General features: G+C 38.9%; 4 protein-coding genes, 2 long non-coding RNA genes and 1 pseudogene across 6 annotated transcripts; 3 read left to right on the top strand and 4 right to left on the bottom strand.

Moving 5' to 3' along the window:
- Nucleotides 1-2493: 2493 nt before the first annotated feature.
- Nucleotides 2494-4942, top strand: LOC104095743 (1-aminocyclopropane-1-carboxylate oxidase homolog 1-like). Its single transcript, XM_009601935.4, has 3 exons — nucleotides 2494-3131; nucleotides 3568-3889; nucleotides 4477-4942. The coding sequence occupies exons 1-3, from the start codon at nucleotides 2590-2592 to the stop codon at nucleotides 4726-4728; spliced, it is 1116 nt and encodes a 371-aa protein (XP_009600230.1). The 5' UTR covers nucleotides 2494-2589; the 3' UTR covers nucleotides 4729-4942.
- Nucleotides 3167-17353, bottom strand: LOC138895046 (uncharacterized). Its single transcript, XR_011409269.1, has 2 exons — nucleotides 17228-17353; nucleotides 3167-3934 (listed from the first exon to the last, which is right to left on the bottom strand). It is a non-coding gene; the product is annotated as an uncharacterized lncRNA (long non-coding RNA).
- Nucleotides 17354-22406: 5053 nt separating this feature from the next.
- On the bottom strand, nucleotides 22407-24105 carry LOC138895045 (uncharacterized). Its single transcript, XR_011409268.1, has 2 exons — nucleotides 23382-24105; nucleotides 22407-23299 (listed from the first exon to the last, which is right to left on the bottom strand). It is a non-coding gene; the product is annotated as an uncharacterized lncRNA (long non-coding RNA).
- A 2040-nt stretch (nucleotides 24106-26145) lies between these two features.
- LOC104116736 (1-aminocyclopropane-1-carboxylate oxidase homolog 1-like) lies at nucleotides 26146-28608 on the top strand. The gene is given in 3 exon segments (XM_070181184.1): nucleotides 26146-26461; nucleotides 27288-27790; nucleotides 28116-28608. Coding segments are annotated over 3 exon segments (1071 nt in total). The 3' UTR covers nucleotides 28368-28608.
- A 342-nt stretch (nucleotides 28609-28950) lies between these two features.
- Nucleotides 28951-30018, bottom strand: LOC104116734 (uncharacterized). Its single transcript, XM_018777844.1, has one exon. It carries the CDS (start codon nucleotides 30016-30018, stop codon nucleotides 28951-28953), a length of 1068 nt encoding a protein of 355 aa, XP_018633360.1.
- A 4650-nt stretch (nucleotides 30019-34668) lies between these two features.
- Nucleotides 34669-53147, top strand: LOC138896377 (uncharacterized; annotated as a pseudogene).
- A 6270-nt stretch (nucleotides 53148-59417) lies between these two features.
- Nucleotides 59418-62472, bottom strand: LOC104119887 (uncharacterized). The gene is made up of 3 exons (XM_009631494.4): nucleotides 61272-62472; nucleotides 61024-61069; nucleotides 59418-60593 (listed from the first exon to the last, which is right to left on the bottom strand). Exons 1-3 carry the CDS (start codon nucleotides 61417-61419, stop codon nucleotides 60479-60481), a joined length of 309 nt encoding a protein of 102 aa, XP_009629789.1. The 5' UTR covers nucleotides 61420-62472; the 3' UTR covers nucleotides 59418-60478.
- Nucleotides 62473-72089: the final 9617 nt, after the last annotated feature.

Raw genomic sequence — 72089 nt, 5'->3', positions numbered from 1 at the left:
TTGAATATCTGATCATAGTTAATTTTTTTTTTTACTTGTAGTTAAAGCTTAAAAAAAATTACATGATAACTAGATAATGTGTGGGTAGTATTTTAAAAGCAGGAGTTTTTAGGCCATTTATTGAGTAGCTACATTATACACGCTAGGCTTTGGGCCACAATAATATCTGCCAGGCCCAATTTAATAAGAACAAAAACTGAACCATTTTCCTCGATTATTCCATAACTCTTTGCTTCACAATACATCTCAAATGTAGTTTAGGAAATAATTTATAAATGCGTTAGAATGTTTTAGGCGTGTATTAATAAATAAATTATCGTTATTATGTATACATCCGCGTGACATAATTACGATTTCAAAAAGATTAAAGGCAAGGTATGCATTCACGCAACTTTGACAAAACAATCTTAATAATTAATAAAGTGTTATTAGTTGTGTACACGTACTCGTGACATGATTTTGGCACAATAAATAAAACGAATTCACACACGCGATTTGTTTCAAAGATAATTTTATATTTTAATAATAAAAGCGGACATAGATAAAATATGAAAACTAATAAATCACAGTTTGTCCAAAATTAATTCAAGCCAATTTTAGTCAATAAAGCGACCGTGCTAGAACCACGGGACTCGGGGAATGCCTTACACTTTCTCCCCGGTCAACAAAATTCCTTATCCGAACTTTATTTTGCAGACCAATAATAAAAGAGTCAAATCTTCCTTTGACTAGGGATTCAAACAAAAGGTGACTTGGAACAACCAAAAAATTAATTCCTAGTGGCGACTCTATAAATAAATAATCCATATTCAAGTTTGTCACTTTAATTGAAGAAACTCTTTAACCCACCATCCACAATCAATAACACATTATCGTTTTGGGGGGCATAAAAAGGGTGTGACAATAAGGACCCGTTCCGACCTCAAGAAAAGAATGAATAGATTCTTGGTCATGAAGTACCATATCTTAGTGCAATAGGTGCACTAATGTATCTTGCTAACATTACAAGGCCTGACATGACCTTTTCAGTTAATGTCTTAGTAAGATATAACTCTGCTCCTACAAGGTGACATTGGAATGGAATCAAACACATATTGCGGTATCTAAAAGGAACTACCGATATGGGATTATCTTATGGCAATGATAGTCCCGATCTTGTTGGTTATGCTGATGCTGGGTATTTATCTGACCCACACAAGGCTCGATCTCAAACAAGCTATGTGTTTACATATGGAGGCACTGTCATATCTTGACGACCGACTAAACAATCAATCGTGGCTACTTCATCTAATCATGTTGAGATAATTACTATTCATGAAGCAAGTCGAGAATGTGTATGGTTGAGGTCTATAATACATCTTATTAGAGAAAAATGTGGTTTGAAGTGTGACAAATTACCCACAATTTTGTATGAAGACAATGCAACATGCATCACCCAATTGAAGGGAGGGTTCATAAAAAAGAGATATGACAAAACACATTTCACCAAAGTTATTTTTCACACATGATCTTCAAAAGAATGGTGATATCAATGTGCAACAGATTCATTCAAGTCATAATATGGCTGATTTGTTCACCAAATCTCTACCGACGTCAACCTTCAAGAAACTAGCGTACAAGATTGGGATGCGACGGCTCAAGGATGTGAATTGATGCTCTCATCAGGGGGAGTTAATATGCGTTGTACTCTTTTTCCCTTACAAGATTTTGTCCCACTGGGTTTTCCTTGAAGGTTTTTAACGAAGCAACCAAAAGGCGTATTTATAAATATGTGTACTCTTTTTCCTTCACTAGGGTTTTTTTTAGAGTATTTTTCCTAATAAGGTTTTAACGAGGTACATTATCTATGGATATCCAAGAGTAGTGTTATAAAAAATATTAAATTATGGTAAATGTCTACTTTTCCTCCATGATTATGGTGGATGTCTACTCTTCCTCCATTATCTTCATCCATGATCTTTATCTCAAATGCTTAATGACATATTCAATGATATATTTTTCTTCACTTTTCATGCCTATATAAAGGCCTTGTAATAGATAGAAAAATATACACAATTGAAGAAGAAAATTTCTTCCTTCTCTCTATCTCTATTTCTTGTTCATATTTTACTAAATTGCTTTTATTTGATAAAAGGGCACTTATATAAAACGGTGGATGGTGGTCCACGTACAAGTCACAACTTGCATATAATTGGATTCAATCTTCCCTATAGTTTTGTTTATCTATTTATTTATTGTATTTTTCAAAAGTCAGCAAAGGATGGCTCACATAGCTATGGCAGCAAACTTGGAATCTTGTATTATCTTTATCATCATTAAAAATAGTCTCAAATTCGTGATAGGCAATACCCCACTTGCCTTGGTTTTTGTAGTAAATAATACTCCCTCGGTTGTGTAATGTACCAAAATACCCTTAAATCTTGAGGTCTTAAATATGTCACGTGGAATATTGGAGTTAGAGTGTTACTAATATTAATTTAAAACAAACTAAAAGAGAAGTAAGACATATATTGAAACAAAGTAAAGTGCATCCTATTCGAAATTTAAAGTGTCATCACAAAACAGGGGAAGAACCAAAAAATCAAGAAAATGGATAGCAGCAGCAACAATGAGGTTTTCTCAGCAATTGAATCAAAATATGATAGAAAGAGAGAGTTAAAAGCTTTTGACGACACAAAAGCAGGTGTTAAAGGACTTGTTGATGCAGGAGTTAGTAAAGTCCCTAAGATTTTCATTTCACCTTCAGATACAACAAAGAAGTCAAATTCCAGCACAGAACAGTTCATATTTCCAGTCACTAACCTCCAAGGCATTATTGATGGTGATCAAATCAAGCGAAAGGAGGTCGTTGAAAAAGTCCGCGATGCATCTGAGACATGGGGTTTCTTTCAAGTGGTAAATCATGGCATTCCAAGTGATGTCTTGGAAGAAATGATACGTGGTGTTCGTAGTTTCCATGAGCAAGATACTGAGATCAAGAAACAATGGTATACTCGACAGTTAACTAAAAGGGTCGTTTACAACAGCAATTTTGATTTGTATAGTGCACCTGCAACTAATTGGAGGGATACTTTTTTCTGCATTATGGCTCCTAATCCTCCTAGTCCTGAACAACTGCCTCCAATCTGTAGGTATGTCATTTCTATGACTAAACAGATACTAGCAAAATCAAGGTCAACATGATTCAGTATATATGATTAAGTATACAACTTGGGACAGAGCTGCATGGTCTTGAAGGGGTTCAATTGAATCCTCTCCGTTGGAAAATTACACAGTTCATATAGGATAAAAGAGAACATATGTTTATATACAGAAATTTTTGAATCTGGATGTGCCTAAGCTTTGGTGAGCAGAGTTAATCGGTACTTTTGCTAGTGGGAGGTAGCAGGTACCTGGTTAAATAGTCGAGGTCCACACAAGCTGACCCGAACACCACCATCATTAAATAAAAATTGTTGAATCCCCTCGACATAGGGGAATCTTCTAGTGTAGTGGTAACAGTGACTGAAAAATTGCTTTAGGTAGTATCATTTACTGTTTCATTTTTTCTTTTTGATGCAAATACAGGGATATCATTATTAAGTACTCTGAGGAAGTGAAGAAACTGGGGAGTTATCTGTTTGAATTATTGGCAGAAGCTCTTGGGCTGAATAGAAACCATCTCAGTGAAATGGATTGTGACAAGGGACTTTCAGTAGTATGCCACTACTATCCAGCTTGTCCAGAACCACAACTTACATTAGGTGCTAGTAAACATGCTGATGATGGGTTCATAACTCTGCTTCTCCAAGATAATATAGGAGGATTGCAAGTTCTTCATCAAAACCATTGGGTTGATGTCCCCCTTACCCTTGGTGCTCTTGTCGTAAATATTGCAGATCTTCTGCAGGTTAGTCTTCTCTTCAAATATGTGGCTAATGGATTGTCTGCAATTCTTTTAGTAATAGAACTATATTGAGTTATCAGATTAGTATAATCAACAAAATTTAGTGATCAGTAAAATGGATGCAAGTAGAATATTGAAAATGTTTAGCTCCCACTATAACTCTAAGCTAGCGAATCCAGGATATCAAATCAGTGGATTCATAGTGTTTGTGTTCTATTTCATCATGTACACTATCATTAATTATATACATGAGTATAGACGCACGCGCGCACACACACACACGGGAATCAAGTTGAAAGCAGTATGTTCAATTGAACTAACTGCAAGTGGTCTGTCACTGCTGACAGCTTACCCGACGAGATAACAACAGTAGAACGATTAATTCGAGTTATCTAATCTAGACATAAAGGTTGTTCATGCATAGATAAAAAGTAGTAGGGTTTTTTTCCGAAATGGTGATTGGTGAATTAAGAATGTGTAAGAGGGTGTACAACTTGTAAAGAAACATAGAAGTTAATCTTTGAAAAAAAGTAGCTTGACTTTAGTTCACAATGAGCAATACTAATATTGTTTGTCATCAAACTGTACAGCTAATATCAAATGACAAGTTTAAAAGCGTTGAACATCGCGTACTAGCCAATCATATTGGTCCAAGGATATCAATTGCGTGCTTCTTCTCCACATTTTCCCTGGAATCCTCAAGACTCTATGGACCTATTAAGGAGTTGTTGTCGGAAGATAATCCCCCAAAGTACAGAGAAACAACAATACAGGAATATGCTGCCTATTTTACTGAAAAGGGGCTCGACGGAACTTCTGCGCTACATCATTTTAGACTTTAAACTGTTATAATGAAAATGGTACAGATAGCTGAATGAACAATCTTTTCGTTCTGCTTATTCAAGTGAAAGATATTATATTGTAATACATACAGATAATCACTTGTTTCACCACAGAAATTAGTCAAAGAGTATTTGTTGGTTGAAGTTGAAAAACGGTTTGTGGAAGTTGCTAGTACTAGTTTTTATGCTCAACAGGCCCTAATTATTTCTTCTATTGTCTTTCTCATTCCTGTAGAAAATTCTTAAAAGTTCTTTCTATTATGCAACCTCACTTGCAGTAATTCATATATGCCTAGCAGTTTGTTCAGAATTTAGATAACTTTGCAAAGTCATTGCAACAATGATATATTCGAGTAAAGCAGACCCTCACAAGCAAGTGAGGTGAAGTTACTAGAGTTTTTGCTCAACAACCAAATAGCGCAAAGAGCTCCAATCTCATCAACTGCTTGTTCACTCGTCCAACGTTGACCTTGGACACATATCTCAGAGTATAGTACCTACTATAAAAACCATGTCAGACCATCCAATCAACATCTTAGTTATCTCAGGTCTTCTAAAACATCAATCCCCTCATTAAGCCAAGTTAACGGGGACCATTAAACATTTTAGCATAGGTCGCTGCTCTATTTAAGGACTTAAAAAGAAGTCCAACTCATTTATGGATATTAGTACGCTTTAAGACTCGTTTCCGGCGGGAGCTCTATCAATTCACAGCTCATATCTATTCAGACACTTAAGTCCAAGAAGCAAACAGGAACACACTTCAATGACATGAATGCTTAGTGATACATGCCAACTTCCAGAGTGAATTTTAAAAGTTAAAACTGATGATTAGTCAGATCCTATCCCTTTCATTGTGGCCTGTTTTTCATTTTGGTGAGTGGAACTTTGCTTGTGAGGGTCTGCATTACTCGAATATAGGTTTATAGTTTAGCATTGTTGCAATGACTTTGCAATTATCAGTCAACTTTCCTAGGAAAGTTTAGTGATATCAGTTTTTAAAACTTACCAGTCCTTTGGCCAACTACCATATAGCTTTACTTCATATTTTAGCCACTAAAAATTGGAAAATATTATAACAAAACAAACATAACATATGGTGAGAGGCTACAGGTTCCTGTTTTGAAATTGGTTGTGAGACCGCTATTTTCTTTCGTGTCCTCCTTTTTCTTCTTCTAGTGAAACATATATAGTATCAAAATGGTAATCCTATAAAGTTAGAGCAGAAAATTATCTTTCCAATTCCAGATTATGTGTGTTGAATATTGAAAAAAGATAAATTAATTTTCTTCTTTCTCATCCTTAATTGATAAGGAAAAAAACACTAAAGATTGGTTTTATTAATTAAAACTATGTACTATAAAATATTAAGAGTGGTTAGGCTTTTGTTTGTACACTTGTAGTACCTGTCCCTCCCATTTATCCGTTTCCAAAAGGTACCTGTTACAACTAGTTGATGCAGGTGTGCTGAAGTTACTAGAATTTTGTCTCATCAACAGCTTGTTCACTCATGCAACGTGGATCTTGGACACATTGATTTAAATAAAATCATGCACAAAGAGGTTGTTCGAAGATCACAAATTCATCTGAGGCAAGGCCAGTTGTGCTATAAAGGCAAAGCATCTTGTACTGCTGCTTTTCTAGGCTTCTCCACTACTATATCTCTTTTCAACAATGATGTGACTATGCTTTTCCTGAGCCAATGGTCTATCGGAAACAACCTCTCTAGCTTCACAAGTTGGGGCAAGGTCTGTGTACACATTACCCTCCCCAGGCCCCACTTGTGAAATTTTACTAGGGTTGTTGTAGTAGTCAGCAACCTTCATGATTATGTTTACTGCTCAGAATTGTTTTATTCCGAGATATTCTATTGTTGCGTAAGCCGAATATATAGAGAGTGATTAAATCACAATAACTATATCTAAAGGTAGCTAATAAATAATAAATGAGACAATAATAAAATGAACACCAGAAATTAACGAGGTTCGGCAAAATTTGATTTTTTGCCTAGTCCTCGGACACAATCAACTCAAATTTATTTTACTCCAAAAATACAATTGAAATAAAGAAGATTCAAATGCCTTAGGAGATAAGAAGGCAAGTGAGAGATGTTTACAAATGAACAAAACCCTTGCTATTTATAGAAGAGAAATGGCCTTAATAATGTCATGCATGACATCATATTAAGGGTGAACATGCAATGTAAATGTATGAAAAATGCATCTACCAATTTCTTCCTAAAAGGAGGCTTCAAATGTTCACACTAGTTCACATTAATCTTGTCAAAATTCAACAAATCTCCACCTTGGCAAGATTCCACTTTTGCAATTTTCTCTTACTGATAAATTTTGATTGTGTCTTCAACTCCAATCTTCAAAGTTCAACAATGTTGATCAAGTTCAAACAATGTTGAAACTTGATCGCAGTCACTACTTTTGTTAGCATATCGGCAGGGTTGTTTGTAGTCCGAATTTTCTGCACCATGACTCCACCTTCTTCTATAATATCTCGTACAAAGTGATATCGAACATCAATGTGCTTCGTCCTTGCATGATAAACTTGGTTCTTTGCTAATTGGATAGCACTCTGACTATCACAAAATAGTGTGATGTTTTCTTGACCAATACCAAGATCTCTAAGCAACCCTTGAAGCCAAATTGCCTCCTTTACAGCCTCCGTAATTGCCATGTACTCTGCCTCAGTAGTAGACAAAGCAACCGTTGACTGCAAAGTAGACTTCCAACTAACTGGTGCATTTGCAATAGTGAAAACATAACCAGTAGTTGATCTACGCTTGTTCAAATCACCCGCATAATCCGAGTCACAATATCCAACCAGATACTGACTATCTTCCTGCTAAAAAATCATTCCAACATCTACAGTATTACAAATATACCGTAGAATCCATTTCACAGCTTGCCAATGCTCCTTTCCTGGATCATGCATATACATGCTTACAACTCCGATAGCATGTGAAATATCAGGTCTTGTGCAAACCATTGCATACATCAAGCTACCAACGGCATTCGCATATGGCACTCTTGACATATACTCTTGTTCAGCTTCATTCTTCGGCGACATAGCAGCACTAAGCTTAAAGTGAGGAGCAAGAGGAGTGCTAACCAACTTCGTGTTCTCATTCATGCCAAATCGATCTGTTACTTTCTTCAAGTATTCTTTCTGAGATAGATAGAGTTTATTTGAATGTCTATCTCTTTTTATCTCCATGCCAAGAATTTTCTTCACCTCACCTAAATCCTTCATCTCAAACTCCTTTCTTAGTTGAATCTTCAACTTCTCAATTTCCTCTTGACTTTTGGAAGCTATCAACATATCATCAACGTATAGGAGAAGATATATGAAGGATCCATCTTCAAGCTTGCGCAAATACAGACAATGATCGTATTTGCTTCTTTTGTACTTCTACCGCAACATAAACTTATCAAATCGTTTGTACCATTGTCTAGAAGATTGTTTCAATCCGTACAACGATTTTTCAAGTTTGCACACCATATTTTCCTTTTCAGCAACTTTGAATCCTTCTGGCTGAGTCATATAGATTTCCTCTTCCAAGTCTCCATGTAAAAATGCAGTTTTTACATCTAACTGAACTAGTTCCAAATTCAACTGTGCTACCAAAGCCAACAAAACTCTAATGGAGGAGTGTTTCACGACCGGAGAAAACACCACACTGTAATTAATTCCCTCCTTTTGAGCGTACCCTTTGGCCACCAATCTTGCTTTGTAGCGAACATCTTCTTGGTTAGGAAATCCTTCTTTCTTTGCAAATACCCATTTGCACCCAATTGCTTTCTTGCCCTTCGGGAGATTGGCCAATTTCCATGTGCAATTCTGATGAAGGGACTGCATTTCTTCATTTATGGCAATCCTCCACTTATCTTCTTCTGAACTTTGGACTGCGTCTTTATAAGTGGTAGGAACACCATCGGCTACAATTGAGGCTGCACAAGCCACCGTCTCTATGAGACGAACAAGTTTCTTTATTGTTCTTTTTGACTTGCTGGTTGCTATTGATTTAAGTTGTTGTTGGGGTTCCTGAGTTGGAATCTCCCCTTCCACTGACTCTTCTTCCAGGGAAAAATCTTCGATTGTTTCCTCGTTTTCTCCCTGTGTTGGGAAAATTAATTTTCCCTCAAACTCCACCTGCTTTGAAGCACCATCAGTTTGTTTGACATCTTCAAATGTCACCTCATCTATTATGGCAGATTCATCAAAGGTAACATCTCTGCTGAATATAACTTTTCTTGTCTCTGGACACCATAATCGGTATCCTTTGACTCCAGAAGTAATCCCCATAAATATAGCTTTCTTTCCCCTCGGATCCAATTTTGACTCTTTCACATGATAATATGCAATTGAGCCAAACACATGTAAAAAATTATAATCTTCAGCAGGTTTTCCATACCATTTTTCAAATGGTGTCTTGCCTCCAATAGCGGTAGATGGTAGACGATTAATGAGGTGGCATGCATATGTTATTGCCTCAGCCCAAAATTCTTTGCCCAAGCCAGCATTGGACAACATACACTGAACCTTCTCCAGCAAAGTCCGGTTCATGCGTTCTGCCACTCCATTCTGTTGTGGTGTATTTCTGACGGTGAAATGTCTCAAAATGCCATCATCTTCACAAATCTTATTGTAAAGATCATTTTTGTATTCTCCACCGTTATCTGTGCGAAGACACTTTATCTTTCTGCCTGTTTGAGTCTCTATCATCGCCTTCCATTTGAGAAAAAATCCCAGCACCTCATCTTTGGTTTTCATAGTATACACCCACACTCTCCGGGAAAAGTCATCAATAAAGGTTACAAAATAGTGTTTCCTACCTAATGAAGGTGTTTAGGAAGCACCCCAAACATCAGAGTGAACATAATCCAAAATACTTTTAGTATTATGGATTGCTGTTCCAAATTTAACCCTTGTTTGTTTTCCCTTGACATAATGCTCACAAAACTCCAAATTGCAAGTCTTTACTCCTTTTAACAATCCTTGATCTGATAAAATCTTTAAGGATTTTCCTCCAGCATGTCCCAAGCGCATGTGCCATAGCTTGGTTGCTTCTGCCTCCTTGTCATCACTGGATGTCACTGTTGCTGTCCCAATAACTGTACTACCGCGATAGTGGTACATGTTATTATTTCGCCGGATTCCCTTCATTACCACTAGTGCACCAGAGCATATTCTCATTACCCCATTTTCTGCAACGACTTTGAGCCCCTTTGACTCTAGGGCTCCTACATAAATGAGATTTTTCTTCAATTTCGGTACGTATCGAACATCTGTTAATGTTCTGATCAATCCATCATGGTTCCTTAATCGGATTGAACCAATACCATATGCGGTAAGAGGATTGTTATTTGCTGTGTGAATAACTCCACATTCTCCTTCTTGAAAATCAACGAACCAGTCCTTGTTGGGACACATATGATAGCTACAAGCTGAATCCATCAGCCATATATCAGATGGTTTGAATGGCTCAGTTGTAACTAGCGAGAAATCAGAGTCGTCACAATAAGCTACATTTGAATCCATGACAGCCTTTCCATTGTTAGGTTTGGCCTTGTTTTTCAACTTTGGACAGTCTTTCTTCCAATGCCCATTTTCTCGGCAAAAGGCACATTCATCTTTGGTGGGTCTGGATCTTGACTTGGATCTTCCTTTCTTCGTTCTCATATGATTTTGAGAACGACCTCTCACGACCAGTGCTTCTCCTTCTCCACTCTTTTGTTTTTCTCTCTTTCTTTGTTCATAGCTGTACAAGGCAGAACAAACTTCTTTGAGAGACACTTCATCATTCCCATGAAGTAGAGTAGTTTCGAGGTGCTCGTACTCATCGGTAAGTGAACTTAATAACATTAAGGCCATATCTCCATCACTAAAAGTCACGTCCATATTCTGTAAATCTGTCGCCAACTTATTAAAGCTGGTGATATGATCATTCATTGTAGTACCAGGAACATATGTGAAGCGTAACAACCTTTTTTTCATGTAAAGTTTATTTTGACTGTTTTTCTTCAAGAATTTATCCTCCAACGCATTCCACAATTTACTTGCAGAAGTTTCTTTTGTGTATGGATACTTCTGTTCTCTCGCGAGGTAAGATCGAATGGTACCACAAGCAACGCGGTTGATAATCTTCCAATCTCCTTCTCCGATATTGTCTGGTTTATTTTTTTCTATGGCAATATCTAGCCCTTGTTGAAAAAGGACATCAAGAACCTCAGCTTACCACATCCCGAAATGTCCTGACCCGTCAAAAATTTCAACTGCAAATTTCGCATTTGACATAATTCTTGTCATAAGCGAAGATGCCAACGACGTATTACTGACACCCGATGTGGACTCTTCATTTTTATTATCTTCCATTTTGCTATAGATACTATTTATTTGCCGACAGTACATAACACCAAAGTAATTCTTTTCTGATGTGGAAGTTCAGACTATGCTGCAACCACAGAGTATACTAAGATAGAACCTTGGCTCTGATACCAATTGTTGCGTAAGCCGAATATATAGAGAGTGATTAAATCACAACTACTATATCTAAAGGTAGCTAATAAATAGTAAATGAGACAATAATAAAATGAACACCAGAAATTAACGAGGTTCGGCAAAATTTGATTTTTTGCCTAGTCCTCGGACACAATCAGCTCAAATTTATTTCACTCCAAAAATACAAGTGAAATACTACAAGAGAGAAAGAAGATTCAAATGCCTTAGGAGATAAGAAGGCAAGTGAGAGATGTTTACAAATGAACAAAACCCTTGCTATTTATAGAAGAGAAATGGCCTTAATAATGCCATGCATGACATCATATTAAGGGTGAACATGCAATGTAAATGCATGAAAAATGCATCTACCAATTTCTTCCTAAAAGGAGGCTTCAAATGTTCACACTAGTTCACATTAATCTTGTCAAAATTCAACAAATCTCCACCTTGGCAAGATTCCACTTTTACAATTTTCTCTTACTGATAAATTTTGATTGTGTCTTCAACTCCAATCTTCAAAGTTCAACAATGTTGATCAAGTTCAAACAATGTTGAAACTTGATCGCAGTCACTACTTTTGTTAGCATATCGGCAGGGTTGTTTGTAGTCCGAATTTTCTGCACCATGACTCCACCTTCTTCTATAATATCTCGTACAAAGTGATATCGAACATCAATGTGCTTCGTCCTTGCATGATAAACTTGATTCTTTGCTAATTGGATAGCACTCTGACTATCACAAAATAGTGTGATGTTTTCTTGACCAATACCAAGATCTCTAAGCAACCCTTGAAGCCAAATTGCCTCCTTTACAGCCTCCGTAATTGCCATGTACTCTGCCTCAGTAGTAGACAAAGCAACCGTTGACTGCAAAGTAGACTTCCAACTAACTGGTGCATTTGCAATAGTGAAAACATAACCAGTAGTTGATCTACGCTTGTTCAAATCACCCGCATAATCCGAGTCATAATATCCAACCAAATACTGACTATCTTCCTGCTAAAAAATCAATCCAACATCTACAGTATTACAAATATACCGTAGAATTCATTTCACAGCTTGCCAATGCTCCTTTCCTGGATCATGCATATACATGCTTACAACTCCGATAGCATGTGAAATATCAGGTCTTGTGCAAACCATTGCATACATCAAGCTACCAACGGCATTCGCATATGGCACTCTTGACATATACTCTTGTTCAGCTTCATTCTTCGGCGACATAGCAGCACTAAGCTTAAAGTGAGGAGCAAGAGGAGTGCTAACCAACTTCGTGTTCTCATTCATGCCAAATCGATCTGTTACTTTCTTCAAGTATTCTTTCTGAGATAGATAGAGTTTATTTGAATGTCTATCTCTTTTTATCTCCATGCCAAGAATTTTCTTCGCCTCACCTAAATCCTTCATCTCAAACTCCTTTCTTAGTTGAATCTTCAACTTCTCAATTTCCTCTTGACTTTTGGAAGCTATCAACATATCATCAACGTATAGGAGAAGATATATGAAGGATCCATCTTCAAGCTTGCGCAAATACAGACAATGATCGTATTTGCTTCTTTTGTACTTCTACCGCAACATAAACTTATCAAATCGTTTGTACCATTGTCTAGAAGATTGTTTCAATCCGTACAACGATTTTTCAAGTTTGCACACCATATTTTCCTTTTCAGCAACTTTGAATCCTTCTGGCTGAGTCATATAGATTTCCTCTTCCAAGTCTCCATGTAAAAATGCAGTTTTTACATCTAACTGAACTAGTTCCAAATTCAACTGTGCTACCAAAGCCAACAAAACTCTAACGGAGGAGTGTTTCACGACCGGAGAAAACACCACACTGTAATTAATTCCCTCCTTTTGAGCGTACCCTTTGGCCACCAATCTTGCTTTGTAGCGAACATCTTCTTGGTTAGGAAATCCTTCTTTCTTTGCAAATACCCATTTGCACCCAATTGCTTTCTTGCCCTTCGGGAGATTGGCCAATTTCCATGTGCAATTCTGATGAAGGGACTGCATTTCTTCATTCATGGCAATCCTCCACTTATCTTCTTCTGAACTTTGGACTGCGTCTTTATAAGTGGTAGGAACACCATCGGCTACAATTGAGGCTGCACAAGCCACCGTCTCTATGAGACGAACAAGTTTCTTTATTGTTCTTTTTGACTTGCTGGTTGCTATTGATTTAAGTTGTTGTTGGGGTTCCTGAGTTGGAATCTCCCCTTCCACTGACTCTTCTTCCAGGGAAAAATCTTCGATTGTTTCCTCGTTTTCTCCCTGTGTTGGGAAAATTAATTTTCCCTCAAACTCCACCTGCTTTGAAGCACCATCAGTTTGTTTGACATCTTCAAATGTCACCTCATCTATTATGGCAGATTCATCAAAGGTAACATCTCTGCTGAATATAACTTTTCTTGTCTCTGGACACCATAATCGGTATCCTTTGACTCCAGAAGTAATCCCCATAAATATAGCTTTCTTTCCCTTCGGATCCAATTTTGACTCTTTCACATGATAATATGCAATTGAGCCAAACACATGTAAAAAATTATAATCTTCAGCAGGTTTTCCATACCATTTTTCAAATGGTGTCTTGCCTCCAATAGCGGTAGATGGTAGACGATTAATGAGGTGGCATGCATATGTTATTGCCTCAGCCCAAAATTCTTTGCCCAAGCCAGCATTGGACAACATACACTGAACCTTCTCCAGCAAAGTCCGGTTCATGCGTTCTGCCACTCCATTCTGTTGTGGTGTATTTCTGACGGTGAAATGTCTCAAAATGCCATCATCTTCACAAATCTTATTGTAAAGATCATTTTTGTATTCTCCACCGTTATCTGTGCGAAGACACTTTATCTTTCTGCCTGTTTGAGTCTCTATCATCGCCTTCCATTTGAGAAAAAATCCCAGCACCTCATCTTTGGTTTTCATAGTATACACCCACACTCTCCGGGAAAAGTCATCAATAAAGGTTACAAAATAGTGTTTCCTACCTAATGAAGGTGTTTAGGAAGCACCCCAAACATCAGAGTGAACATAATCCAAAATACTTTTAGTATTATGGATTGCTGTTCAAAATTTAACCCTTGTTTGTTTCCCCTTGACATAATGCTCACAAAACTCCAAATTGCAAGTCTTTACTCCTTTTAACAATCCTTGATCTGATAAAATCTTTAAGGATTTTCCTCCAGCATGTCCCAAGCGCATGTGCCATAGCTTGGTTGCTTCTGCCTCCTTGTCATCACTGGATGTCACTGTTGCTGTCCCAATAACTGTACTACCGCGATAGTGGTACATGTTATTATTTCGCCGGATTCCCTTCATTACCACTAGTGCACCAGAGCATATTCTCATTACCCCATTTTCTGCAACGACTTTGAGCCCCTTTGACTCTAGGGCTCCTACATAAATGAGATTTTTCTTCAATTTCGGTACGTATCGAACATCTGTTAATGTTCTGATCAATCCATCATGGTTCCTTAATCGGATTGAACCAATACCATATGCGGTAAGAGGATTGTTATTTGCTGTGTGAATAACTCCACATTCTCCTTCTTGAAAATCAACGAACCAGTCCTTGTTGGGACACATATGATAGCTACAAGCTGAATCCATCAGCCATATGTCAGATGGTTTGAATGGCTCAGTTGTAACTAGCGAGAAATCAGAGTCGTCACAATCAGCTACATTTGAATCCATGACAGCCTTTCCATTGTTAGGTTTGGCCTTGTTTTTCAACTTTGGACAGTCTTTCTTCCAATGCCCATTTTCTCGGCAAAAGGCACATTCATCTTTGGTGGGTCTGGATCTTGACTTGGATCTTCCTTTCTTCGTTCTCATATGATTTTGAGAACAACCTCTCACGACCAGTGCTTCTCCTTCTCCACTCTTTTGTTTTTCTCTCTTTCTTTGTTCATAGCTGTACAAGGCAGAACAAACTTCTTTGAGAGACACTTCATCATTCCCATGAAGTAGAGTAGTTTCGAGGTGCTCGTACTCATCGGTAAGTGAACTTAATAACATTAAGGCCATATCTCCATCACTAAAAGTCACGTCCATATTCTGTAAATCTGTCGCCAACTTATTAAAGCTGGTGATATGATCATTCATTGTAGTACCAGGAACATATGTGAAGCGTAACAGCCTTTTTTTCATGTAAAGTTTATTTTGACTGTTTTTCTTCAAGAATTTATCCTCCAACGCATTCCACAATTTACTTGCAGAAGTTTCTTTTGTGTATGGATACTTCTGTTCTCTTGCGAGGTAAGATCGAATGGTACCACAAGCAACGCGGTTGATAATCTTCCAATCTCCTTCTCCGATATTGTCTGGTTTATTTTTTTCTATGGCAATATCTAGCCCTTGTTGAAAAAGGACATCAAGAACCTCAGCTTACCACATCCCGAAATGTCCTGACCCGTCAAAAATTTCAACTGCAAATTTCGCATTTGACATAATTCTTGTCATAAGTGAAGATGCCAACGACGTATTACTGACACCCGATGTGGACTCTTCATTTTTATTATCTTCCATTTTGCTATAGATACTATTTATTTGCCGACAGTACATAACACCAAAGTAATTCTTTTCCGATGTGGAAGTTCAGACTATGCTGCAACCACAGAGTATACTAAGATAGAACCTTGGCTCTGATACCAATTGTTGCGTAAGCCGAATATATAGAGAGTGATTAAATCACAACTACTATATCTAAAGGTAGCTAATAAATAGTAAATGAGACAATAATAAAATGAACACCAGAAATTAACGAGGTTCGGCAAAATTTGATTTTTTGCCTAGTCCTCGGACACAATCAGCTCAAATTTATTTCACTCCAAAAATACAAGTGAAATACTACAAGAGAGAAAGAAGATTCAAATGCCTTAGGAGATAAGAAGGCAAGTGAGAGATGTTTACAAATGAACAAAACCCTTGCTATTTATAGAAGAGAAATGGCCTTAATAATGTCATGCATGACATCATATTAAGGGTGAACATGCAATGTAAATGCATAAAAAATGCATCTACCAATTTCTTCCTAAAAGGAGGCTTTAAATGTTCACACTAGTTCACATTAATCTTGTCAAAATTCAACAAACATTGTCATATTACTTTGTTGATGCTATTGTTTGTTTATCGCCCCCTTTTCTGTTCTTGAGCCGAGGGTGTACTAGAAACAACTTCTTTACCTTCATAAGATAGGGGTAAGATTTGTGTATACACTACCATCCCCACACCCCACTTGTGATTTGTTGTTATTGTTGTATAGATATTCTATAATAATCAACTTCCTTCTACTTTACAATCTATATTAATTATAGATTATTAATTTTCCTTTTAGTTCAGAAATATTCTATAATAATGAATAATTATTTACTTTCCTTTAGTTTAACATCTATAAGGAAAATATCATATTCTCTTTATTTTATTCCCTTTAACTATCTATAAATAGTGATGTACTCTTCTATTTTGATAATGAGTTATCATTCATTCTCTCTCTAGTTTTTCTCATTTTATTAACAGTGCCATCAAAGCCTCCATTGACTTAATGGATTTATGAGTTCACTGAAAAAGAATTATCTTCAAACATTTTCAGACCAATTTTCACCCATACCTATTTTAACCATGGTAAGCATCAATATTTTTTTGAGTGCCCCCACACAGAAAAGAAAGCAATTTTACAAGGCAAATAGCATATTCTTTTTATTTTATTCCTTTTAGTTATCTATAAATAGTGATTTACTTTTCTATTTTGATTCAATGCAAATATGAAATGAGTTGGGAAATGTTAGTCTTTTGAGCTGAATCGCACTATCTTGTTAGTGACGTCACCTTTTGAGCTTAATCGCGCTATCTTCTGTTATTGAGTGAATCATTTCACGTTAATCACACCTCTAGTTTCTCAAAACTTACCAGTCCTTGGAAACACTACCGTATGAAAGAAAAAGGATTGTACAGAAAAAATTAGTGAAAAAGATGACGAGCATTACCTTATCAAACCACAAATTAGGAACCTCCAGATAAGGAGAATACTTGAGAAATACTTTCATAACTGGCATGAATTCTTCATCAAGTCCCACAGCCAGTTTTAAGGACTTCAGCTTCGCGAGCCGCCTCGTACAGACCCTACAGCAGCAAAAAATGGGAAATAATAGAGTTGTTTTAGTAACTAAGAAATGAGAAATCTTAGTAAAGAGATTGATTGAAAAGATACTGACAAGCTCTCCCAATGATAGAAAAACTTAGACTGTATGTTTTTTTTTTACTTAGACTATGTGCATATTTTTGATGACTAGTTAAACTTCAAAAAATGTATTTACACTGTATATTTTTTGATACTTCTATTTCACTTTTACGCTTAACCTAAAGAGGAAAACTTTACCGAAACGGAAGTGATGCATAGCTTCAAAGCTGATGTAGAAGGAAACTCCTTGATCATCTTATTCACAAGTATGCCAATTTCTTCAAATGGATAGGTTGTTATATCAGTAACGCTGATGGTAACAACTTTTACTGAAAAGAGATTCTCGAGGATAATATCCAATGGCAGTGGTGTTTGATATTTTAAGGATTTGAGACTCGGGCAAGAAACTCTTACTTCACAATTGTTCATAACTCTCCACATCATTAGACTCGATATTCGTCGAAGCAATATCAAGTCGTGTCACATCTCCTAAATTACAATCTTCTAAGATCAAATCTTCAAGGAGATGGCATTTTGAGAACAAGGAACTTGTCAAATGCTCGTCCGACAACACGACGTGCTCAAGATGAAGCAATTTCGGCTGATGAAATCCCAGATGATTAGGCAGTTTAAGTAGGTCAATGGACAGCTGTAGTTTAAAAACTTGCAAATATTCACAAGCTACAAGACAACATGGCAACTCAAATGGCTCACCAAGACGAAAGCTTAAGACAAGTTCGCGAACATTTCGCCTTGTTGTCGCGTGAATCCACCGCTACCTTATCGAAGGCGAAATCATCACAAAAGAGAAGAAACAGACTGATTGTGCTTTGGGAAATTAACACCCAGTTGATAAAGCCTTTGAATTTCTCAGCCATTGCAGAATCGCTATACCGTTTTACCCCTTCCGAATGAAAGCTATCAAGATCAAAGTGCAAGTAAGACATTGTAGTCCAAATGTAGGACAGTACACTCAACTGAACCACATCAAAGAGAGTGATACAGAGACGTGAAAGGATGTTATGGAGTACATCATCTGGTAAAGAACTTATTCTATCAATGTCGGGTTTTGTTATTGATGTTTCCACCATAACTTTGGAATCAAACGAAAAAAAAACAGAAAATAAAAAAAGAATCATCTTTACTGTGAAAACTACTCATAATGGCCACAGAACTCGAGCAACTCACTCAGTAGGACAATTTGTCGAGCACCTTATGTGCAATTGGGAATTCAAGTTCACCTCAGCTCAACTGGTCAAGCAACCGAATGATCACTCACTCTAACCTCAAAATATATTGGCGCACTCAATTCGATACGCAATAGAATACCTGTTGCGTAAGCCAAATGTATATAGTGTGAATGAGTCACAACTACTATACCAAAAATTATGACAATCACTAAATAATAAACAAGACAATAAGACAACAATAAAAGAACACCAGAATTTAAGAGGTTCGGTCAATTTTGCCTACTTCCTCGGACACAATCAATATTTTATTCCACTCCAAAATTACAAGTGAAATAATACTAAAGAGAGAAGATACAAATGCCTTAAGAAGATAAAAAGGCAAATGAGAGGTGTTTATAAATCCTAAACATTAGGCCTCCTTTTATAGGGTGAAATTCCCATTCAAAATTGTCATCCACCGATGTGGGACTTTTGACAATTTCAACAAATCTCCACCTTGGCAAAATTCCACATCTTTAATTTTCTCTCAATAACAAATTTTGGTTGTGTCTTCATCTTCAATCTTTAGTGTTCAACAATGTTGATCAAATCCAAACAATGTTGAAACTTGACCGCAGTCACCACTTTTGTCAGCATATCAGCAGGGTTCTCCGTAGTATGAATTTTCTTCACCGTGACTCCACCTTCTTCTATGATTTCTCGTACGAAATGATACCGAACATCAATGTGCTTCGTCCTTGCATGATAAACTTGGTTCTTCGCTAATTGAATAGCACTTTGACTATCACAAAAAATTGTAATATTTTTTTGTTCAATACCAAGCTCCTTTAGCAACCCCTGAAGCCAAATTGCCTCCTTCACAGCCTCCGTAATAGCCATGTACTCTGCCTCTGTTGTAGACAAAGCAACTGTTGACTGCAAAGTAGACTTCCAACTAACTGGTGCCTTTGCAAAAGTAAACACATAACCAGTAGTTGATCTTCGTTTGTCCAGATCACCCGCAAAATCTGAGTCACAATATCTAACTACAGACCGATTGCCTTCTTGCTCAAAAACTAACCCAACATCTACAGTACTATGAATATACCGTAGAATCCATTTCACAGCTTGCCAATGCTCCTTTCCTGGATTATGCATATATCTGCTAATAACTCCAACGGCTTGTGAAATGTCAGGTCTCGTACAAACCATTGCATACATCAAGCTACCAACAATATTTGCGTATGGTACCCTTGACATATACTCCTGTTCAGTTTCATCCTTTGGCGACATAGTAGTACTTAGCTTAAAATGGGGAGCAAGTGGCGTACTAATTGGCTTAGTCTTCTTATCTATGCCAAAACGCTGTAGTACTCTCTTCAAATATTCTTTCTGAGATAAACAGAGTTTCTTTGAACGTCTATCTCTTATTATCTCCATGCCAAGAATTTTCTTTGCCTCACCCAGATCCTTCATCTCGAACTCCTCCTTCAGTTGAATCTTTAACTTATCAATTTCTTCCGAATTCTTGGAAGTTATCAACATATCATCAACATATAGGAGAAGATATACAAATGAACCATCATTAAGTTTGCACAAATACACACAATGATCGTATTTGCTTCTCTTGTACCCTTGCCGCAACATAAACTTGTCAAATCGCTTGTACCATTGTCTAGAAGATTGTTTCAATCCGTACAACGATTTTTCAAGTTTGCATATCATATTTTCTTTTCCAACAACTTTGAATCCTTCTGGCTGATTCATGTAGATTTCCTCCTCCAAGTTTTCATGTAAAAATGCAGTTTTTACATCCATCTGAACTAGTTCCAAATCCAACTGTGCTACCAAAGCCAACATAATTCTAATGGAGGAATGTTTTACAACTGGAGAAAATACTTCATTGTAATCAATTCCCTCCTTCTGAGCATATCCTTTGGCCACCAATCTTGCTTTGTAGCGAACATCTTCTTGGTTAGGAAATCCTTCTTTCTTTGCAAATACCCATTTGCACCCAATTGTTTTCTTTCCCTTTGGGAGATTGGCCAATTTCCATGTATGATTCTGATGAAGGGACTGCATTTCTTCATTCATGAAAATCCTCCACTTATCTTCTTCTGAACTTTGGATTGCGTCTTTATAAGTGATAGGAACACCATCAGCTACAATTGAGGTTGCACAAGCAACCGTCTCTATGAGACGAACAGGTTTCGTTATTGTCCTTTTTGGCCTGCTGGTTGCTATTGATTCAAGTTGTTGTCGAGGTTCCTGAGTTGGAATCTCCCTCTCTACTGGCTCTTCTTCCAGAGGGTAATCTTCATGAGTTTCCTCCTCTACTTCTTGTGTAGGAAAAATAAATTTTCCCTCAAACTCCACCTGCTTTGATGCACCACCAGTTTGTTTGACATCTTCAACTGTCACCTTATCTGTTATGGCAGATTCATCAAAGGTAACATCTTTGCTGAATATAATATTCCTTGTCTCTGGACACCATAAGCGGTATCCTTTGACTCCAGAAGTAATCCCCATAAATATAGCCTTCTTTACTCTCGGATCCAATTTTGACTCTTTCACATGATAGTATGCAATTGAGCCAAACACGTGCAAAGAGTCATAATCTACGACAGGTTTTCCATACCATTTTTCAAATGGTGTCTTGCCATCAATAGCAGCAGATGGTAGACGATTAATGAGGTGGCATGCATATGTAATTGCCTCAGCCCAAAATTCTTTGCTCAAGCCAGTATTGGACAACATACACCGTACCTTCTCCAGTAAAGTCCGGTTCATACGTTCTGCCACTCCATTCTGTTGTGGTGTATGTCTGACAGTGAAGTGTCGGACGATGCCATCATTTTCACAGACCTTATTGAAATGATCATTTTTGTATTCACCTCCATTGTCTATGCGAATACACTTGATCCTCCTGCCTGTTTGATTCTCCACCATCGTCTTCCATTTGAGAAAAATTCCCAACACTTCATCTTTCCTCTTCATTGTATACACCCCCACTCTTCGGAAAAAATCATCAACAAAGGTTACAAAATTGTGCTTCCCACCCAATGAAGGTATTTTGGAAGAACCCCAAACATCAGAGTGTACATAATCCAAAATGCCTTTAGTATTATGGATCGCTGTACCAAATTTAACCCTTGTATATTTCCCTTTGACACAATGCTCGCAAAACTCTAAGTTGCAAGTCTTTACGCCTTTTAACAATCCTTGATTAGATAGAGCTTTCAAGGATTTCCCTCCAGCATGTCCCAAGCGCATATGCCATAGCCTGGTTGCTTCTGCCTCTTTGTCATCACTGGATGTCACTGTTGCTGTCCCAATAACTGTGCTACCACGATAGCAGTACATGTTATTGTTCTTCCGATTGGCCTTCATTACCACTAGTGCACCGGAGCATATTCTCATCACTCCATTTTCTGCAATGATTTTGAACCCTTTTGATTCTAGGGCTCCCACAGAGATGAGATTCTTCTTCAAACCCGGTACATATCGAACATCTGTTAATGTTCTGATCATTCCATCATGGCTCCTTAATCTTATTGAACCAATGCCATATGAGGTAAGAGGGCTGTTATCCGCTGTGTGGATGACTCCATATTCTCCTTCTTGAAAATTCACGAACCAGTCCTTGTTGGGACACATATGGTAGCTACAAGCCGAGTCCATCAACCATATGTCTGATGATGTTGATAACTCTGTTGTAACTAATGAGAAGTCTGAATCATCACAATCAGCTACATTTGAATCCATAATGGCCTTTCCATTGTTATGTCTGGCCTTATTCTTCAACTTCGGACAGTCTTTCTTCCAGTGCCCCTTTTCTCGACAAAAGGCACATTCATCTTTGCTGGGTCTAGATCTCGACTTGGATCTTCCCTTCTTAGTCCTCGTTTGATTTTGAGGACGACCCCTCACAATTAGTGCTTCTCCTTCTCCGCCCTTCTGTTTTTCTCCCTTTCTTTGTTCATAGCTGTACAAAGCCGAACAAACTTTTCTGAGAGAAATTTCGTCATTTTCATGGAGTAGAGTAGTTTCAAGGTGCTCGTACTCATTAGGAAGTGACCCCAACAACATCAAGGCCAAGTCACCATCATCAAAAGTTGCATCCATATTTTACAAATCTGTGACCAACTTATTGAAACTGGTGATATGTTCATTCATTGTGGTACCAGGAACATAGGTGAAGTGAAACAGTCTTTTCTTCATGTACAATTTATTTTGACTGTTTTTCTTCAAAAATTTATCCTCCAGTGCTTTCGATAATTTACTTACAGAAGTTTCCTTTGTGTATGGATATTTCTGCTCTCTAGCAAGGTAGGATCGAATGGTACCGCAAGCAACACGATTGATAATTTTTCAATCTTCTTCTCCAATAACATCTGGCTTCTTTTCTTCAATGGCAAGATCTAGCCCTTGTTGAAAAAGAACATCTAGAACCTCGCCTTGCCACATCCCAAAATGTCCTGACCCGTCAAAAATTTCTACCGCAAATTTCGCATTTGACACAATTCTTGTCATAAGCGAAGATGCCAACGATGACGTATTATTGACACTTGATGTAGATTCTTCTTGTTTACTGTCTCCCATTTTGACACAAATATTATTTAGTAGCTGACGACACAAATCAAGATTATTTCCTTTCTGGTGTGGAAGATCAGACTAAGCTGCAACCACAGAGCATACTCAGACAGAACCTTGACTCAGTTACCAAGATAGATCTTTTCTGATGTGGAAGATCAGACTATGCTGCAACCACAGAGCATACTTAGACAGTACCTTGGCTCTGATACCAATTGTTGCGGAAGCCAAATGTATATAGTGTGAATGAGTCACAACTACTATACCAAAAATTATGACAACCACTAAATAATAAACAAGACAATAAGACAACAATAAAAGAACACCAGAATTTACGAGGTTCGGCCAATTTTGCCTACTTCCTCGGACACAATCAATATTTTATTCCACTCCAAAATTACAAGTGAAATAATACTAAAGAGAGAAGATACAAATGCCTTAAGAAGATAAAAGGCAAATGAGAGGTGTATTTAAATCCTAAACATTAGGCCTCCTTTTATAGGGTGAAATTCTCATTCAAAATTGTCATCCACCGATGTGGTACTTTTGCCAATTTCAACAAATCTCCACCTTGGCAAAATTCCACATCTTCAATTTTCTCTCAATAACAAATTTTGGTTGTGTCTTCATCTTCAATCTTTAGTGTTCAACAATGTTGATCAAATCCAAACAATGTTGAAACTTGACCGCAGTCACCACTTTTGTCAGCATATCAGCAGGGTTCTCCGTAGTATGAATTTTCTTCACCGTGACTCCACCTTCTTCTATGATTTCTCGTACGAAATGATACCGAACATCAATGTGCTTCGTCCTTGCATGATAAACTTGGTTCTTCGCTAATTGAATAGCACTTTGACTATCACAAAAAATTGTAATATTTTTTTGTTCAATACCAAGCTCCTTTAGCAACCCCTGAAGCCAAATTGCCTCCTTCACAGCCTCCGTAATAGCCATGTACTCTGCCTCTGTTGTAGACAAAGCAACTGTTGACTGCAAAGTAGACTTCCAACTAACTGGTGCCTTTGCAAAAGTAAACACATAACCAGTAGTTGACCTTCGTTTTTTAGCAGTAATATTTCACTCTTTTTTGCATATTTTTGCAATGGCACCAAGTGCAGAAATAACATGATTTACCTTTTCCTTTGTAATATTCAGCTAATCTCAAATTGAAAATTTAGAAGAGCGGAACATAATGTAATTAGCCATCATCAACGCTCGATGGAGTAAATACAAAGTACTTATAAGAAGATAATCTTCTAAAGTTAAGTGATGGTTGAGGAAGCAGTGAACCTACTACCGTTCAAAATGATCTGACCTAATTGTGGCTCAAGGAAATCCTAGGTGTTACAACGACGTGAACAACAATAATAATAACTATGCTGCAATATTGCAAAGCAAGTCTGTGTCAGCTATATGAATCCTCACTGGCTATGTCGCTCCATTTAAGCATATTCTCTAATGTGATTCATCATCATAAATTGACTAGTTTTACGCTGACTGTCAACTCAGAGGCGGATCTATGTATGGAATTGGGGTGTCACGCCATCCGGTCGCTCAGATAAAGTTTTATATACATACTAGTATTTTTCCACAAAAACGCCTGCATCAGGAACAAGTGACACCACAAGTCACAAGATGACCGAAGGTGCCATGGTTGAAGTGTTGAAATTTCATGCACAACACCCGAGATTATTTATTTATATTGTATATTTGCTTCCTTTGTCTTTTTCTGGATGTTAGTGTTTTATTTGGATGAATGTAATCTAATCATTTTTTTTAATTCATATAATGTTATTTTATTAATTACAATTTTTTTTAGTGATGCATCAAAGATATAATATAATATTAATCAGCTACATGTAGATGGAAGGGGTGTATCACATATTCGTTTATGCATAAAACATATTTTAAATTGGATTGAATAAATTCAAAATGGATCGCATCGAACCGAAGTAATCCAAAACGGATTGAATCGACTGAATGTACACCCTAATTCAATCTTTTTCACTAGTGGTCGTTTTACATTAAAATTTTGATACCCGTAGCCATCAAATCCTGAATCCGCCTCTATCAACTTATCGCAAAACTCCTTTATCCGAGCTTAAGACCGGCAATGTGAGCAAGCTCACACAAGATGTAGTTTATGTCAAGTAAATTAAAGGAGAAGAGATTTCCAGGAAACTTTTTCAAATGCTTTTTAATTATGTAACTGCAAAATAGACATTATGCCTTCTCAAATGAATAATCAGACAGGTATCTTTCTTGTTGTACTGAATTAAAATCATTTCTCAATAGAAAAAAAATCTTATTTGTTCCAGAATACGAATCAAAGACAGATTATAATAATGTGCTTAATGAGGAAAAATTAAATCAAAACCAAGACGGATCAATTTCCAATATTTCAAAGATATACATGGTACTATTTATTGTTTGATTGCATTCATTAGTTTTAGTTTTTTTGAAACCATGTTGTTGTTACCACCTATTGTCACTAATTCTTTTCATCTTGTCTTTAGCCGGGAGTCTATACGAAACAACTTCTCAGCCCTCTAGTGTAAGTGTAAAATGTGCGTACATACTACCTTCCCTATACCCCACTTGTGGGAACTCACTGAGTTTGTTGTTGTTGTTGTTGGTAGTAATACTGATGATGTGTTTCCTCTTTCTTCATTGCTTTGTGGACCACAACTTTGAAGTGGTTGCATTTGTTATCCGATGATGCTGAAGATGATAATGAAATTGTGATCATGACATTGACACGTTTGTTTTTGAAGCTGAAATATGTTGACTCTGACAAACATTTCAATTCTTAGCCACAATATTTGTTAATTACATGTCATATATGTTTAACTTTTTCTACAAGTTATTCAATACCTTTTGGCAAATTTAACTTTAAATCTCACATTTAGAAAAAAGCTAGAGTTTAATAACAAGTACTGATTGTTACAAAGGAATAAGAAAAATGGAGATGAAGTACACAGATGAAATTCAGTTTGCAAGTGAGCCAAAGTATGACAGAAAAGCTGAACTACAAGCCTTTGATGAGACGAAAGCCGGTGTTAAGGGACTAGTGGATGCAGGTATTACCATATTACCAAACATTTTTGTTCAACCACAGAGTGAAGAGGTAGAAATTCCCAGCAAAAAGGAACTTACTTTTCCAATTATCGATCTTGATTGCATCAAAGAAGATAAGATCACGCGAAAGAAGATAGTCCAGCAAGTTGTTCATGTATCGGACACTTGGGGTTTCTTTCAAGTGATTAATCATGGGATTTGTTAGGATCGGGAACCCGGATAGTGTGGAATTTAGCCAAACAACAGTATAATGACAATAACAAAGACAATGGAAGTTGATAATAACGGCAATTAAAGAATATAAAGAAGACACAAATTTAACGTGGTTCGGTCAAGGTGACCTACGTTCACAAGCGGAGAGGAGCAATTTCACTATACCAACAAGAGTACAAAAGAGAGTACAAAATTAGAGTAAATACTCTAATTAATCCCAAATACCCCAAGAGAATAACCTTACAAGATCACTCCAAAGAAAGAGAAATAGTGTATAAAAAAATAACGGAGGAGAAAGAAAGACAAAAGTGAAAAGCTCTTGAATTGATGTGTTTTCAAATGATGAGAAACTCCTCTATTTATAGCAAGAAATGCTTGGTCTAATAATGGATATTATGTCATGGCAAATGTCATAATCCACAAATTTGTTATAATGGATATTATGTCATGGCAAATGTCATGAACCACAAATTTGTTATAATGGATATTATGTCATGAAAATTTAGTCATATTACAAATCTCCACCCTGGCCTAATTTCGACTTATATATAGTAAATTTGCTCCACCTTCTCCGCAAAATTCCAATGGGCAAAATCATTCTTCATAAATGCCAATCAAGTTCAGACAAAGCTTGAACTTGGACACTGGAAGAGGTTTTGTGAACATGTTAGCAGGATTGTCTCTATAATGAAATAAAGGAGGAGAAAGAAAGACAAGAGTGAAAAGCTCTTGAATTGATGTGTTTTCAAATGAGGAGAAACTACTTTATTTATAGCAAGAAATCTTTGGCCTAATAATGGATATTATGTCATGGCAAATGTCATGATTCACAGATTTATTATAATGAATATTATGTCATGACAAATGTCATGAAAATTTGGCCATATTACAGGATTCTTAGTCATGTTATGGAGGAAATGAAAGATGGGGTTATCAGGTTCTTTGAACAAGATACTGAGGTGAAGAAGAAATGGTATTCGCGAGACTTCACAAAACGGTTTATATTTCATAGTAATTTTGATCTGTTTAGATCACCAGTAACCAACTGGAGGGACACTTTTTATGCCACAGTAGCTCCTATACCTCCCAATCCTGAAGAATTTTCCTCTATCTGCAGGTATTATTTGATCAATATAGACAAGATTTTTCTCAAATTTTAAATGTGTTAAAAGTCATTACTATTTGCTAACAGTAACTTCCTCACCTTGCTTCTCCAAGACAATATAGGCGGCCTCCAAGTTCTACATCAAAACCATTGGGTAGATGTTCCCCCTACTCCCGGAGCTCTCGTGGTCAATATTGGAGATCTTCTTCAGGCAAGTGTTACATTTCTTCTAATAATTCATTTGCCTCGACCAGAGGCAGACTCAGGATTTGAAGGTCGCAGGTGCACTTTTGGATTAAACCAAAATCCGCTCCCTCTCTGTATAGCATAGGTCTGCCTCTGGCCTTGACGTACTTGTTGAATGGATATAACACCATACGAGCACTTGAAGCATCAGAATACACTAAGAGTTTGCTACAATTTTAGCGTAGCTGTTAGAAATACATACTTGTCTTATCAGCATGTAACATAAGTTTTAGATGATTATAAACAAAAACAGAAAGTTGATCCTTGATTTTTGGCTGTGTCATTTTCAGCTTATATCAAATGACAAGTTCAAAAGTGTTGAACATAGAGTACTGGCAAATAAGGTTGGTTCAAGGATATCAGTGGCTTGCTTTTTCACGACAAGTTTTCTTCCAACAGAAAGGTTATATGGACCTATCCAGGAGTTGATATCAGAACATAATCCTCTAAAGTACAAGGAAACCACAATTAAGGAGTACACTACTTATTACACTAACAAAGGGCTGGATGACACTTCTGCTTTGTTGCATTTTAGACTTTAGACTAAATAGTTGAGCCCCAATAAAAGGGGTGTGCTGGAGTAATTCTGAAGATGATAGATATTGTGGCAAATAAGGTTTGTAGAACCATGTATGAATATAACAACATCAAGTCTTTGTCGTTTTTCTATTTGATTTCATTTGTTGGTAGTTAGGAAGCATTCGGTGATGTTATATCCACGTTATCCTTTATAAATTCATTCGGTCCATATACCTTCAGATATGGATAGTTTCTCATTGAAAATGAAAAGGATTGCAATTATTACTCAAACTCCAATTGCCAATTTTTTTTTTGTTTTTTTTAATTTTATATAAGCCGTCTTGGAATGATGGGAGGTTTGGCATCGACCCCTACTATGTAGATTAATAACCAAAAGCTGAAGACATGAAGGAGGGGGCATAAAACCTAACCTCCTCAGAATATGGATAAGAATTGGACATGCCCAACTCTTTACAGTAAGCTTGTAAAACATCGATGTTATGAAATGTAAAACAAGGTGGATAGTATACATTAAACAGCCAAAACGTTCTTTCCATAATGCATGTTAAAGCTACATCTAGGACAAAAATCAATAGCATAGTTAACTTAGTCATTAGCATCATATACAAAAGTAGTCTTGGAGGCTCTTATTCTGAAGCTTGCTAATTTATCCTTATCCATAAAGCATAGACCTCTAGCTTGACTTGGAAGTTCATGAGCAGAGAAATACCATTTAGTACTGGTTCTTTCTGATCCTTCTTTAGCCAGTGCATCCGCGACCCTATTAGCCTCTCTATAGCAATGTGTGACGTGGAACGCCTCAAAGGTTATCATGATTTTTTGAATTTCCTCTATGTTGTGTCTTAAATTCCAAGGAGGTTTTATCTTTCCATTAACCCAGTTGACTACCAACGAGGAATCTAATTCGACACAGATCTTGTTAATTCTTTGATCCTTGCACCATTTAAGACCAATACATAAAGCTAGTGATTCTGCAGCATTATTAGTCTGGATACCAAAAGGAGTTGCAAATGCAGCTATCACCTCTCCTTGGTGTACCCTAACAACACCTCCACCACCACTTTTACATGGATTACCATTAGAGCATCCATTAGTATTAAGTTTAAACATACCAGGCTGAGGGAGTTTCCAGGTGGCACGGATGATATTCAGCTTTGGCTTAGCTGTTTCACAAATGGACAAACATTTCTTCCAATTGGAGGCTACATCAATCTGTCTAAACTGTTTGTGAATGATTATAGTGGTATCATGGAAAATGTAATGTGCTACCTTAGGGATGTAGAATCTTTCTTGATCATACTTTTTCCTGCATCTTGCCTTCCAGATATGCCAATTAATTAGAAGGGGAATAATAACCTGTAACATAAGTTTTTGGATAGGATTCTGAAAGTTAGCAAACCACCATCCTAGCATGGCATGTCTAATTCCCCCTCTAGAGTCATTAATTCCAAATTGATTTCTAAAGGCATTCCAAATATTCTTGCTGAGATTGCTTTTTCTAAAAATATGTTCCACATCCTCGCTCATAGGATTATCACAACGGTCATATCTAGAGGGATAAAGGTAACCAAGCTTCTTGATATTATCATCAGTAGGGAGTCTATTATGGATCCATACAGTTTGGAATCTTATAGCTAATATTTGGTATTCCATTATCATAAATGGAAAGAGACATGGTTTTTTTAAATCAGAAAGAGGGCTGAAGCAAGGGCATTCTTTATCCCCATCCCTATTTATTATTGCCACCGAGGTTATTTCTAGACCTCTGAATGCATTGCATGACAATGAAGATTTCATAAGATTCTCTATGTACAAGAAAGGCCCCCAGATTAATCATTTGGCCTATGCAGATGATCTAATCATTTTCACCTCTAGTAATAGTAGGTCCCTGAAAATGATCAAGAATATTTTAGCAGATTATAAAAAATGATCAGGACAGAAGGTGAATTTAAAGAAAAGTTGTTATCTTGTAGGACATAATTATACTTAGGAAAGGATTAGAATTATTGAACGACACCTAAGATTTAGAAGGGAATATTTTCCTTTTGAATATTTAGGTTGCCCAATTTATTATGGAAGGAAAAAGATCCAGTATTTCTCTAGGATGATTTCCAAAATTATTCAAAGAATCACAAATTGGTAGGGACAATTCCTCTCTACCGGAGGCAAAGCCATATTGATCAAACATGTTCTCTCAGCTATTCCTATGCATCTTCTTTCTATTGACAACCCCCAAAGGTTGTATTTAAAACTCTTGAGAAATACTTTGCAAATTACTTTTGGGGACAACATGAAGGTAATACAAAATACCATTGGGTAACATGGAATAAGTTATGCTACCCTACTGAGGAGGGAGGAGTCGGCTTCAGGAAGTTATACGACATCTCCAGATCTTTCATAGCTAAATTGTGGTGGCTATTCAGGACAAAATAATTCCTGTGATCTTCTTTTCTTAAGGTTAAATATTGTAGTAGATTACATCCAGTGGCTAAAAAAGGAAAAGGCAAGCAATCTAAACCTTGGAGAAGTTTGATGGATATTAAGAAAGATATAGAGCATAACATTCTATGGAGGATCCAAAGGGGCAATTCTTCTTTCCTTTGGGATAACTGGACGGGTTTGAGAGCCATTGCTAATATTTGTAATTGTGATGTACCCCATAAAGTCACAGTAGCGGAGTTCATATTTGCTAAGTTATCCCAGTGCTTGCCACATCATCAAACCAAACATATCAAAGGGATCAAATTTGGCATATCACATGAATCTGATCAGGCAATATGGACTGAGTCCACTGATGGAGAATTTACATGCTCATCTGCTTGGAATATTTTGAGACAGAAATAAGGCATTACTTTTGTTAACAAAAACCTCTAGCACAATGCTATTCCTTTTAAAATTTCTTTCTTCAATTGGAAGCTATTAAAGTCCAGTCTCATCCTCTTCAACGTTCTGTCCTGTATCTTCTATCAAGTTCTTATTAGGAATAATTTCATTGGTTACTTGTCCTCTATGTAGTTCCACATATAGTTGTAATCCCTGGCTAGAATCTGGATAGTTGCCTTACATATTTATAGCTAACTCCTGCATTTATTTCTTTTTCTTAGCTCTTTTTCTAGCTCTGGAGCTTAGCGGGTTGTCTTCACTCTGAGCTGGTAAAGTATCTTGGCTGGTTTGATTTTTGGCTAGCCTATTTCATTGGATAGAGTTGTTATTGCATTGTATAGCATCAGGAGTAGTACTGCTACGATCCATGTGAGCCTTATTTTGGACATTATCAAGATTTAGTATTATATCAGTAGGTTTCTCTTAGATCATGGTAGTTTGAACCTTCTTGTTCTGGAAATCAATCTCCATAGGAATTTGTGCAGAGATATCCTTTATATCATCACCTCTGTTCTGCATTTGAAAATTACTAGGTGATTCAGGTACTTGCTCAACTATGTCCCTACTGGTATCTTGTGTAGAGATAGGGCAACTAGACACAATTATATCCTTCATATTGCTCTCTGTGGTTGTAGATGGAGTAGTGTCCATATTCTGATTTTCAAGTTTCTCAATAGTTTTTGTAATTTGTATCTCCATAGAACCTCCACTTTCATCAACCTTCTCAGGAGTAATTGTAGATCTGTTCTGTTCCTCCGCTTCTAAGTTTGGTGTGACCTCTTCTCCACGGACAAGATTAGAGCTAGTTTCCTCACAAACATGATTATGTTTTTCATTTGTTTCAGGTAGAGCTATGATCTGATTGTGTTCCTCTAGTTCCAAAGTTTTTGGTACATATCTTTGTATGATAGGTTTGTTTCTATTTTGGTTCTTGAAATTTGGTTGTTGGTTGTTCGGATTTGTTTTGGCTCCTCCCTGCATAACCATCTTACCTTTTCCATTGTTCCTCATAGGTTGAGTCTGCCATTGTTCCTCTTCGTTAACTTGAGCTTGCTGGATAGTCGTACCTTGTTCCTTATCTGATGCATTTTTGTTATGGTGTTGACTGCATTCTGCTTTATATTTGCCAATTTCTCTTTGCTCCGTGGAATTTCCCTGTCCATGTCTCTCCTCATCTGTTTTGGTATTGATGGGAATATCTCTTGACTTAATTCTGCACCAGACTTCCTTGTGGCCTTGATGTTTGCAATATTGATAATAGTCTGGTACTCCCTCATATTCCAGAGGTTGCTAGTAACCGTCTTCATCTCCGTCATCGTAACCAACCCAAACACTATCCGGTAAAGCTTTGGTCAAGTTAACTTCTACTCTAGCTTTGGCTTCACAACCTCTTGTTTTGATCATAGTAGCTCTGTCTAATGATAACAACACACCTATTTATTCTACAATCTGATTCACTGCCTCCCAGTGATAACAATGCCAGGGTAGAATAGGCATAACTACCCAAATAGGGGATATTGGAGTTTCTTCTCCAGGAACAAAATCAGGTGTTCATTTCAAAAGTCTCTAGTGATATTCCCCTATATCAATGGATCTTCTAAAGTATACCAAATTATAATTGTATAGATTATCCACATCAATGTATATATGCTTGAAATCCACATGGGTAATCTTAACGGTAGCTTTGAAGGGGATTTGGGTAATGAAAAAGTTTCTAATAACTTCAATCTTAGGCATAGTGGAAGTAAATTTACCCAAAATTGTGAATCTACAGTCGGATACTAGGATTTCGAAATAATCTTTGCAAGAGAAAATTATAGCTGGTTTCCCCATCTTTGTTGTCTATTTGGCTGGTGAAATTCTAGGTCTTGTTTGCTGTGGAGGAGGGCCTGTGATTTTGATCTTGTTTGCGTATGAAGGTGCTCCAACAACCATAGTCGAAGTAGAAGGGGCAAAATTATCGGTGGGGGTATTAAAAGTCTGGTGGGGAGCAGAGTTATTGATGCGTCTTCCTTCCGATTGAGCTGCTTGAGGATTGAAATCTTGTAGTTGCTCAACGAAAGTGTTGGTATCAGGGGGATGCTGGGTGGGATGGAAACATTCGCCGGAATGGATCCCTTCTGATTTATGAACATTATTCTCCCAATCATTCTCAAATTCCCGGCCCGTGCATTCTCAAATTCTTTTATCTTTGAAACTTAATTGACTTTAGATGAGATTCTAAGCGCTCAATGCTCATTTGATAACAGTTAAAACAAGACAACGTGGCAACTCAAATGGCTTAAGACAAATTAATTCTCGAACATACATTTTCCTCATCATAACATAGAAGAAACCGATATGTCTGTTAGGATTTTAAGCTTGTGTAGCTTGAAGAGGGTGAATGAGAAATGGAGGGAAAATAAAATATTTGAGTTTCTCTCCTTGGCAAAGGGACATTGTCCCATATTGAAGGAAGAAAAGACTTTTGATGGGTATATATACAGTTGCTCTTCTTCTAGCTCTTAAAGAGTGAAGAAGAAGGCAAGCTTCATGCCGTCGTCGTCGTCGCTCGTTCGGCTTCGGCTTCGGTCAACGATTGATTGATTAATCTCTTTGGACAAAATTTCTTTCAATTATTTAATTAATTAATAAAAAATTCAATTTGGAATAACCCGCGACCCGGTCGTTCTCGAATTATTTTCTGTTTTCCCGCAATATTTCTTCCCACCTGTTCCAACAGCTATGGCTGTTTCTGAAAGGTTGCAAACCTTTTTCAGAAACAATGTCAAATGGTCTATAAATATGTCTTGAATCCTAGAATCTTTACTTACGAAATTTTCTGATTTTCTTCTTCTTCTTCTGCACAAAAATTCCAGTGAGTTTTACTGCCTTCAAGTGGTTCGCTATTCATCGGCATTTTTGGTACCAACACTCCGGTGAGTTAATCGTTCTATCCTGTGAGAATATATTCCAGCACCTCGGGTACTTGAGGAAAATAATTTTCTTAAGGACACACTATGTATTCAATGGGCTCGATTTATTCCAAAAATTATTTTTTCAGATATTATTTTGACATGCTGTTTCTACTGACTTTCTTCAGAAAGTTTACTGTTTTTTAATATTTATTACAGTAATACAAGTTAATAACAATCATAAGGAAATTATTTTATATTCTGTATTCTGTTTGTGGAGATAAAAACCTATGTGGTTTTCTACTCCTGATTTTTACTATTCTGATTTGAAGATATAAAAACTTCATCAGAGTATTGAAATTCAGAAAACGATTTGAAGAACGTAAAAACTTCATCGTTTTGTGTGAAACAGTATATAAAAACTTCGATTTTTATTCATCATACGTACTGTTTATTGGTAATTACAGTATTGTTTACTGTTCTAGTTTTGCCATTAATTAAACTTTTCTGTTGTTGACAGTGAGAAATGGCAATTAATAATGCAAATTCTTCTTCAACTGTTGCGGCAACGATGATAGCCTCGTCAAGCCGGACTGCTGTTCCACCGGCCGAAAAATCGGGAAAATATTCTGGAGCCAACTTCAAAGGATGGCAGCAAAGGGTGTTATTTTGGCTTACCACACTTGGTATGCAGAAATTCACCAGTGAAGAAACTCCAGTGCCTGCTGCGGACATGCCGGGTAACAAGAAATTCATGATTGTTGAGGCGTGGAAACAGGCAGATTTTCTTTGCAAAGGCTATATCTTAAGCGCTTTAGAGGATGACTTGTACAATGTATACAGTACGATGAATATTTCGAAAGAATTATGGGACGCACTTGAGAAGAAGTACAAGACTGAAGATGCATGCTTGAAGAAGTTCGTGGTTGCTAAGTTTCTAGACTATAAAATGATAGATAACAAAACTGTTGGAACCCAAGTTCATGAGCTTCAACTTATTTTTCACGACCTTATTGCTGAAGGTATGGTCATGAATGAAGCATTTTAAGTGGCTGCAATGATTGAAAAATTGCCTCCTTCGTGGAGAAATTTCTAGAACTATTTTAAGCACAAGCGCAAAGAAATGAAGTTGGAAGATCTTGTGATTCGTCTCAAGATTGAGGAAGACAACAAAATAGCCGAGAAGAAGTCTCGTGGAAATTCAACGATCATGGGAGCTAATATCGTTGAGGAAACTGCTCCAAAAAGTAAGAAGAAAAAGAGGTCTTCTGGACAGACTAAGGATCAAAATAAAAAGAAATTCAAGGGCACTTGCTACAATTGTGGAAATACTGGTCACAATGCTCCTGATTGTCGTTTCCCGAAAAAGGATAAGAAAAAGGGACATGCCAACATAGTGGAGAAGAATGATGACATTGATGATCTATATGCAATGATTTCGGAATGCAACCTAGTTGGAAATCCGAAGGAGTGGTGGATTGACTCTGGAGCCATTCGACATGTTTGTGCTGTCAAAGAAGCATTTGCGACATACTCTACTGCTGGTCCCGAAGATGAGCTTTCCATGGGAAATACTGAAACAACCAAGATTGAAGGTTATGGGAATATATTCCTGAAGATGACTTCCGGCAAGGTGTTAACGCTCAACAACATTCTTCATGTTCCTACTATTAGGAAGAATTTAGTTTCTACTTCTTTACTTGTTAAGAATGGATTCAAATGTGTATTTATTTCTGATAAAGTTATTGTAAGCAAGAATAAAATATATGTTGGAAAGGAAAACCTCAGAGAGGGCCTTTTCAAACTAATGTAATGGTTGTCGACAGTATGAATAAAATTTCAGCTTCTTCTTATTTATTGGAGTCAAATAATTTATGGCATATTCGTTTAGGACATGTCAATTACAAAATCTTGCGGAAGTTATTTAATTTAGAAGTATTGCCTAAATTCGAGTGTAATAAATTAATATGTCAAATATGTGTTTAATCTAAGTTTGTAAAACATCCTTATAAGTCTATTGAAAGGAATTCAAATTCTTTAGACTTAATTCATACTGACATTTGTGATATGAAGTCGACATCATCTCGAGGTAGGAAAAAGTATTTTATTACTTTTATTGACGATTGCACTCGATATTGTTATGTTTATTTGCTTAATAGTAAGGATGAAGCAATTGAAGCATTTAAGCAGTACAAAAATGAAGTGGAGAATCAATTGAATAAAAAGATCAAAATAATTAGAAGTGATAGGGGTGGGGAATATGAAGCTCAGTTTGCAGAAATATGTTCGAAATATGAAAATATCCATCAAACTACTGCACCTCACATACCTCAATCCAATGGAATTGCGGAAAGGAAAAATCGGGCTTTAAAGAAAATGATGAATTCTTTATTAATAAGTTTCGGATTACCGCAGAGTTTGTGGGGAGAAGCTAGACTTACAGCTAACTGAATACTCAACAGAGTACCCCACAACAAAACGCAATCTATTCCATATGAAAAATGGAAAGGAAGAAAACCCAACTTGAAATATTTCAAAGTGTGGGGGTGTCTAGCAAATGTACAAGCTCCTTTACCTAAAAGGGTTAAAATCGGACCAAAAACTGTACATTGCGTTTTCATTGGATATGCTATAAACAGTAAAGCATGTCAGTTTTTAGTTCATAAATCCGATAATCCCGAAATTCATGTTAATACGGTAATGGAATCAGATATTGCTGAATTCTTTGAAAGCATCTATCCGTATAAAACTGAATGCGAGTTGTTAAGTGGCACTAGCGGCCGTGTATAGACTTGAAATCCATCAAATGAATGTTAAAACAACTTTCTTAAATAGAGAATTGGAGGAAGAGATTTACATGGAACAACCTGAGGGTTTTGTGATTCCTGATAAAGAAAAGAAAGTGTGCAAACTTGTTAAGTCGCTTTATGGACTTAAACAAGCACCCAAACAATGGCATGTCAAATTTGACCAAATAATATTGGCAAGTGGATTTAAAATCAATGAGTGTGACAAATATGTTTACATTAAAAATACTCCAGGACGTGAAGTCATTGTTTATTTATATGTTGATGACATGTTGATAATGAGCAAAAACATGGCAGATATAAATGCTACTAAGAGCATATTGGCTAACAAATTCAGATATGAAAGACTTAGGAGTTACTGATGTGATCTTAGGAATTAGAATTCACAAGACTCCACAAGGTCTAGCATTACATAGTCTCACTATATTGAAAATGTACTTGACAATTTCAAGTATTTGGATTTCAAAATTGCCAAGACTCTAATTGACGTGAGTTATGCACTTCAAAAGAATGAAGGTGAAAATGACTCACAACTGGACTATGCAAGAGTATTGGAAAGTTTGATGTATATCATGAATTGTACGCGACCAGATATAGCATGTGCTATTAGTAAACTGAGTCGGTTTACAAGTAATCCCAATCATATACATTGTATGGAAATGAAACGAGTTTTGGGGTATCTCAAACATACCCAAAATTACGCTTTGCGTTATAACAAATATCCCTCCGTGATCGAGGGATATAGTGATGCAAATTGTATCACTGGATCATCTGAAGTTAAATCTACAAGTGGATATGTTTTCACAATTGGGGGTGGAGCAGTGTCTTGAAAATCATCCAAATAAACGTGCATTGTCTGTTCTACAATGGAATCTGAATTCATAGCTTTAGATAAGGCCGGTGAAAAAGCTGAATGGCTCCGAAATTTCTTGGAAGATATTCTATTTTGGCCCAAACCTTTGGCACCTATTTGTATACATTGTGATAGTCAAGCGGCAATAGGTAGGGCAGGAAGCATTATGTATAACGGAAAATCTCGTCATATACGATGGAGACACAATACCGTTAGACAATTACTCTCTAGTGGTATTATCACGATTGACTACGTAAAGTCAAGAGATAACGTGTCAGATCCACTTACAAAAGGCCTATCTAGAGAGGCAGTTGAAAGATCATCAAAGGGAATGGGGTTAAGGTCTACGACAAGTCATCATGTCGGTAACTCTGCCTAGCAGACTGGAGATTCCACGAGCTAGGTTCAAAGAGATCAAACAAAGTTATGAATGACGGTTCAACATTGTCAAATAACTCAACCCATTCTCGTAATGAAGACAATGTTCATAAATCGAGGTAAAGCATTAAGGCTTTTTGATGAGTCAATAAAGCTTAAAGCCTTTTAATGATTTGCTAAGTCTGGCAGGATATGACCAGATAGTGTGTCTATAGGATTACACGTTTAGAAATCACCTATGTGTGTGTGAAGTGTAAGCCGCTTCAAGGGGAATAAAAGTAAAGGCCCATTCTCTAAGCACTCATGAAATCAAGCGGTGTTCATGACTGAAACGAACACAACCGTGAGAACCATAGATGATTAAGAATTGATTGTGTGACTTATGTTATCTAGGTATACAACAACGCTCAACGGTTCAAAGATATCAAATCTACCGATTGACCGAGTATATCCGATATAAGTTCACTACAGAAATTTCAAAGGAAAACCTACTTATCTAGATGCAATTAATTCTTGCATGTAAAACACACACGCGTCCGTGCATTCTTTTTTATTTTATAGCCATTCCCCATTCATGTGGGGGATTGTTGGAATTTTAAGCTTGTGTAGCTTAAAGATGGTGAATGAAAAATGGAGGAAAAATAAAATATTTGAGTTTCCCTCCTTGGCAAAGGGACATTGTCCCATATTGGAGGAAGAAAAGATTTTTGATGGGTATATATACAATTGTTCTTCTTCTAACTCTTAAAGAGTTAAGAAGAAGGCAAACCTCGCGCTGTTGTCGTCGCTCGCTCGCTCGGCTCGGCTTCGACTTCGGCTTCGGCTTCAGATTTGGTCAAAGATTGATTGATTAATCTTTTTGGACAAAATTCCTTTCAATTATTTAATTAGTTAATTTAATTAATTAACAAAAAATTCAATCCGGAATAACCCATGAGGCGACCCAGTCCGTTTTCGTTCCTGGATTATTTTAAATCCGCTATCTGTTTTCCAGCAATATTTCTTCCCACATGTTCCAACAACTATGGCTGTTTCTGAAAGGTTGCAAACCTTTTCAGAAATAGTGTCAAATGGTCTATAAATATGTCTTGAATCCTAGAATCTTTACTTACGAAATTTTCTGATTTTCTTCTTCTTCTTCTGCACAAAAATTCCAGTGAGTTTTACTGCCTTCAAGTGGTTCGCTATTCATCGGCATTTTTGGTACCAACACTTCGGTGAGTTAATCGTTCTATCCTGTGAGAATATATTCCAGCACCTCGGGTACTTGAGGGAAATAATTTCCTTAAGGACACACTATGTATTCAATGAGCTCGATTTATTCCAAAAATTATTTTTTCAGATATTATTTTGACATGCTGTTTCTACTGACTTTCTTCAGAAAGTTTACTGTTTTTTAATATTTATTACAGTAATACAAGTTGATAACAGTCTAGTTGCGCTTTGGGAAATTGAAGCCCAATTGATAAAGTCTTTAAATTTCTCTGTCACAACGCCATATAATAAAAGCTATCAAGATCAAGGTGCAAGTAAGACATTCATTGTAGTTCAAATATATTTTCATCTTTTTTGACAGAACTCGAGCAACTCACTATATCTTTGGAATCGAACGAAAAAGCATAAAATACCAAAGAATCGTCTTCACTCATAATGATCACAGAAGTCGAGCAACTCACTCAGTGGGATAATTTGTCGAACACTTTAAAGGATTGCGTATAGATGTTTGTAACACGCAGCAAAAGACAATAACAATCCTAGGGCATATATACTAGTATATTCCTAACACACTTTGCGTGCAATTGGGAGTACAAATAATCACACCATCGACTCATCACATGCAGAGATATGTTATTGGATTGCAGGGAGAGTGTTAGTATGTGTTATGTTTAATATACTTAATACGTTGTCATTTGAGCTAAATAGATAGAAGAATACGGAGTACGTCGTTAATTAGATAAAATGAGCTGAAATAATTAAGGACTATAATTAGGGTGTCAATGGTTCGATTCAGCTGGTTATTTTATAAAATTTGTATCACATCAATTTTTCGGTTATTCCATTATGTATAACTAAAATTAAACTTTTTGAAACTGTCACAATCATTTCGGTTTCTCTTCGGTATCGGTACGGTTCGGTTAATTTGCGATATTTTTTAAATGTCATATAAAGGTCACTAGTAAAAGTAGAATGTAATAACGTACATACTTTTATAGGACTTAGTAGGCGTTTGGACATAAATTCCAAGATTTTTTTTTTCAAATTTGGAATTTCACTAAAATTTGATTTGAAGATGAAGTTGTGTTTGATTATAATTTTTGCAACATATTTGTATGTACTTTTTTCAAAATCATGAAACATGATTTATACCTGATCACAATTTGTAAAAAATATCAAAATCACCCCGACTTGAAGCAAACAATCAAACATGCTGATTGTTTAACTGTACGAACAATCTCTAATAGAAGTTGTAGTGGCTCATTCAGGTAAAAGTATAAATTGTAGATCTCAACAGTGAATATCAAATTCGAAAATGTATTTCAAGTTGGATTTGAAAAAATGTAAAATTTTCATAACCAAACATTGTTTTGAATTTGTTTTTTTGAAAAAAAGGAAAAATTTCTTATGTCCAAATGGGCTCTTAGAAAAACTCTCTAGACAGTTTTGCTATTTAAATGATGATGAATTATAAAAACATGAAAGATGACCATAGTATAGATTCATCAACTACTCTACCGCTGAGTAAAAGAAACTTCGCAAAAATAAAGAAAAGATAAACCACACAAGTAGAAAGATATTAACCTAGTTGGAACTCAAGAATAGAGTATATAGAAGATTAAATATTCAAAAAGATAAATAGAAATCATATGAAAGGAAACATATTCAATACATTGTACTTTGCTACTCATAATCGTTAGAATACTTTGTGTCTTGCTAGAGAATATGCTGGAAATAATTTAGTTTCAATAGGAGGAGCATAATAGTGTTGGGAATTAGGATTTTGATCTTAATTACTTGTTGGCTTGTAACCATTTTCATAATTCCAAGACCCAAGGAATAAATTTAGTACTTTATTATTTTTAAACTTAATATATAAATATATTTTTCATATGTAAATCTATTCGGTATGGTTCGATATTTTTTCGGTTTATTTCCATAAAATAAAAAATCTACCCTAATTATCGGTACAATTGTAGATTTATATAAAAACCTATGGTTTTATTAAAAAAAATCTAAAAATCGGTTCGGTGCGGTACGGTTCGGTCGGTTTAATCGGTTTTAAAATATCCATTGACACCCCTAACTATAACACAATGACATTTGGATATAACTATTACGAGATAAGCTAAAATTATAAACAGAGGTTTCCTCATTATCATTTTAGCTTGTTTATTTATTTATTTATTCTTTCGGTTCAAAAGTATCTTAAATTTACTTTCATTTGTTCTATTATATAAGAGGTTTAACTATTTTTAGAAAAAATAGGGATAACAAAATTACCAACTATGAGTGACCAACATTACCCTCTTTAGAATCCTTCTACAAATGGGCAACATTTTAGCAACTCTAACACAGCAGCCGTTTAACTCAAATGTCAATTTTCTCATAAATAATATTTTTTTCTTAATACAAGGGAACCAATGAAATTATTTTCTGGAAATTTTTGTTTTGCTAATTTTGAATACATTTCACCCTTAAGAGAATGAAAAAATAATAAAGAATATCTGTCATATAAATTAAATGGCATTGGGACGGTGCAGGTGCGGGGCGAGTTTGATCTTATGCAGGGCAGGGCGGGTTTGATCTTATGCGAGTGCGGAGCGAGTTGAAACTGAATTTTCAAAATCTAATACGGGGCGAGGCGGGGCGGTTGCGGATTTCATTGTGGTTCCTTGAAGGTTTATTCTATGAAAATCACTATGGACTGTACAAATAAGGCAAAAAAATAGTGAAGAAAATTCTCTGTAACATTGGTACTTTTCTGCACTAAATTTATAGGTAATTGAATCAACTTATTTTTCATTTGTCTTTGTTTTTGGGTATCATATGGTGGCCTACAAGAGTTACAAGAGGGGAGATCCGTATTATGTCCTTAAAAAGGTTCTTTTAATTATATACATATGGTCTTTTTTTCACAAAAATTAGTAAATAAATATAGAAAATTCTTGTGAGGTCATTTTCTTGTATTTAAATAGTAACTGGTTAGGAGATAATTCCTACTGAAAACGGAGAAAAGAAAAATGCTATAAAATCAAGCAGAAAATATGTGTTAACATATATGAGCTTACATATTATATATTATAAAGTTGTTATAAAAACATTATGGTGCATATTTGTTATATAAAAATTTATCAAGTACAAGTTAATACGTAAATTTAGGTATACGATATGTTGATTTTCAACGCGTTTATTTTCTAGCTTTTACGCGTTTCAATTAAGTTATATTTTCTATTATAATTTCTGAAAATAAAAATATAATAGTTGGATCCATATGAGGGATTTAAGAAACTGAAAAAGATAAAATATTAAACTTGTGCTTTTTTCGCAAAAATAACAAATGAATAAACAAATTACGGGGCGGCGGGGAGGGGGGGGGGATAAAAATAGAAAACACTGCTATGCGGGCGGTTAAAATTTTGCGGGGTAAGCTCAAACCTGCCCCGCCCCATTACCATTCCTAAATACTAGTTGGGATGAACTCGGGCGCAGCCCGAGTCAACAGCTATAGTCAAAGCTGCAAAGTTTTCCTTTCTGCTGTACGATTATTTGGGGTACACAATTTAAAAGAATTTGCTACCTCATCTTAATTGTTGCCAAAGTGTAACTGTAAGTTCAAATATGGTTAGACTCTCCAGTAGTATCCAAAATAAATTATGTGGGTCTGTAACATTAAAATATGTAAATGTGGTTCATAACAAGGGTAGAAAAATACACTTTACAGAATAAAATATATAGCTCTTTGGATAACCAAAACCAAAATGTACAAGATGATTGATCTTCTAGATATATACAAATCTATAGGAGACGTAGTAGTAGTTACATCCAGCAGTGTTGGTTCCTAAGTACACGCAAGTATACGGGGTCGTCAAGTAATAAAGTGACTCGAAAGTTGGATGTCGAACCCACAGAGACTTAGATTGATCGTTAACTAAGCGAACTAAAATCAATTAATTGTCCAAGCGACTTAAGAGTGAGGTTTTTCTATTAATCTACTATTGCGGAAATTAAACAAGTAACAACTAATTTATCAAGAATACAAATGCGTATGATGAGATTTTACTTCAGAGGAGATAAAAATTTCAAGGTTGTGGTCGGTTTATCAATCCTATTAAGTTCAATAATTACACTCGTTAATTCACATTATCTATGATTGCTAGTTGGCCTGATCGTTTATATAAATAGCATGTTCCCACAATACTATCCGTCTATCCATAATATATCAACCCTATATTTCTATGGTCTTGAATCTATCATGAACGAATATAATACAGTATTCAACTAAGCAAGACTGTTAGGTATATTCCTATCCTATCCGCGAAATCTTCCCGCGAGCCACAGGTTCAGAAACAAGCTTTCTCTAATTCTACTCTAATCTAAACACGACTTTCCCAAGCATAGCATAAATAGTAGGATGAATTGGTAGCTACAACAATTCACAAATTAAAACTAGAATTAAAGAAACAACCACAAGATGCTAATCCGAATTAACGAAGATGTAATTAATAAACGTTAATAATCATGTCAACCACAACCCTAGAACTTAGAGTGCTTAGCCACTCATGTTCGTAGTAATAATTTTCCAAATATTTTGCATAAATAAATTACAAAGAAAAGATAAAGGAATGAAGAACTCGATGATTTTCTTCTCCAAAAGTAGTTCCACGTGATGTTCTTGCCTCCGGTCGCAAAATTACTCTAAAATAATGTTTAATGACTATTTATAGGTGTAGGGAAAAGACCCAAACGAAATAACCAAGTCCAAAACCAAATAGGAGACGAAATAGGCTTTTAAAATTCGGAACCCCCTCGCTACAGACCGTGCCTCGTGACCTTTATAGGTCGCTCCACTTCGCCTCAGGCCTTGCCTCGCGAGCTCAAATGCTCGCTATGAGTCTCGCGCCGCCTGCTCTATTGCGAGCAGTGAACCTCGCGTCACCTGGGATGCTGCTTCGCTTTTGAGTTGCTTCAGTTTTTGCTTGTTCTTTCTTTAGTTCTACATTCCAAACATCACTTTCCATTTCACATTTTTTTGTTTTCTTTTCCTTAGTTTTCAATTTTTTTGCATTGTTCTTTCTTTTTGTCTTCTTTTTGATTTATCTCTTTTGTCTACCAACACAAAGTTAAACCTTAATATATTCACTAATTAAATAATCATGACTCCATTCTTGTAGTGTATAAAATACACATAAAATCTTTACTTTGCTCCCAATTTCGTCTTCAACGTACCTACACATAAAATAAACTCAATTAAGCACGGATATAATATTGTTTAGCATTAAAGCCCCAAAATATAAGGTAAGTAATGCAATAAAAATATGGACTTATATCCAAACATCACTACCCCACACTTAAACGTTGCTTTTCCTCGAGCAATCAAACTACACTTTATATAGACACGGCCTTTTTAAATAATTCTCCTAACTCATTACACCAAGAATCTTTAAAATAGACTAAGCACAAGGGTGTAATATCTTCACCTCAAGATTTGACACACAAGTACCATGCATTATTCACAACTCACTCACTTACTCAACATAGAGGTCAATGACATAACCTTTCCTTCATGAATCAAGTGCCCTCACACAACAAAAGAGAGTAGTTCCACACACAATAAAATTTTAAGAACAATTAGGAACTCAAGATAAAAAGAATTCACTTACTCTCATAAATAACATTCATATGCTACAAAAGATACACCATAGGCTTGCCCGTAGTGTACTACTTTACTAATCGAGCTCATTCAGTTTAGGATCAAATATGACTTTAATTGGTTGTAATATAGGCTGCGGGTCGGGTAGGATACATTTGGATATACGAGTGACTACACCACCCTAAGCACTTTAATAATATACTTTAACGTTCAAACCTACTACTTATGTCAAACCATAACTCCACCTTCACATCAATGTATATTAACTCCATACTTCTTTAAGCACAATTGCATCAAGAGTCACCACTATCACAGAATACTTTTCACAACAATACAACTATATCTTTTTTTTCTCAATTCAAGTAGCTCTTACTTTTTCAAAACAGTGCACCTTTTTCCTTATTTCATTAGTTCCACTCAAAAGCCAAATCAACCACCCCACACTTTAACTTTTGTAAAGTTCATAACAATTCAAGTGCTCATGAGAGGTGAAAAGGTTCAAATAAATGGTTAATTCAAACAAATGGGTAAGACTTATAATGTGGTTGCCAAAGAAACAAGATTACATGCTCAAAGGGGTTAACTACGATACATAACAATTAGGCAGGTAAAATATACATATCTGCCTCAACAAAGAAACGCTTATATCACTTCCAAGACTGAACAAAACTACTATTTCGCTTTGCAAACACACAAGGCAAGTTCTAGTGTAACGACCCGGCCGGTCGTTTCGAGAGTTATAGCCTCGTTTTCCCCATTTCTACTTCTTTTTGTGTTATTCAGCTATATTATGTTATGTCGGGTTAGTTGGTTTGGGACCAGAGTGGTTTCAGAGTGAATTGAGACACTTACTCTCTTAAGTAGAAACTTAAGTTGGAAAAGTTAATCGAATATTAACCTATGTGTAAACGATCTTGAATTTGAATTATGATGGTTCCGTTAGCTCCGTTAGGTGATTTTGGACTTAGGAGTATGTCCGAAATGTGATTTGGAGGTCCGTGGTAGAATTAGGCTTGAATTGGTGAAATTGGAAATTTGGCGATTTCGGTCGGCAATGGAAAATTTGATATCAGGGTCGGAATGAAATTACGGAAGTTGGAGTATGTTAGTAGTATCATTTGTGATGTGTGTGCAAAATTTGAGGTCATTCGGACGTGGTTTGGTTGGTTTCGGCATCGGTTGCCGAATTTGGAAATTTAGAAGTTCTTAGGCTTGAATCCGAGGGTAATTTGATGATTGGATATTGTTTTGAGTGATTCGAAGGTTCGACTAAGTTTGTATATTGATATATGACTTGTTGGTATTTTTGGTTGAGGTCCCGAGGTCCTCGGGGTGATTCCGGATGGTTAACGGATTTGTCGAAGTTGGAATTTGCAGCTGGAGCTGCTGCTACTGCTATTTTTGCACCTGCGGAAGAAAGCCTCGTAGGTGCGAGGCCGTTGGTGCGTGTGGGGAGTGCGCAGGTGCGGGAAATGCTGGGCCAAGGCTGGGAACACAGGTGCAAAGAATTTGCCGCATCTGCAAGCCCGCAGGTGCGAGACCTTGAGCGCAGATACGGAGATGAGAATTTTGGGCTGGTTTCGCAGATGCGCACCAGGGACCGCAGATGCGAGTCCGCAGGTGCGGAAGCTGGGGGATTAAGTGAGTTGCATAGGTGCGGCTCCTTGGACCGCATGTGCGGTCGCGCGGGTGCGAGAAAATGGCCACAGGTGCGAAAAACCTGGGCAGAAACCATAAATAGAACCCTTCGCGATTTTGTTGCATTCTTCACCATTTCTATTCGGTTTTTGGAGCTTTTGGGAGAGATTTGAAGAGGGAATCAAGGGGGTTTCGTTGAGGTAAGTTACTTGAGCCCTAATACTTGTATATATGGTGATTTTTCATTGTTTAATCATGGTAATTAGTGAAAATGAGGGGTTAGGGCTTGAAATTTTTGGAAAGTAATTTAAGGATTTGAAGGACCAAATGATGTCAGATTTTAATGAATTTGGTATGGTTAGACTCGTGAGTGAATGAGATTTCTAGTTTTGTAAATTTTATCGGATTTCGAGACGTGGGCCCAGGGGTCAGGTTTGAGCCAATTTCGGGTTTTGGTCTAATTTTGAAGCTTTTCTTGTGGAATTCATTCCATTAGCGTATATTGATGGTATTGTACTGATTGTGAATAGATTTGGAGCATTTGGAGACCAAGTCCAGAGGCAAGAGCATTGCGGGGTAGAGATTTGACCGGTTTGAGATAAGTAATGATTGTAAATCTAGTCATGAGGGTATGAAACCCTAGATTTTGTATCATTCTACTTTTTTTAGTGACACACATGCTAGGTGCCGGGTGTGTGGGCGTGCACTGCTGGGAATTTGTGACTTGATCCATCCCGTAGAAACTTTAAAGTTGCATACTTTGTTGAAACCATATGATACTTATATGTTTTAGAAAGAATTTCTGTAAATTGGGCTGAATGCCATGTTTGGGCCTTGCGCCAATGCTGTTTGGACCCTTAAGGGCTGTTTCTTACTATCCTCTCATTGTTTTCGATTAAAAATCTATACTCAATCATGTTTATACTTGTTTACCGCATAACTCAGTTATATGACTCTATTTTGATGCATATAAATGTTTTGGGCCGAATGCCTTGTTTTACTGAAATGCTCGAGTGGTTTGAGAGGTTTATGAATGAGTGAGGCCGAGGGCCTGATTTGTGAGGATGAGTGTGGATCGGGGCTTCCCGCCTGCAGCATACTTTATTATTATGGCACGTGAGTTGTCCGTGCAGTTTATAGTGCTTGGACTGAAGGAGCCCCTCCGGAGTCTGTACACACCCCCAGTGAGCGCAGGTACCTACTGAGTGCGAGTGCCGAGTGCTGAGTGACTGGGAGGCATGAGTGATTGTGAGGTATGCCCGAGTGGCACGAGTGACTGTGAGGTTTGCCCGATTGGCTGTTTATGAGTGATGTTTTGCCCGAGGGGCTATTTATGATTTCATCATTTTTGCTCACCTTTGCATTTTTCCTCTGTCTGAAAACTGTTGAAAAATATCTTTAAATGATTTTTATTTGAACTAGGTTAAACGAGATGTTTTGATTCAAATCCTATTTTTTAAAAGCATGTGGTATTTTACTGAGATTTCCAAATATGAACGTTATATGCTTTATTGATCGTCACTACTGCTCAGTCTTTATTTATTGTTGTTACTTACTGAGTTGGCGTACTCACGTTACTCCCTGCACCTTGTGTGCATATTCAGGTGTAGCTGGTCACGGTAGCGATTATTGAGTGTTCTAGTTGCACATTTTCTTGGAGATAGCAAGGTAGCTGTTTGGCGATCGTAGCCCCTGCTCTTCTCCCTCTTATCTTCCTCTAGTTGTATTTAGCTATTTTTCCAGGCTGAGTTAGCCTTGATATTGTTAGACAGATTGTAGTAGATGCTCATGACTAGTGACACCCCGATATCAGGCTTTTTCTTCCGCACTTTTATTTTGATTGGAACTCCTTTACGAAGGTTTTTATGTTAAATAACCTTGAAATTATCTTTAAAATAAAAATATCGGTTTGTTTTTAAAATAAGTCGGCTTGCCTAGTTCCACGATAGGCGCCATCACGACAGGGGTTAGTTTTGGGTCGTGACAGATTGGTATCAGAGCTTAGGTTACATAGGTCTCACGAGTCATGAGCGGGTTTAGTAGATTCTTACGGGTCGGTACGGAGACGTCTGTACTTATCTTCAAGAGGCTGCATAACCTTTAGGAAACTCCACATTCTTGAATTCTTGTCGCGCGAATCTGTTGATTCTAGTAACTAAACATCTGTTGTTTCATTCTCTCACAGATGGTGAGGACTCGTACTACCGGTCAAGAGGGCCAGCCACTAGTACCACCAGCCAGGGCCGCGAGAGGCCGAGGCCGTGGTAGGGGCAGAGGTGCAGCCCGTACAGCAGCTGGGGCAATACCTGCAGATCCACCGGTTGTCCCAGATCAGGACCAGGTTCCAGTTGTTGATGCACCAGCTCAGGCACCACCTGTGCCTATTGTGATTCCAGGCCTTCAGGAGGCCCTAGCTCAGATTCTGACAACGTGTACTGGCCTTGCTCAGGCGGTCTCTATTTCGACGGCCGCAACCACTTCTCAGGCCAGGGGAGGCACTCAGACTCCCGTCGCTTGCACACCCGAGCAGGTTATTCAGGGACTTCAGACACCGGAGGCACCACCAGCCCAGACGATTGTTGTTGCTCAGGATTATGTGGTTCCTGCTATGCCTGAGGATGATTAACGTAGCTTGGAGAGATTTGGGAGACTTCAGCCACCACCTTTCAGTGGCACAGAGAGAGAGGATGCTCAGGACTTTTTGGACAGGTGTCAGAGGATACTCCGTACTGCTGGTATTCTGGAGACTTATGGGGTCTCATTCACTATCTTTCAGTTTTCTGGGGCTGCACTCAGATGGTGGGAGACTTACGAGAGGCGTAGGCCTGTTGGCGCAGCACCCGTTACTTGGCAGCAGTTCTCCGTGGTCTTTTTGGAGAAGTTCGTGCCTCGATCCCGTAGAGAGGAGCTGCATAGACAGTTTGAGCGGCTTCGCCAGGATGATATGTCTGTGACATAGTATGAGATGCGATTCTCTGAGTTGTCTCGTCATGCTATCTGGTTGGTTCCCACGGACATAGAGAGGATCATGAGGTTTATTGATGGCCTCACTTATCAGCTACAATTGCTCATGACCAGGGAGCGGGTTTCGGGTGCTACCTTTGATGAGGTTGTCGACATTGCTCGGCAGATTGAGATGGTTCGCGGTCAGGAGAGGGTTGAGAGGGAGGACAAGAGGCCTTGTGGTCAGGGTGGATTCAGTGGTGCTCCTATTGGGGGTCAGTTCCAGCACGGTAGAGGTCGTCATTTCAGGCAGGCTCAGTCAGCTCGGCCATTTCATCGGGATGCATCATCTGGCCATGGTTTTCACAGTTCTCATCAGGGACACTCATCATTTAGTGCCCTTCCAGTTCAGAGTTCGTCCCGTGCTCCACCTGTTCAGGGCTCTTCCATGCCAGGTTCTTCTACCAGTCATCCTGGTGCTAGGGTTTCCCTTCAGTTTTTGCCGCCAGCACCAGGGAGTTATTTTGAGTGTGGGGAGCTTGGGCATATGTGGAGGCAGTGTCCTCATCGTCATGGAAGTCTATCTCAGCAGAGGAGTCAGCCTCTGACTACATCACCAGTTACCTCACCATCCACCCAGTCAGCTCGGGGTGGAGGTCAGTCAGCTAGGGGTCGCCCTAGAGGGGAGGCAGATCAGGGGGTGGTCAGGCCCGTTTCTATGCTCTCCCTGCCAGACCAGATGTTATTGCTTCAGATGTTGTGATTACAGGTATTGTATCGGTTTGTCACCGAGATGCCTCGATTTATTTGACCCTGGTTCCACATATTCATATGTTTTTTCGTATTTCGCCCATTTTCTGGATATGCCCCGTGAGTCCTTAGTTTCATCTGTATATGTATCTACTTCTGTGGGCGATACTATTATTGTGGACCGCGTATATCGGTCATGCGTGGTGACTATTGGGGGTTTGGAAACCCGAGTGGATCTATTGTTGCTTAGTATGGTTGACTTTGATGTGATATTGGGTATGGATTGGTTATCTCCATGTCATGCTGTTCTAGATTGTCACGCTAAGACGGTGACATTGACTATTCTGAGAATTTCGAGGGTTGAGTGGAGCGGTTCTGTAGATTATGTACCAAGTAGGGTGATTTCATATTTGAAGGCTCCGCGCATGGTTGAGAAGGGTTGCCTATCTTATTTGGCTTTTGTGAGGGATGTTAGTGTAGAGACTCCTGTCATTGATTCTATTCTGGTGGTACATGATTTTCCGGATGTGTTTCCTGCAGACCTGCCGGGCATGCCGCCTGACAGGGATATTGACTTTGGTATTGATTTTGTGCCAGGCACTCAACCCATTTCTATTCTACCGTATCGTATGGCACCGACAGAGTTGAAGGAATTGAAAGAACAACTTCAGGAACTCCTTGATAAGGGGTTTATTCGGCCTAGTGTGTCACCTTGGGGTGCACCGGTTCTATTTGTGAAAAAGAAGGATGGTTCAATAAGAATGTGTATTGATTACAGGCAGTTGAACAAGGTCACAGTCAAGAACAAGTATCCTTTGCCTCGTATTGATGATTTATTCGACCAGCTTCAGGGAGCGAGGGTGTTCTCTAAGATTGATTTGAGGTCCGGTTATCATCAGCTGAAGATTCGGGATTCAGATATTCTTAAGATAGCTTTCAGGACCCGATATGGCCATTATGAGTTCTTGGTGATGTCTTTTGGGCTGACCAATACCCCAACAACGTTCATGCATTTGATGAACAGTGTATTCCAGCCCTATTTGGACTCATTCATCGTTGTATTCATTGATGACATCCTGGTGTACTCTTGTAGCCAGGAGGAGCACGCTCAGCATTTGAGGATTGTATTACAGCGATTGAGGGAGGAGAATCTTTATGCAAAGTTCTCTAAGTGTGAGTTTTGGCTCAGTTCAGTAGCATTCTTGGGATATGTGATGTCCAGCGAGGGTATTCAGGTGGATCCGAAGAAGATAGAGGCGGTGCAGAGTTGGCCTAGACCGTCCTCAGCCACAGAGATCAGGAGCTTTCTTGGTTTGGCAGGTTACTACCGTCGTTTTGTGGAGGGATTTTCATCTATTGCATCCCATTGACCAAATTGACCCAAAAGGGTGCTCTATTCAAGTGGTCGGATGAGTGTGAGGAGAGCTTTTAGAAGCTCAAGACTTCTTTGACCACAGCTCCAGTGTTAGTTCTACCATCAGCTTTAGGTTCTTACACCGTGTATTGTGATGCCTCGAGGATAGGCATTGGTTGTGTTTTGATGCAGGAGGGTAGGGTGATTGCCTATTCCTCGTGCCAGTTGAATACCCATGAGAAGAACTATCATGTCCATGATCTTGAGTTAGCAGCCATTGTTCACGCCTTGAAGATTTGGCGTCATTATTTGTATGGGGTTCATTGTGAGATCTATATAGATCACCGGAGTCTGCAGTATCTGTTAAAGCAGAAGGATCTTAAATTTGCGTCAGCGGAGATGGTTGGAGCTTCTTAAGGACTATGATATCACTATTTTGTACCATCCGGGGAAGGCCAATGTGGTGGCCGATGCTTTGAGTCGCCGGGCAGAGAGTTTGGGGAGTTTAACATATCTTCCAGCAGCAGAGAGACCTTTGGCAATAGATGTTCAGACCTTAGTGGGCCAACTTGTCAGATTGGATATTTCGGAGCCTAGTCGGGTATTGGCTCTTGTGGTCTTCAAGTCTTCTCTTTATGACCGTATCAGGGAGCATCAATATGATGACCCCCACTTGCTCGTTCTTCAAGACAGGGTTCGGAGAGGTGATGCTAGGGATGTGAATATTGGTGATGACGGCGTGCTGAGAATGCAGGGCCGGATATGTGTGCCTAATGTAGATGGGCTTCGAGAGTTGATTCTTGAGGAGGCCCACAGCTCGCGGTATTCTATCCATCCGGGTGTCGCGAAGATGTACCAGGATTTGAGGCAGCACTATTGGTGGAGGCGGATGAAGAAGGATATAGTTGGGTTTGTGGCTCGGTGTCTCAACTGTCAGCAGGTTAAGTATGAGCATCAGAGCTTGCTTCAGAGGTTAGAGATCCCAGAGTGAAAGTGGGAGTGGATCACCATGGACTTTGTAGTTGGGCTCCCACGGACTTCGAGGAAGTTCGACGCTATTTGGGTTATTGTGGATCGACTGACCAAGTCCGCGCACTTTATTCCAGTTGGTACTACTTACTCTTCAGAGCGGTTGGCTGAGATTTACATCTGAGAGATCGTTCGCCTGCATGGTGTCCCAGTTTCCATCATTTCAGATAGGGGTACTCAGTTCACATCGCAGTTTTGGAGGGCTGTGCAGCGAGAGTTGGGTACTCAGGTTGAGTTGAGCACAACTTTTCACCCTCAGACGGACGGGCAGTCCGAGCGCACTATTCAGATATTGGAGGACATATTGCGTGCTTGTGTCATTGACTTTGGGGGTTCATGGGACCAGTTTCTGCCACTCGTGGAGTTTGCATATAACAACAGTTATCAGTCGAGTATTCAGATGGCTTCATACGAGGCTTTATATGGGAGGAGGTGTAGATCTACGGTTGGATGGTTTGAGCCGGGTGAGGCTAGGCTCTTAGGTATAGACTTGGTCCAGGACGCATTAGATAAGGAGAAATTGATTCAGGAGCGGCTTCGCACGGCGCAGTCTAGGCAGAAGAGCTATGCGGATAGGAAGGTCCGTGATGTGTCTTTTATGGTTGGGGAGAAGGTTTTGCTGAAGTTATCACCCATAAAGGGTGTTATGAGGTTTGGAAAGAGGGGCAAGTTGATCCCCCGGTTCATTGGGCCTTTTGAGGTGCTTCAGAGAATAGGGGAGGTGGCTTATAAGCTTGCCTTGCCACCCAGCTTGTCGAGTGTGCATCCAATGTTTCATGTTTCCATGCTCAGGAAGTATATTGGAAATCCGTCCCATGTTTTGGATTTCAGCACGGTTCAGTTGGAGGGTGATATGACTTATGATGTGGAGCCGGTGGTTATTTTGGATCGGCAGGTTTGAAGGTTGAGGTCAAAGGATATAACTTCAGTGAAGGTGAAATGGAGAGGTCAGCCTGTAAAGGAGGCCATCTGGGAGACCGAGCGGGAGATGCGGAGCAGATATCCACGCCTATTGGAGACTCCAGGTATGTTTCTAGACCCGTTCGAGGACGAACGGATGTTTAAGAGGGGGAGGATGTAACGACCCGACCGGTCGTTTCGAGAGTTATAGCCTCGTTTTCCCCATTTCTACTTCTTTTTGTGTTATTCAGCTATATTATGTTATGTCAGGTTAGTTGGTTAGGGACCGGAGTGGTTTCAGAGTGAATTGAGACACTTAGTCTCTTAAGTAGAAACTTAAGTTGAAAAAGTCAACCGGATATTGACCTATGTGTACACGATCTCGGATTTGAATTCTAATGGTTCTATTAGCTCCGTTAGGTGATTTTGGACTTAAGAGTGTGTCCGGAATGTGATTTGGAGGTCCGTGGTAGAATTAGGCTTGAATTAGCGAAATTGAAAATTTAGCAATTTCGGTCGGCAGTGGAAAATTTGATATCGGGGTCGGAATGGAATTCTGAAAGTTGGAGTAGGTTCGTAGTGTCATTTGTGATATGTGTGCAAAATTTGAGGTCATTTGGACATAGTTTGGTTGGTTTCGGCATCAGTTGCCGAATTTGGAAATTTAGAAGTTCTTAGACTTGAATCTAAGGGTAATTTGATGATTGGATGTTGTTTTGAGTGATTAGAAGGTTCGACTAAGTTTGTATGTTGATATATGACTTGTTGGTATTTTTGGTTGAGGTCCCTAGGGCCTCGGGGTGATTCCGGATGGTTAACGGATTTGTCGAAGTTGGAATTTGCAGCTGGAGCTCCTGCTACTGCTATTTTCGCACCTGCGGAAGAAAGCTTTGCAGGTGCGAGGCCGCTGGTGTGCGTGGGAAGTGCACAGGTGCGGGCAACGCTGGGCCAAGGCTGGGAACGCAGGTGCGAAGAATTGGCCGCATCTGCGAGCCCGCAGGTGCGAGGCCTTGAGCGCAGATGCGGAGATGAGAATTTTGGGCTGGTTTCGCAGATGCGCACCAGGGACCGCAGATGCGAGTCCGTAGGTGCGAGAAAGGTGTCCGAAGGTGCGGAAGCTGGGGGATTAAGTGATTTGCGCAGGTGCGGCTCCTTGGACCGCAGGTGCGAGAAAATGGCCGCAAGTGCGAAAAACCTGGGCAGAAACTATAAATAGAACCCTTCGCGATTTTGGTGCATTCTTCACCATTTCTATTCGGTTTTTGAAGCTTTTGAGAGAGATTTGAAGAGGGAATCAAGGGGGTTTCGTTGAGGCAAGTTACTTGAGCCCTAATACTTGTATATATGGTGAATTGCCATTGTTTAATCATGGTAATTAGTGAAAATGAGGGGTTAGGGCTTGAAAGTTTTGGAAAGTAATTAAAGGATTTGAAGGACCAAACAATGTCGGATTTTGATGAATTTGGTATGGTTAGACTCGTGAGTGAATGAGCTTTCTAGTTTTGTATATTTTGTCGGATTTCGAGACGTGGGCCCAGGGGCCGGGGTTGAGCCAATTTCGGATTTTGGTCTAATTTTGAAGCTTTTCTGGTAAAATTCATTCCATTAGTGTATATTGATGGTATTATACTGATTGTGAATAGATTTGGAGCATTTGGAGGCCGAGTCCAGAGGAAAGAGCATTGCGGGGTAGAGATTTGACCGGTTTGAGGTAAGTAACGATTGTAAATCTAGTCCTAAGGGTATGAACCCCCAGATTTTGTATCATTCTACTTTTTTTAGTGACGCACATGCTAGGTGACGGGTGTGTGGGCGTGCACTGTTGGGGATTTGTGACTTGGTCCATCCCGTAGCAACTTTAAAGTTGCATACTTTGTTGAAACCATATAATACTTATATGTTTTAGAAAGAATTTCTGTAAATTGGGCTGAATGCCATGTTTGGGCCTTGCGCCAATACTGTTTGGACCCTTAGGGGCTGTTTCTTACCATCCTCTCATTGTTTTCGATTGAAAATCTATACTCAGTCATGTTTATACTTGTTTACCGCATAACTCAGTTTTATGACTCTATTTTGATGCATATAAATATTTTGGGCCGAATGCTCTATTTTACTGAAATGCCCGAGTGTCTTGAGAGGTTTATGACTGAGTGAGGCCGAGGGCTTGATTTGTGAGGATGAGTGTGGATCGGGGCTGCCCGCCTGCAGCATACTTTATTATTATGGCACGTGAGTTGTACGTGCAGCACGTGAGTTTTCCGTGCAGTTTATAGCGCTTGGGCTGAAGGATCTCCTCCGGAGTCTGTACACACCCCCAGTGAGCGCATGTACCTGCTGAGTGCGAGTGCCGAGTGCTGAGTGACTGGGAGGCATGAGTGATTGTGAGGTATGCCCGAGTGGCAAGAGTGATTGTGAGGTATGCCCGAGTGGCACGAGTGACTGTGAGGTTTGCCCGATTGGCTGTTTATGAGTGATGTTTTGCCCGAGGGGCTGTTTATGATTTCATCATTTTTGCTCACCTTTGCACTTTTCCTCTGTTTGAAAACTGTTGAAAAATATCTTTAAATAATTTTTACTGGAACTGGGTTAAACGAGATGTTTTGATTCAAATCCTATTTTTTAAAAGCATGTGGTATTTTACTGAGATTTCCCGATATGAATGTTATATGCTTTATTGCTCGTCACTACTGCTCAATCTTTATTTATTGTTGTTACTTACTGAGTTGACGTACTCACGTTACTCCCTGCACCTTGTGTGCATATTCAGGTGTAGCTGGTCACGGTAGCGGTTATTGAGTGTTCTGGTTGCAGATTTTCTTGGAGATAGCAAGGTAGCTGTTTGGCGATCGTAGCCCCTGCTCTTCTCCCTCTTATCTTCCTCTAGTTGTATTTAGCTATTTTCCAGGCTGAGTTAGCCTTGATATTGTTAGACAGATTGTAGTAGATGCTCATGACTAGTGACACCCCGATATCGGGCTTTTCCTTCTGCACTTTTATTTTGATTAGAACTCCTTTACGAAGGTTTTTATGTTAAATAACCTTGAAATTATCTTTAAAATAAAAATATCGATTTGTTTTGGAAATGAGTCGGCTTGCCTAGTTCCACGATAGGCGCCATCACGGCAGAGGTTAGTTTTGGGTCGTGACATCTAGACATCAAATGCAATGCACAGAATAACACACAAAGCTCACACACACATGACACATAACTCACTCAGGATTGGACTCATCAAGACACTCTAGTCAAGGCAGTTAAGCAAAGTTAAGATCATATGATTTAAGATACTTATACAAGAGTCAACAACTGAGCCTAAGCGTCACAACCAAGTACTCACTATTCTCAAAGTATAACAAAGTCAAGAGATGTTTCTTCAATTCAATTCATAGCACAATGGCTCATACTCCTAAAAAAAACTACCTACACTCGGTTCAAACAAAACCGTTGAAAAAGAATGGTGGTACAAAGAAAAACTAAGAGGGAATTACTACATTACCTACAAAGAAAATATTTTTGTCCTTTTTCTTTAGACTCAAATCCCTCAAGAAAACTGTCTAGAAAATTCATCGTCGGGAGAAGTCCAATTTTTCAACTTTTGTTTTCCGATATGTTTTTCCCGATTTTTCTCAACTAAAATACTACACAACTACGAAATCAAAAATAAGAAGTTAATATTTTTTCTAACATCCTACTACTAATTATTTAGAGAATTCTTCCATCCCACACTTAAAAGAGTGCATTGTCCCCAATGCACAAATAATGCAAAACAATAATGAGGGTGGACAAGAAACTCCCTGAAAGGCCAAAGGACGAAGCAATAACGACTCACGGGGTGCTCAGACTTCCCGCAGGCATGGTCCTTGGTGTGGGCACCTCACACTAGTTCCAACTATCTGGCTCGCTTTTGCACTCTTCCAATGGCTTTGCTTCCTATGCTTATAATCCTACAAAATAAAAACAGACACTATAACAATAATAAGATAAAAATAAAAATTAAAGAAAGCAGTAAAGTTGGGTTGCCTCCCAACAAGCGCATGATTTAACGTCGCGACACGACTTGAACCATTTTTTCCTCCACCTAGAACTTATAAATTGTACCCCTAACATGGCATTCACTCTGCGGCTATGCTCCAGTAGTGGGGCTATAAGTATAACCGGGCCAAGTAATAAATATTTCATTCTACACTTCTTGGCCTTTAGATGAGGAATGTAATTTTTACTTTTTGGCACGATAAATTCCAGAATGTAAGCACTTTGTTCCTCGTCCTTTAACTCCTCCAAAGGCTCGAATGACTCAATTCCCATATCATCATCCAAACACAATGTCGAAAAATGGATGAAAAAAGGACCAATGCGCCATAACTCTAGAATTGCTTCACTATTTATATCCTCATATGTACACACATTAGAGTCTTCAAATATAATACTATCTACTTCCTCACATGATTTTGGAGTGCTTTCCTCAACATGGATATCATCAATAAAAGTATGGTCTAATGCTTGGTATTCTCGTTTCAGCTCCTCAATTTGGTCCAGAAGATTTTTTTCAGTTTCACACAACTCATCATTAAATTGTTGGGCGTTGAACGCATCAACCTTTGCACTCAAATCTGCATCCAAGTTGTGCAAAGCCAAGCCAAACTTGTCAATTTCTTGTTCAAGATCAACTCTCTCTTTCGACCAATTATTCACCAATTTTGTTAGAAGATTACGTCGTTCCTCATATTCTCTTAATCGTGAATATTCGTCCCAATACCAACCCTTACTCCTATATTCAAATTCAGACCTCCCAGAGTTCAAGTCATGACAAGCCCAAAAAGACGGGCCATAAAAGTCTTCTGTCAACCAAGCGTTTTCATCAATAACCTTACCTCCGGATATTTCATCCCCAGATGTCATGTTGATAGAACTATGAACACATTAAGAGAAAAATTAAATTGTTAAAAATAAAAATATTTACAAAAAGAAAAAAATAAGCAAAACCTGTAAAGATAAAAGTAAAAGTCTAATAAAAAAAATAACTAAATAGGAAAATTAAAAACTTGAACAGAAATCAATTCAAAGCTAAACTTAGATAAACAATCAATAACTAAGTCCCCGAAAACGACGCCAAAAACTTGTTGGTTCCCCAAGTACACGCAAGTATACGTAGTCGTCAAGTAATAAAGTGACTCGAAAGTCGGATGTCGAACCCATAAAGACTTAGATTGATCGTTAGCTAAGCAAACTAAAATCAATTAATTGTCCAAGCTATTTAAGAGTGATGTTTTTCTATTAATCTACTATTGCTGAAATTAAACAAGTAACAACTAATTTATCAAGAATGCAAATGCGTATGATGAGATTTTACTTCAGAGGAGATGAAAATTTCAGGGTTGTGGTCGGTTTATCAATCCTATTAAGTTCAATAATTACACTCGTTAATCCACATTATCTATGATTGCTAGTTGACCGGATCGTTTATATAAATAGCATGTTCCCACAATACTATCCGTCTATTCATAATATATCAACCCTATATTCCTATGATCTTGAATCTATTATGAACGAATATAATACGGTATTCAACTAAGCAAGACTGTTAGGTATATTCTTATCATAACCGCGAAATCTTCCTCCGAGCCACGGGTTCAGAAACAAGATTTCTCTAATTCTACTCTAATCTAAACACGGCTTTCCCAAGCATAGCATAGATAGTAGGGTGAATTAGTAGCTAGAATTAAAGAAACAACCACAAGATGATAATCCGAATTAACGAAGATGTAATTAATAAACGTTAATAATTATGTCAACCACAACCCTAGAACTTAGAGTGCTTAGCCACTCATATCCGTAGTAATAATTTTCCAAGTATTTTGCATAAATAAATTACAAAGAAAAGATAAAGGAATGAAGAACTTAGATGATTTTCTTCTCCAAAAGTGGTTCCACGTGATGTTCTTGCCTTCGGTCGCAAAACTACTCTAAAAATGGTGTTTAATGACTATTTATAAGTGTAGGAAAAAGTCCCAAACGAAATAACCATGTCCAAAATCAAATAAGAGACGAAATAGGCTTTTAAAATCCAAAACCCCCTCACTACAAACTGTGCCTCGCGAACTTAATAGCGTGCTCCACTTTGCCCTAGGCCTTGCCTCGCAAGCTCAAATGTGCGCTATGAGTCTCGCTCCGCCTGTTCTATCGCGAGCAGGGAACCTCGCGCCGCCTGGGATGCTGCTTCGCTTTTGAGTTGCTTCAGTTTTTGCATTGTTCTTTCTTCAGTTCTACATTCCAAATATCACTTTCCATTTCACGTTTTTTGTCTTCTTTTCCTTAGTTTTCAATTTTTTTGCATTGTTCTTTCTTTTTGTCAACAAGAGTGGGTTGCTCTAACGATGAGCATCCTCCACTTTCAACCAAGAAGTTTTGAGTTCGAGTCACACCCCAAGAGCAAGGTGGGGAGTTCTTGAAGGGAGGGAGCCGAGGGTCTATCGGAAACAACCTCTCTACCCAGGGTAGGGGTAAGGTATGCGTACAAACTACCCTCCCTAGACCCCACTAGTGGGATTATACTGGGTTGTTGTTGTCTTTCTTTTTGTCTTCTTTTTGATTTGTCTCTTTTGTCTTCCTACACAAAGTTAAACCTTAATATATCCACTAATTAAATAATCATGACTCCATTCTTGTAGTGTATAAAATACACATAAAATTTTTACTTTGCTCCCAATTTCGTCTTCAACGTACCTACACATAAAATAAACTCAATTAAGCACGAATATAGTATATTTTAGCATTAAAGCCCCAAAATGTAAGGTAAGTAATGTAATAAAAATATGGACTTATAGCCAAACATCAAGCAGCATAAATAATTTCATCGACCCTGCTTTGGGCACAGACACTCTTAACTCCAGCTCTGGAAATGCAAGGTAGTGGTAATTGAAACACGGAATATTCCTGCAAAACAAACAAGCTAGCAGTTATCTAGCTTCATGGGATGTGCTCTTCCATTCCTAACATATTTTGCAATGTTGGAAAAAATCAATATAAAGTTCAATTTGCAGCTATTCGGTAAGAGACACATTCACAATGACATTAACCTGCAATGCTTGAGCATTGCAATCGTGAAAGTCGCTTCAAAATTTGCTCCTTCGATAAGGTTTTGTCTTATCTTCCTTGAAGTTTATAAAACCTGGGTTGGACACTATCAATAAGACAAGAAATCTGCTAGAAAATATATAAGACAATATAGCTCATAGGAAGTTCAGCCGAAATTCTTGTAGTGAAGGATCTAACTTTTAATTGACAGCAAAATCTCCTTAGCTTACAAAATGTTACAAGTATATCAAAGAAAACAACATTACTTGCGAATCTGTTAGACGCATACTTGTAATTATCGCGGGATGTAGTTGCACAAAGTTGATGGCTAGCAGCTGTAAGAGAAATAGGCAAGACCTTTAAATGTGTACAGTGAAGCTTTAATAACTGAAAAACAGAGCATAAGAGCACAAAATATTTGCAATGTTTTATTTATACATACATGTAAGACAACTAAGGTGTCAAACACATTCTACCAGTGAAAAATGAAAGACTACTTTATCAATATGTATGGTACAATGAGTACAACATTATAACCTTTTTCAAGAAGAGCATAAGATTCTCGTATGGTAAGAGCAGTTTGTTTTGGGAATCCTGCTTTGTATAAAGATGATGTTGCCTGCTCTGGGACAACAACAATTGCATTTTCAGCAAGGTTAAGCCCTTCAGTGTCTTGTTTTCTCATACGCCGCGATTACAGTAACAAATCATATCTGTTGTTGATGAGAATGGCTAAAGACTCATTCAGCCAAAAAGGGAATTCGTAGACCAAAGCTGGGAATTATCTCATGGGTACAATTTTCAGAAATGGTTGTACCCAAAAAAATTGTCCCGGCCAAGAATCCTTGGTTATCCTATTTTTCCCTACCCAGTATTTGGTTGGAATATTCCATCTCTCGCGTGTTCAATTCAACACTAATTGCCAAATAAAAATAATGTTATTATCCAAAATAACTTTAGAGTTAGCAAATAGTTTCACCAACTACTTAGAGAAGTATTATTCGTGCTTAATCACTTGCTTATCCCCATCATTACCTCTGTATTCCGATCCGTAAATCCGCAAAATAAATAAAATATTTACCACCGCAGATCCCTTCAGGACGAAGTGGTTTTAAACAGAAGGGAAAAATGGAAATAACACAATATAAACTGAACTCACCCAAAAGTGGTCAGCTGGAAATTTGGCAACAACAAGAAAAACGAAGAGCGAAAGTATAAACAGAGAGGCGAAAGAAAGTGTAATCCGAACGAAGATTGTACATGAGAAATCTTGAAATCTTTTATTTGCCCAACGTTTACCCAAAAGCGAAAACATGACGTGCCCTTAGACTGGCAGACATGGGAAGCAGCACATAGAGCAATTTGGTAAAGTCGATGATAGTGTTGAATCCAGCGGTGGCTTTGACATGTTATTGTTAAAGAAAAATACAAAATAAAACTGAAAAGACGATTATACCCTCAAGTGCTTATTCCACTGTATCCAATACTAGTGGGGATAGCCCGTGAAGAGAACTACAATGTTGTAAGAAAAAAGTACAGTGACAATATCTCCGAGGGATGAGCTTGTGTAGAGAAATGGCAGACTGCAGAGCTATTACTGAGTTGTACTCAAAAGAGAAATAAAAGACCACAAATATGTTACATAAATATCGTATGGGTTTGCAGTAACATATGCTGATACAAATATGTGTAAGATGGTAGAATTTAAAATTACTATCAAAGTATTGTTTACCCGAAAAATCGGATAACGTTGAATTTATGTATGGTTCTAAGGGTAAGTAGATTCCTTTGATCTGAAGATAACAATACACGTATTTATGATGTAAAATAGGAAATGATGAACAAAGATACTTAGTGAACTTTAGAAAGATAAACACAATGAATTCTTAATCCCAGGGAAGATGTCTTCTATTACAATCTATCTTGCCTTTTTATAGCCAAGGATCACTACTTTATCTATAGCAACATAATAGAATAATATTACTAGTGGAGGACCCATGATGGTGTATCTCCTCCTTAATTCCCGCCAAGATTCTCTCATTTGGTGCGGTTGTAAAAGATTTTTGTCTGTGAGCTCGATACCGACTCGAGCTCGGTGTCGGATCGGAACCTCGGCCTTGGTTTCGAGCTTGGTGATCACTTTCGGGTATCGATGTTCGGGACCTGTATCGGTCGATGTTACCTCGGTCGATTCGGACGCCCCAAGCTCGACGCCCCCGTCTCGGAATTCGTTCGGGTTCTCCATGAAGATACCCCTTGACTGAGATGCCATTCTCGATCGATCTTCATGATCGAGGATCGGTTTTAACCGTATACAGATAGCCCCCTCGTTTCTTGGAAAGGAGATGACGAGAAACGATGTGATTTTCCTAAGGTTCGACCGAATCAACGATGACGTTTCTATCGACTTTGACTATGACGTGCGTGATAGCTGTCCCATCGATTTGGTTTTATCGAGGCATTTAATGTATGTCAGTCGGTGGTCGGCCACCGCTAGAAATGAATCGCCATGCCTTATAAATAGTTTTTCCATGTAATGTTTTCCACTTTTGTGCTTCCTCTTTTCCCAAATTCCCTTTGATTATTTTCTCTACTTCGTTGCTTTAGTGTCGCTTATACCAGAGTTTTGGTGCTGTCCCCTCTTTCACCTTCCTTTGCGACTTTTCTTCTCATATTGATGGCAAAAACTTCAAAAATCGTACCTCACAAGGAGAAAGCTTCCTCCTCACGGCCGTGTGACGATAAGGCACCGACGGAGCCGTCCGTTCAAGATTATATTCCCGGCCCGTGTATTTTAAAAACTGATTTTAGGGTGGAGAACCCTTCGTCCGTTCCGGGTCGTTGTGAGCACGTATCGATGTATACGTGCTCTATAGCGGAGGTTCACCTCGAGGCCGTCAGAAAAGACTGCGGCTGGGGTTCTGAGGTTGTGTTACAAATCCCATCCTCCGATGAGAGCATCACTACCTACGTGGAGGGATTTTTAAGTGTTTACACATATCCCTTTACGTTGGGAGCTGTCGATCCCGTGATTTTTGATTTCTGCAGGAGATATCAGGTCACCCTCGGCCAAATTCATCCTTCCTTATGGCGTATAGTCATCTTATTGCGTTTCTTCTCTACCAAAGCCGGAGGGTTGGATTTTTCTCTGAACCACCTTATACGACTGTATCGGCCTCAGATTTATCGTGGACTAATTAGGCTACATCGTCGAGCATCGAAGGCTTTGATGTCGAGCATCGATGAAGATAAGGATCGAGGTTGGATGGGTCGATATATTCGAGTGAGGACTCGTGATCTTATCCCGGAGGAAAAAATACCGTTTCCTGAAAAATGGAATTTCGACCGTAAATGATACTTGTTTGCTTTTTGTGTCTTTTTTCGTTTTTGTTAATATTATTTTATGATGTCCAGCTGCACCTTGGATGCCACAAGCTGTGCCTGATCTCGAGGATTGGGTTCGAAAGTTAGCCTCGACTTCATCCTATGCCGAGCGCGCTTGGCTTGATTTGGCTAAAGGTAGATGGGAGGCCAAGAATCATGGTGAGGTTTGGTTCTTGTTTCCCTCGAGGTTATTTTGCGTTCATTTCGTTATCGATTTTTCCTTTGTATATAGGTGTAACTAGGGATGCCGTTTTGAGGCCTTCGAGCGGTGATGAAGGAAACAAGTCCCCGATCCTGGAACAGGGAAATGAAAAGAAACGAAGGGCTTCCTCTCGGCCGGAGGACCCTAAGCCCAAAACTCGAAAGGTGAGGAGAAAAATCATTGCCCTTTCGATCGACTCGGTCAAATGACTGAGGGAGGAAGAAGAAAAGAAGATAGCTCCTCGGCTTTGGTAGTTCGACCTACGGAGGCAGTTGAGGTTGCTAGAGCTGCTGAGCCGATGACGTCCATGCCCATCAAGGTTGGTTCCGAAGACCTAAGTCTCGATCGAAGTACTCCGAGTGATTTGCTTGGGGCAATGGCAATGGGTCATTCACCTTCTCTTCCGTCTTTTTCTGAGGAGGCGTTAAAGGAGGCTCGAGAGCTGAAGACTCCCGATATTGGTGCTGGCTCAGGTGCAGCGGATCCTTTTAAGGATTGTTTTACTGGTGTTGATGACAGTTCCGATATCGGTGATGCTTCTCTTTTGTTAGAGGAAGCTCAGCGTTTTATTACTCGGGTAATGATTCTTCCATACTTGGCTTCTTTGTTCTTTTCCATACTTGATGGTTCCGATATCGGTGATCCTTCTTTGTTTTATTGGTGTTGATGACAGTTTCTAACTATACAGGCCATTGGTAGGTTTCGAGTTGATCTTAGCCAGTGTGAGGCCGAACTCCGGAAGGTCCTAGGTGAAAGAGATGACCTTCGGCTTCTTTGTAGCAAAAAGGAGGAGGTTATAAATGATCTTCAAGCGGATTTGGCTAAGGTTCGTGAAGAAAGGGTCGAGCTCGATCAGCAGGTGAGCCTCGTTTTGTTAAAGTATGGATTCGACTCGACTGTGGAAGTTAACCCTTCGTTGTCTCAGTTGCAGTAAAAGATCGAGAAGATCGGGCTACTTCGAGAGGAGGTCGATCAAATCCGGGCCGAATGCAACCAGTGGAAGGAGACTATTGACCGTCTGGCAGCGGAGAAAGAAACCATCTTAACAAAGTTATTATCATCCGACGTTCAGCTTCGAAACGTCAAGCAAAAGGTGTCGGTTCAGGCTAAGAAAATCGATAAGCTTGAGATACGACTTGCTGAGGCTAAGGTGGAGGTTGAGTCATCGAAAGTTTTGGCGGATAAGTCTATTGCTGTATATCGAACTGATGCTGAGGCCGCTCAGGTGGAGGCCCGGGAAGCAGCGAAGATTGCCGATGCTCGAGCTCATTGGGTTGCCGAACTTGTTAAGTGTAGATCTCGGAGGGAGACCCTCGAGGAGATACATGCTCGAGGTTTCGACCTTACCGAAGAGGTAAGAAAGGCAAAAGAGCTTGAAGCGGAAGCTGAAGCCTTGGCTTCTGATGATGATGACGATGATGGTAGCAAAAGCGGGTCCGAGGGTGGGGAAGACCCCGACCCAGAAGCTTAGAGTCTAACTCTCCATATCTGTAAATTAATTACGTAGGCAATTTTGTATATATATAACAAGGTCGATTTTGATCGATCAGATTTGGAGTGACGTTTTGCTTGTTGAGTTGATGATAATGTGGTGGTTAACGTAAACTCTGAGTAAACGTAGCTTTTTCAATGTTTCAAACTCGATTGGGTCCTCGTTCGAACTAGGCAGCCTGTAGGCTTTAACATTTGAGTGTTTATTTCGAACTCGATATAGAGCCCGTGGGCTTAATATTCGAGTGTTTATTTCGAACTCGAGATAATGTGGTAGCCCGTAGGCTTAATATTCAAGTGATTATTTCGAACTCGAGATAATGTGGAAGCCCGTAGGCTTAATATTCGAGTGATTATTTCGAACTCGATGTTGAAGTAGCCCGTAGGCTCAACGGTCGACTGAGTATTTCGAACTCGATATAGAAGTAGCCCGTAGGCTTAATATTCGAGTGTTTATTTCGAACTCGAGATAACTCGATATGCCCGCAGGCTGGTTGCATAATAAATCTCAAGTCATTGTACATATGTTTTGGGGCAATCTATATTAGCATGGTTCATTTTGACCATTTTGGCTTTTACAATTTTTCCTCTATTATTGTGAGAAGACTTTGTTGCATCTGAACTCGATGTATTTGAGGGCCTGGTGCCCCCCGGTATTCGAGGCCATTCGGGCTAAGGGTCGAAAACCTTGGATACTGTTTTAAAAGCGCAGCACGATCGATAGATGCCTCATTAAAAACCTTGCCGCAAAAACCCATTTGAAAAAAAACCGGTCTAAGGAAAAAAGAGTGCAACACGTGCTTTTGAGTAAAAGAATACTTCTGTTCTTTGTTCGAACTTCTGTGCTGGACAGTTGAATAAATATGGGAAAGGTCGGAATTTAGCAGTAGTACCATTTTAGATGTGATACATTCCAACTGCTTGATAGCTGTTTGTCGTTTATGATGCCGAGCCTGTACGATCCTTTCCCAAAGTTCTCGAGCACCTGGTACGGTCCTTCCCAATTTGGTCCTAGTTTTCCTTCGTTTGGATTCCGAGTATTGATGGTGACTTTCCTTAACACCAAGTCCCCTGGCTTGAAGTGGCGAAATTTAGTTCTTCGATTGTAATACCTTTCGATTCGTTGCTTTTGTGCGGCCAACCGGATGAGGGAAGCTTCTCGTCCTTCGTCCGATAATTCAAGGCTGGTGTTCATAACCTCATTATTTGATTCTTCCGTCGTGAATCGAAATCTGGGACTAGGCTCTCCGACTTCGACTGGTATCAATGCCTCGGAGCCATATACTAAGGAGAATGGGGTCGCCCCTGTACTGGATTTCGATGTTGTTCGGTATGCCCAAAGGACTTCGGGCAGGATTTCTCTCCATTTTCCCTTAGCGTCGTTCAATCTCTTCTTCAGGTTTTGAAGAATAGTTTTGTTTGTTGATTCGGCTTGTCCGTTTTTGCTTGGGTGGTACGGGGTTGCTAGTATCCTTCTTATTTTGTGGTCTTCGAAGAATTTTGTGATTTTGTTGCCAATGAATTGCTTCCCATTATCACATACTATTTCGGATGGTATCCCGAATCGGCATATGATATGATCCCACAAAAAGTCGATAACCTCTTTTTCTCTTACTTTCTCGAACGCCTGCGCTTCAACCCATTTAGAAAAATAGTCAGTCATAAACAAAATAAATCTGGCTTTACCTGGGGTCGATGGTAGGGGGCCGATGATGTCTATTCCCCATTTCATGAATGGCCATGGGGATAGGACCGAGTGAAGTTGTTCTCCGGGCTGATGGATCATTGGAGCAAACCTTTGACATTTATCGCATTTTCGAACAAATTCTTTTGCGTCTTTGCCCATATCGATCCAATAATACCCTGCTCTGATCACTTTTTGAACTAATATGTCGGCACCGGAGTGATTGCCACAAGTGCCCTCGTGTACTTCCCGGAGGATGTAATTGGTATCTCCCGGACCTATGCATACCGCCATCGGTCCATCGAATGTTCTTCAATATAACATTCCGTCCGCAGTCAAAGTAAATCGAGCAGCTTTAGTTCGAAGGGTCCTGGACTCTTTGTGGTCTGAAGGGAGCTTTTCGTTTTTTAAGTATTCAATATACTTGTTTCTCCAATCCCAGGTTAAGCTAGTAGAATTTATTTCGGCGTGCCCTTCTTCGATTACAGATCTTGAAAGTTGAACGACAGTTTCCGAGTTCAAATCATTCACCTCAACCGATGATCCCAAATTAGCAAGCGCATCGGCCTCGTTATTCTATTCTCGTGGAACATGTCGTAGACTCCATTGTTTGAAATGGTTTAAAGTGGTAAGCAGTTTGTCCAAATACCTTTGCATTCTGCCTTATCGGACTTCGAAGGTTTTGTTTACTTGACTCACCACCAGCAAAGAGTCGCAATTGGCCTCAACGACCTCCGCTCCCAAATTTCTAGCTAGCTCGAGACCTGCAATTATGGCTTCATACTCGGCCTCGTTGTTAGTTAACCTGATAGTTTTAATAGCTTGCCTAATAATGTTACCCGTGGGTGATTTTAAAACTATGCCTAGCCCAGACTCCTTTACGTTCGAAGCTCCGTCCGTAAAGAGGATCCATGCCCTTGTCGATAAATTTGATTTTAACAGTAGTTCTTTTTCGACTTCGGGTACGAGGGTCGGCGTGAAATCAGCCACGAAGTCTGCTAAAATTTGATACTTGATGGCCGTTCGAGGTCGATATTCGATATCATACCCGCTGAGTTCGATGGCCCATTTGGCCAATCGGCCCGATAGTTCAGGCCTATGTAAAATATTATGAAGTGGGCAGGTGGTTAATACGCTTATGGGGTGGCATTGGAAGTACGGTCGTAACTTCCTAGAGGCGCTAATCAGCGCAAGCGCCAATTTTTCCAAGTGCGGATATCTAGTTTTCGCTTCCCCTAAGGTCCGACTTACGTAGTAAACAGGAAATTGCGTACCTTCCTCTTCTCGAACCAGGACACTGCTTATGGCGACTTCTGATACTGCCAAGTACAGGTAAAGTTTTTCGTCGGTTTTTGGAGTGTGCAGCAGTGGTGGGTTCGATAGATATCATTTCAGTTCTTCTAACGCTAGTTGGCATTCCGGTGTCCAAGCGAAGTCGTTCTTCTTTTTGAGGAGAGAGAAAAATTTGTGGCTTCGATCTGATGATCTCGAAATGAATCGGCCTAAGACTGCTATTCTTCCTGTTAACCTTTGTACAGCTTTCACACTGTTCACGATGGTGATGTCTTCAATGGCCTTGATTTTGTCTGGGTTAATCTCGATTCCCCGATTTGACACCATGAAGCCGAGGAACTTACCCGAGCTGACTCCGAAAGCACATTTTTCGGGGTTGAGCCTCATGTTGTATTTCCTCAGAATATCGAATGTTTCCTGCAAATGGGTCAAATGGTCCTCTGCGCGCAGGGACTTGACTAGCATGTCATCAATATAGACTTCCATTGATTTACCTATTTGTTCTTCGAACATTCTATTTACTAGGCGTTGATAAGTAGCTCCTGCATTTTTTAGCCCGAAGGGCATTACGTTATAACAATATGTTCCATATCTGGTCACAAACGAAGTCTTTTCCTGGTCTTCCGGGTTCATCTGAATTTGATTATACCCGGAATTGGCATCGAGAAAAGTGAGGATCTCGTGGCCGGCCGTGGCATCGATCAAGTGATCGATGTTGGGCAGTGGATAAGAATCTTTGGGGCATGCTTTGTTCAAGTCCTTGTAGTTTATACATATTCTAAGTTTGTTTCCCTTTTTAGGCACTACGACCACATTGGACAACCATTCAGGGTATTTTACCTCTCTAATGGATCCTATTTTGAGCAATTTAGTTACCTCATCTTTTATGAATGCGTGCTTCACCTCCGATTGGGGTCTTCTTTTTTGCTTCACCGGTCTGAATCCAGGGGACACACTTAGTCGATGTGTCGTTACGTCCGGCGGGATTCCTGTTATATCTAAATGGGACCAAGCAAAGCAATCGATGTTATCGATAAGAAATTGAATGATTTTCTTCCTGAGTTCGGGGCTCAAACCCCTTCCCAGGTATACCTTTTGTTTGGGCCAGTGTTCGATCAAAATGATTTGCTCCAATTCCTCAATAGTTGATTTAGTGGCATCGGGGGTCACGAAGGATCAAGGGATCCACTGATCATTATCTTCTTCGATGCCCTGCTTATCTGGCTGGGTCGAGGCCGATGTCTTTGGTTGCTATTTGGCATTCCGGTCTTCGACTGTGCCTCCTTTTGAACCCGATCCATTCACCGGCGAAGACGAAGATATTGGTTTTGCCTCCTCGACGGAGAACATTTCCTTTGCGGCTGGTTGTTCTCCGTACACTATTTTGACACCTGTCGGTGTTGGGAATTTGAGGACCTGGTGTAGGGTTGAAGGTACAGCTCTCATGTTATGGATCCACGGCCTTCGAAAAGGGCGTTATATCTCATATCGCCTTCGATCACGTGAAACTTTGTTTCCTGAATTGTTCCGGCGACGTTTATCGGTAGGGTTATCTCACCTTGGTGGTTTCGCATGCCATATTGAATCCGTTTAAAACCAAAGTTGCGGACACGACCCGGTTTTGTAGGCCGAGCTGTTTTACGACCTTCGATCTGATGATATTGGCCGAGCTACCTGGATCAATTAACACACGCTTAATTTTAATTTTATTCATGAGTACGAATATTACCAGTGCATCATTATGGGGTTGGATGATTCCCTCTGCATCTTCATCATTGAATGATAAAGTCCCTGAGGGAGTGTAATCTTGAATTCGAGATCGCTTTTCCCTCACAATCGACGTTTTAGTGCATTTGAGCATAGGTCCCTGAGGGGTATCGACGCCGCCGATGATCATGTGAATAATGTGTTGTGGTTCTTCTTATTCGTTTTGCTTGCCGAAGTCCTTGTTTTTAAAATGGTTCTTCGCCCTATCACTCAAAAATTCCCTAAGGTGCCCTTTGTTGAACAAGCGGGCTACTTCCTCTCTTAATTGTCTGCATTCTTCCGTTTTGTGACCATGGGTTCCATGATACTCGCATATTTGATTAGTATTCCTTTGGGCCGGATCGGTGTGCATGGGTCGAGGCCATATGGTATCTTTGATGCGTCCGATAGCCGATACGATGATGGATGCATCCATGTTGAAGTTATATTCTGATAATCGAGGAACTTCTATAGGATCGGCATATTTATCAAAGCCTCTCTTGCTCATAAGTCCCCGAGAATTTTGCCCTCGATCATACCTGCGGTTATTCCTAACTGTCTCATGTGCCGAACCGTGATTCACCCGATCTGTGACGTACGGCTAGTATCGGTCTCTGTTTGACCTTTGTTCTCTGTTGGTTTCCTTCAGAATTTTAGTGGTTGCGCGGTTCTGACGTGTGGGTTCATACGGAAATCCCAATTGATCATCTTCGACCCTGATTTTTGATTGATACCGATTGTGTATATCCGCCCAAGTTATTGCAGGGTATTCGATCAAGCTTTGTTTCAGCCGACGTGACGCTGTCGAACTCAATCCGTTCAACCCTTGGGTGAAAGCTTGTACGGCCCAGTCGTCTGTGACTGGTAGCAAATCCATGCGTTCCATTTGAAACCGGGATACGAATCCCTCAGTATTTCGTCACCCCTTTGTTTTACTTTGAATAGATCCGATTTCCTCGTTGCGACCTTTATGGCACCAGCATGTGCTTTTACGAACGAATCTGCTAACATGGCAAAAGAATCGATAGAATTTGGTGGCAAGTTGTGATACCAGATCATTGCTCCTTTTGCGAGGGTCTCTCTGAACTTTTTCAATAATACGGACTCGATCTCATCGTCTTCCAAATCGTTGCCTTTGATGGCACATGTATAGGAGGTGAGATGTTCGTTAGGATTGGTCGTACCGTTATATTTGGGAATTACGGGCATACGAAACTTTTTTGGGATCGGTTTCGGGGGCGCGCTCGATGGAAAAGGCTTTTGTATGAACTTCTTCGAATCCAGCCCTTTCATCATGGGCGGAGCCCCCGGGATCTGATCGATCCTAGCATCATATGTTTCGAATTTTTTGTCGTTGGCTTCGACTCGTTTTGTGAGTTCCTCGAGCAGTTTAGCAATTTCAGGAGCGGTTCCTGATTCTCGCTCATTCGATTTCACTGTGTCGGGCTCCGTTCTGGGGGCTACTTCTCGAAAAAGTGGGTTGGAGTTTGGATTACTTTGCATATGAGTTTGGCTCTGCAACTGGGCTATCGCTACTTGTTGGGCTTGTAACATT

The sequence above is a fragment of the Nicotiana tomentosiformis genome, chromosome 7 (assembly GCF_000390325.3).
Source record: "Nicotiana tomentosiformis chromosome 7, ASM39032v3, whole genome shotgun sequence".
In the NCBI taxonomy this organism is placed as follows: Eukaryota; Viridiplantae; Streptophyta; class Magnoliopsida; order Solanales; family Solanaceae; genus Nicotiana; species Nicotiana tomentosiformis.
This window is presented reverse-complemented; position numbering and strand designations above follow the sequence as displayed.

Excerpts from the sequence above, each read along its gene's own strand:
- LOC104116734 (XM_018777844.1), bottom strand. The coding sequence starts at position 30,018 with ATGGAATACCAAATATTAGCTATAAGATTCCAAACTGTATGGATCCAT.
- LOC104119887 (XM_009631494.4), bottom strand. The coding sequence starts at position 61,419 with ATGAGAAAACAAGACACTGAAGGGCTTAACCTTGCTGAAAATGCAATT. Across the intron at positions 61,070-61,271 it reads TTATGCTCTTCTTGAAAAAG|CTGCTAGCCATCAACTTTGT; the intron begins GTTATAATGTTG and ends TTTCTCTTACAG. Across the intron at positions 60,594-61,023 it reads ACATCCCGCGATAATTACAA|GAATATTCCGTGTTTCAATT; the intron begins GTATGCGTCTAA and ends TTTGTTTTGCAG.
- LOC104095743 (XM_009601935.4), top strand. The coding sequence starts at position 2,590 with ATGGATAGCAGCAGCAACAATGAGGTTTTCTCAGCAATTGAATCAAAA. Across the intron at positions 3,132-3,567 it reads CAACTGCCTCCAATCTGTAG|GGATATCATTATTAAGTACT; the intron begins GTATGTCATTTC and ends ATGCAAATACAG. Across the intron at positions 3,890-4,476 it reads ATATTGCAGATCTTCTGCAG|CTAATATCAAATGACAAGTT; the intron begins GTTAGTCTTCTC and ends CAAACTGTACAG.